Here is a 72,089-nt window from a genome sequence, read left to right on the forward strand (position 1 = left end):
TTTGAGCAACTAACCTCAAAAAATGAGGATTTTTTTTTTTTTTTTTTAGGGTTATTTTCTAACCGAAGTGATTGAATTGGAACTTAGATTTCAGTGATGGGAAAAGAGTAGGAAGAAGTGGGTAGCAGGTATTAAAACAATAATCCAGGGATTTGGTTGACTGCAATTAAGGGAGAGAAGGAAGAAGCATGCAAAGGGGTTGGTAAGCTTTTAGAGGAGTAGAAGAATTGTGGTAGTGTTGCCTGGGGGGAGGAGAGGTTCAAGAAGGGAGGGCTAGTTAACACTGTGAACTTCGTGTTGAGGTCAAGGAAGATGAGACATAGTAAGAGACTTTGAATATGAGGAGCATGCTTGTGAATTTTTGTGGGTTTTTTTCCCCATTGACAGGGAATAGTTCCAAAATTCATCCAGTTTTTCCCGATTTTAACATGATTCCCATTACATTCCCAAGATAAATGCGCTGATTTCGTAATTGGTATCTGGTACCCATTCCTCTACCCTTTTTCTACTATTACAATTGCTGTTGAGAAACTGATGGCCGGTGTTACCATTTTCTTCTCTATTTTCTTTCAGCTATTAATGATCTGTACGCTTCCCTCATTTTTGACCTGGTCACATGCCAAGTGACACAAGAGGATACTTGAAATTTCTTTTTGAGGACTGATTGTGTGCTTTATCAGTTAGCACACATATGCCTATAATGTGGATTTGTTGAATAAGTATGGTCTCCATATTAAGAAAAAAAAGCTACAAAACTATAGAAGAAATTAAGTCAACAGTCTGTAGAGTTTTGCGCATGAATTCAGTATTTGAAATGCATTCTAGAATGGGTTATGCTGAATGATAAGAGAGTGTGTTGGTTTATATGAAAATAATCATTCCTGGAGAGGGTATTTTGCAGAATTGAAAGAAAGAAAGCTTTATATCCTGGTAAAGGGGAGTGGGTAGGTGGATATTTAGTTACATGGTACACCAAGGAAGAAGTTTTTTTCTGTAGAATCATTGGTTGTGAGAATCTGTAGGATGGAGCCGATCAGGCTTAGGTACTTTTTAAAGTAAAGCACTATTCTGGGGGTAAAAGTTAAACACTTAAACTGCCAGACAGTAGGAAGCTGTGCTTAATGATTTCTTTTTCTTTTCATTGCTCCTCTAAACCAAACTTTCTGTGTATGAACTTCTGAAACTATAAGGTATTTAAAGGCTGACCTATCCTCCCCCAACGTGCTTTAGTTCTGCAGAATTTTCTACTTCACAGCAGTTAATCACCGGGTTCTCTTCCACTGGGAACAAATGTATTTCATTCTCCTTTGTCCTCCTTTGCATGCCGAGACTTGAAGATTCATTTTCAAAATGAGTCAGTTTATAAAGCTTCACATAACAAGTAGTGAATAGCTTTTACAGTTGTCAGCTGATGAAATGTTATTTCATGCTAAATGACCTTTTTGGGTTATTTTATTTTGCCTTATATTTGAAATGGGGGAGAATAAGAAAGCTTGGTTCTTCAAATCCAAATATGAAAGAGCTTACAAATTTGTGCTCTGGAATATTAGAAAATCCAGATGAAAATAAAGAAATGAATACATGCTGTTTTGTCCCCCCCACCCCCACCCCAGGCTAGGTTTATTTAAAAGAAAAATTCTACGGTAGTGATCAGTTTCTTTGTGATGTCAGCAATTAATTAGCTATTTTTAAAAATCATCTTTTTTTTGTGGTAAACTTTAGGAAACAGGATTCTCATGGGTATTACTTGGCATCTACCCTGAATCTCTTCAGAACACCTTTCATTCTTAGAGATTTATCATTCATCAGCCCCAAATCTAGCTTGCCTATTGACAGACAAAAATAACATTGTCAAACTTGTTTTAAAGTTTTAAAGTCTGAAATCTTAGAGTCTTTTAAATGTTAAAAAGAGCAGGTAAGTTAAACAATTTTTTATTGAAAAAGAAATCAAGTGTATTTCCTCTCTGTTTCTATCCTCCACATACTATTTAGCTAGTATGAGTTCTCAGCAAGAGTTAATATGGAGAAGAGGATTGAAAACTGAAGCTTTGGAATATCCCTTGTCTCTACAAAGGATCAGTGATATTGTTACTACTGTTGACAGTTTTGGGGAACACTAGAGAAGATTCCTCTAAGTATCATTTGTTCTTGGTCTTATGTAGAGAGTTCATTTCCCAAGGACTAGAACATTGGCTCTCCAAATCTCTTTCGATTTCTGTAATTGTGCTCCCAGATAGTATGGAAGATTTATCTTATCTAGAAGTTTTTCATGTTCATCTTAGCCTTTTAGAACAGTTTTCATCTGCCTACCCCCAGTTTGTCTACCTGTGTAAGTTTTTAGGTATCCTGCATATGGGTGATCATTGGGATGACGCGTGACTGACTTTTCTTTCCATCACAGGTGTGTTTTCTATAATAAGGGCGGTTTATGTAGCCAAGGTACTCTTAGGAATTACGTTTCTATGGGGTAAGATAGTTTTGACTCAGATAGCTAGAAGTTGAAGGTAAAATTTTAATAGCTATTTTGTTTTCTTTTTTAGAATGATGATTTTAATTTTCCATAGTAATTCTCAAGCATTATTTATTAACTGACTAAGCCTTTTAGTGCATCAGTTCAAAATGGTATTTTTAAAGGATCATTGCAGTATTTAATGGATGCCTACTGAGTACAAGATACCATGCTAGTCCCTACCCTCCAGAAGTTACTGTTTAGCTTTAGAGGTACTAACTGCAGTGTATATATAAGACTAACAATAAAGGCGGTATATGGTGTTGGTAAATACTATAGGCCTGTCGTTCTTCAGATTTGGTCTCTGAACTTGTAGCAGTCGAATTATCTGGGAATTTCTTTGAAGTCCCAGCTTTCAGGTCTAACGTTCAGATCAGAAACTTTGAGAGTGGGGCTTAGCATTCTCCAGGTGATTCTGATGTCTAGTTGAGACAATACCACTGGTTGAAAAGGGAGTGGGAAAGAAAAAAAACCCACTGGTTTGCTTGGGAGGAGAAGGGTGTATGTTACTAGGCATGTCTGCTTTTGGAAATTACATTTATGGAAGCCATAGTGAGAACATATTGACAGAAGGTAATTCATGTCTAGAAGCATAATAATTGCTGGTTGAGGTCCTTTTTACTGGCTAACTAAAAAAAGTAATATTTCTTCCAATTTGTTTTCAAAGCTCACCAAACAGTATTGAGGTTTTAATTCTTTAGCCATTAAGAATTCCTTGAATTTTTGGTACCAATTTGGATTTATAAATCAATGTATAATATCATAAATTATGCATTGGAGTGTATCTGGTTTTGAAAAATTTGAAATGTATAACCTAAATGGTAACATGCAAGGAATTTATCTTTGACATCTGAGACTGAAAGAGTGGTTCCCCATGTGGTCTGGGGGCAACAAGTTTTAAATAGATAGTAAAGCATCAAGCTGCTTTTTCAAACAAATTATTTTTATTTGTTCCCCGTATTTACTGCTTCAAGCTATAATTTGTCTTAATTCTTAAGAATTTTCCTATGTGATTAAGCAATTTATTAAAATGCTGAGTACTCTTTAACAGTTTATGCTCAAAGCAGAAATCATATTTTCTACTTGTTTTTGTGCTTTTCTGGGAATGGAAATCCTGATATTGGTTTGGAGAAAACAAACATAACAAAATAAATAGTGTTTTCTAAACTAAATTATTTTGCCAAAATAAATTTGAAACAAATGTAGGCATTGGATGACTATTACATAGGTTTAACCATTAACTTATATAGGAAATGAAAGTTTTTGAAAGAATGCAGAAAAGTACTGCTAAACTTGTAAACCTAAGAAAATGTAACTAAGTTTTTGTACAATATCTTGACAAGTAGTCTGTCTTTTGGTCGTATGATTCTGGAAGAATCCGCCCGATTTGACATCCTGGCTGCTACGTCTCTAGCAGCACGGTTGCCCAAGGAGAGAGGTTGGCGAAGTTACTGTGGAATAGGAAAAGGAGAGCTGGCAAGCAGGAGGCTATGGGTCTTAGAGCAGTGGCAAATAGGAGTAGGTTTCTTGTTTGAGGGTTCAGTTTACCCATACTGCAGTGGGTAAAGTGGTTTCTACCTCCAATATTTAAGAAGATGGAGAAGCATAATTTTTTTAATGGTATGTTAGTATTTTTTAGTATTGTTGGTCTACTTAAGTTTCAAATTCCTGGAGTCAGGATATGGTAGAGGATGTGTAAGACAGCATTTGAGCTTAAAGTATATAAGTTTTGGCAATTGGAAATTTGGAGTATGTATGCTAATAACTTCTCCTTTTTTTTCCCAGGCAGTCTTACTGATGAAGGACAGCAGTACTGTTGCAGATTAATGGAAATGGATTCCAGAAGTGGTCCAGGCTTCATTGGTTTAGGCATTAAAGCATTACAAGACAAAAAGTATGAAGATGCTGTTAGTAACCTAACAGAAGGTAAGTGTACAGTATAAAGCATGTAACATGAGGTTTAAGTTGTGAACAAACTCAAGGGTATAACTTCTTGGGATGCATTAAATTGAACACAACCCAAGGAAGTGTTGAAGCAACATCTGTCACAAGTAAGAAGACAGGAAATAGCCCTCAAGGCAGTGTCTCCCTGTGGGATTAATACAGGAAGCTTTTATTCAGTGTATTAGAGGGTGTTGGTAGAGAGCTGGTGTACACATTAAGAAACTTAATATATATGTACTCTCTTCCCCTGCTTAAAACCTTTCATGGGTTTTCAGCTGCCCCTAGGATAACATACAAACTCCTTCACAAGGTTTGCAAACCTCTCGAGTCTGATTTTTTGCCCTTTCCTGCTCCAATGCTTCATTTTCAAAGATAATGAGTCCATATGCTATTAATTGGTTGAGCTATATATGCCTGCCTTGTTAGCATGCTAGTGCATACATTGTATGTTCCCAAAATGGCTGAAGACCTCATCCACAGCAATAAATCTTACTATTATAGTGAGCTAAACAGAACTTCAGGGTCACTCAGGTGGGCTTTGGTGCAGCCCTCAGCTCAGAGTGTCTCAAATTGGCTCATGCAAAAAGCTATCAGTTAAAACATCTAGCAGGTTCCTGCGTCGGATCTGTTGGTTGTGTGAAACAAAACATATTCCTTCCGTGTTTTTGTCCCTTCCCCTCCTTCCTTCTGCTCATAACTTTTGATCTGCCTTTTGATCTGAAAAATTCTCCTTCACATCCTAGCTAGCATAGTCAGTAGGCAGTTATCTTTGGGCCTTTCTCTGAGGAATGTATATTTAAGATAGAAGTGAAAAAAATATATACTCTGGAGTTTGCTTAGGTCTGGATTCCAGCTAATTTCAAGACCTTGAGAAGACTTAAGTAAATTCTTTGTCTCAATGTTCTCATTTGTAAAATAAAGATATAGACATAGATATAGACATAACATAATTATTTATATCTATGCCCCCCCATCCTTAGGATCCTATCTTTAACTTACTTTTGTATGTATGATGTTTGTTTGTGGATGAACTCACATTTGAATAGAGATATGAGTTACAAATACCAGCTTAGGGTAGGAGGAGCATTTTAAGCCAAGAGTCAAATAGCCTGAGACTGAGAGCACAGCTGGAATTCAGGGTAGTTCAACGACATTGAGAATGACCTATGGGAGCAATAAGAGTCAAGAAAGGAGACTGGAGAGGGGCCTTGCACACTTTGTGAATGAGTTTGCATGTTATCCTAAGGGCAGCTGGGAACCTGTGGAAGGTTTTAAAAATGGGAATTCCATAATTCCATTTGTATTTGTAGAGATATTCTGGCTACAGTGTAGAGAATGAATTGGAGTGGGTGGCAAGCACTTGCAGTGGTCTGGAATAAAGATGGTGGAGATGGGAGCTGAAGTAGCAGTTTTAGAGAAATGGATTGGGGCATGGAATCAATGTTGCAAATAATTATATATGAGAGACAAGGGAGAGGAGAGGTCTGATTTGGAGAGTAGATGGTGTTGCCACTTATCTCAGTAATCCTAGAAAGCTTGGATTTTGTGATTGCTTTTATCCTTTTAGGGTTAAAGGAAAGCCCTCTTTGCACGGCTGGATGGTATCATCTGGCAGAAGTCCAAGTTAAAATGCATAGACCTAAGGAAGCTGTTCTTTCATGCAATCAAGGTATTACTGACATCTGTAAGGGTAGCCAACCCTCTTTCTCTTTATATTAAAGAAGAAAAAGATATTGGTTTAAAGAAACTTACATGCTTTATTTTGTATTTTAATTTACTGACCAATTTAAATTTCATTGAGATGGTTAAATAATGCCAAGTGTATGTGCATGTTGTGTATGATCTTTTAAACTACCAGTATTTTTCAAAGGATCCCTGTACTTGGAATTTTGACAGTCAGTTTAGGCTTGTGTGGAGGTACTCTGTCTGTAATAAGGCAGTTTCTGGTGCGTCCAGAATTTCAGGAGCTTTTGATTTCTCTGATGTAAATATGAGAAGTCTCAGGCATCTGGAGCCTATTTGAATGTGGTCAGATGGGTCATGTGAGGGGATAGGTAATCATAAAAAGTGGTTCACTGCTCTTGACCCAGCCGGTGGCCTAGCCTCTGTAGTTGAGAAAGAGTTCAGCCTGGTCTATATGAATTCAACTTCTTTTCCCTCAGTATCCCTCATTTGCTAAGTTGTGTACTGATGCTTTGGCTAACCTTTGTTGTGTAGCAGATATAGATAGCCATTGTATTTCAGGATGTTCATGTTACAGAAAGATAGAGATTTTAAATTTAGTTCTGTTCTGTTTTAAATGCAGATATTTCCATAAAGAATTCAGGGAAGAATTTATATTTTGCTCTGAATTATTCTTCATGTATGTTGTTTTGGCAATTTATTCTTATTGTATCTCCAATTTATTATTTATCACCCATAAGAAGAAAAAAATGAAGTAATATGGTTGTCTTCATTCAGATGTCCTTAATTTTGTCAGCTCTGAAGAACATAGATAATCTTGGTGTGTCCGGTGGCAGTCTTCATCAGAAGAATCTTTGTCTCCGTTTGAAAGCAGAGGCTTTGATTAAACTCTCAGATTATGAATCTTCAGTGGAAGCAATTTGTACTCTTGATCAGGTAGTCTTACCAGGTTTTTCCCTCCAACTTTATTTTTGCAGTCAACCAGGCATCAACTACTCTCTCCTTATAAGTATTTATTTTTAAACAGATTTTACGTTAGAGGTATGAATTAATCACATCAGCATTTTCTAAATCATTCACACACTTGGAAACTACTGAAGTTATTTGTTTACCTTTTGGTTAAGTACTTATAGTGTTCTTCATACGATGCAATTTCTTTCTTTAGTCTTGTTCTTATTCTCCTTTTCTCTTTTGGACCTCTAAGGCTGTTACTTATTGATTATTATTAATTCGAGGTTCTAAATTTTTTCCTCCTTTAGAGTTTATAGATTACTGATAAGAACAATGAAGGACACAGTAGCTTCATTGTAGATAGTATTATTTATTTGTTTTTCAGTCTAATAAAACGGAAGGAGATTGATATTTAAGAAGAAATCCTTTTTTTTTTAAAGATTTTATTTATTTATTTGATAGGAACACAGGGAGAGCAGGAACACAAGCAGGGGGAGTGAGAGAAGGAGAAGCAGGCTCCCTGCTGGGATGTAGGGCTCAATCCCAGGACCCTGGGATCATGCCTAAGCCGAAGGTAGATGCTCAACGACTGAGCCACCTAGGTGCCCTAGGAATCCTATTTCTTAATGTTTTTGGTTCAAGCAATTTGAAAATCCCTGGCAAAAAGCTAGTAAATTGTGAATTATAACAACATGGTGCTTTTAAAATTTTTGTTCGCTAAAGGCTATTTTGGTCTAAAATTAAAATTATATCACTCAATTATTGTGGAGTTTTGAATTTTTAAAATATCATTGTTTTGTATATTTCAAAGGACTTTGCATTTCATAATATTTCATTAAAATTAGACCATTTGTCAGCATCCTTCAAGAACTATTATCTTAATTTCTTATTTTCTGCTTGCCTTATACCAGTAATGTATTTTGTGTGAATGATTTGAGGAGGTCTTTTCAGTTTTTTTGTTTGTTTACACACACACACACACACACACACACAAAGAAAAGCTTCTTGGAGAGCTGATAATGTCCATGTCTGAAACAGAAAATATACAGGATGAGCCCAGGACATCTTAGAATGCTAGAAAGCAAGGAAACTATAAAAAAAGACTTCTAGAATTATACTAGAAAGGCTTAGGAATTACCATGGGTTGGTTGTCACTGTCTAAAGGTTAGTTTGAGCACCAGTAACTACTGTGGGTGGAAAGATATCAAATGGGTTTTAAGTTTAAATTCATGTATTCCAGATGGTACAAAAAAAAATCAATAAAATCCTCTATTAAAAACTCTTTGGAGGATGCTAAGAAACCATTTGGCAAGATTCAAAGTATTTATCTTGCCTTTCCTTTATGAACTGTTGCTCAGAATAATCAAATAGATAATGGGGGGGGAATTTTTTGTTATTAAAATATTCCATCAATAAGGAAAGAAGAAATGCAGAATTAGAAAATCACCATTTTGCAGTCCATAATGAATTAATAGATCCAGGCATTGAAGATCAGTGGTTGCTAAACAACATCACCCAAGAGAAAGAACCATACATAACCAAGTGCATGTACGCGTGAAGTATTCCTGCCAAAGCATCAAAACTGAATCATGTTATGTGTTGAGGCCTAACTACTAATTTATCGAAGATATGGGGGACCAAAGGACATGTCAGGACCATGGGAATACATTCAGTAAAATCCAGACTCAGAAATTGTGACAAGCGGCCCATATTTTTCAACAATTAAATTGTAAGAGAGGAAAAAAGATGGAAGGGAGCCCTATAGATTGAGACTTAAGAAACCGTCTCTTGAAATGCATATACCTTATTCAGATTTTGATTAAAACAAAATCTTAAATATTTTCTGAGCCAACTGAGAAATTTGAACACTTGATAATTTTTTGATGATAGTAAGGATGTATTGTTGGTTTTGGCGAGGTGTTTATAATGGTAGTACAATTATGTTATATAAAAATGAACTTTTTAGATATATATTGTAAAGTATCAGAAGAAAAGTTATAATATCTGGGGTAATCTAAGAAGGAGTGTAGTGAAATGGGTGGAAGTATGGATGAGAAAAGATTGACTTCGAGTTTATAATTTTGAAGTAGGATAATGAGTACATGTGGGATTATTATACTATTCTCTAATTTTTTTGAAATGTTTTTGAAATTTTCTCTAATAAAAAGGTTATAAAGAATGAGTGTGTTCATAGTGTTAAAAATAAGGATCTGTACGTCTTTACTCTGTGTTCTTCTATGGTCATTCTTTAATTAAAGCAAACATTGCTGCTCTGTGTTGAAAGAGACCTAATCTCTTTATAATTATTTTCTAGGTTTCTGATGCAAATAATGTCCCAGGACTTTTGGTTCTTAAAAGCTTGGCCTATCTGAACAAAGGTTCATTAGATGAAGCTTCTAAGGTTGGTTTTTTTCATTCAAACTGGAATTTTTTTGGTTGGGGAGGGGCAAAGGGAGAGGGAGAGAGAGAATCTCAAGTAGGCCCACTCCCAACACAATGCCTGACTGTGGCTTTGTCTCATAACCTTGAGCCAAAATCAAGAGTCAGATGCTTAAACAGCTGAGCCACCCAGGTTCCCTAAATTGTGAATTTTTTTTAAAGCTACAAATGACTTAATTTGGATAAAGAATTGACAGGTATCTACTTTATAGATTATGGAAGACCTTCTCTCTTCTTACCCTGACCTAGCTGAAGTTCATGCCCTGGAAGCTTTGATTCATTTTACCAAAAAGGACTATCCACAAGCAGAGAAATGGTAAGGATATGTTTAGACTGCACATAGATCTAGTCATATCTTAAGTTACTGTATTTCTCAAAAATTCAAAATGAGTAGTTTGATAAAGATCCATTTTGTGTAATATGATCTGCATAAGCATTAGTATTTTTAAGAAATGTATGTAACATGTAGCACAGTACCTGTAAGAAAATTCTGTAATGGGTATGAAATTTAACTAGCTGATCATAATGGTCAGTGAGTAGATCAGTGTTTGATGTGTTCTCCTAAATGCTTAGCACACTGGTAAAGCTAAAAGGCATTGTGCTTTTATAAGCTTCTCTTCAAAAAATTTTTTTCTCATTGTGATCTAAATTCTAAAGTAGTAACTTACTTCTGATTTAGCATCTTTGAATAACTCCAACTTTGTCCCAACCAGGAGTTTCCTACATTGTGTGCATGTGTGTGTTTTCTGTCTATCTTCTTACTTCCCTTTGGTGACTTAGTTTTCAGAGGGCTCTTGAGAAAGATGCTGAAGTTGCTGAATATCATTACCAACTTGGGTTAACATATTGGTTCATGAATGAAGAAACAAGAAAAGATAAAACAAAGACTCTTACCCACTTTCTAAAGGTAAAACAAATGCTACTATTCAATTCTTAGTTGAAATGGATTTTTAATAAAATAAATAATAATCATATAAGTTAGGCACTTAAAATTACTGTTTTCTGAACTGTTTTTATTTATTTTTTTAAATTTATTTGTTTTAGAGAGAGAGCAAGGGCATGAGTGGGAGGGGCAGAGGGAGAGAGGGAGAGAGAATCTCAAGCAGACTTCATGCTGAGTGCAGAGCCCAATGCAGGGCTTCATCTCACAACCATGAGACCATGACCTGATCCAAAACCAGGAGTCAGACAGTTAACCGACTGCACCACCTAGACACCCTTGAACTGTTTGTTTTTTTAAACTAGAGTTTTTTGGTGTTTCATCTCTTACACATTAGGTTTTGTGAGAATGTTATGTGGGTTTTCAAGGAGAAAATAAAAAATGTAAAAATTACTTATTTCAGAAACACACATTATAGAAGATGGGACATAATTATCTCTGGAGAAAAATACTGTTTTTAGGTAATTTCCACTATAATGTGAGCATATATACTTCCATATGTTTAATTTCTCATATTTTAGATGTTAAAGATCTGAAGTCTTACATTCTTACCTTGATGCATAAAAGAAGGTTAATGTAATAATAACTCTAATTTCACATTTATTTTTAACAAAGAAATAATTTTTTTACACTTGTTTACATTCTGTAAGTAGTAACAACCAGCTCTCCTGTTGCTTTAAATCTTACATTAAGGGACATGTTGGCATATTTTTCTATGGTTAACAAAGGTGTTCCATTTTTCTTTTAACCTATGTATTTATCTTTCATGTTTTTAAAGAGAATCACACAGACAAGCTTTAATAATGTGTTGCTATCAATCTTTGTTTCAAAGGCTGCCAGACTGGATCCATACATGGGCAGAGTTTTCCGCTATTTAGGTCATTACTACAGAGATGTGGTAGGAGATAAAAACAGAGCCCGTGGCTGTTATAGGAAAGCTTTTGAATTAGATGATACTGATGCTGAATCTGGGGCTGCGGCAGTTGACTTAAGTGTGGAGCTTGAAGAGATGGTATGTCTAATAACTTAAGCCCTTAGAAATATTTTTATATGTGTGTACTTGAAGTTTACTATTTTTTTTAAATTTTATTTATTTATTTGTTAGAGAGAGAGGAGCAAGAGCGAGCACAGGCCGACAGAGTGGCAGGCAGAGGCAGAGGGAGAAGCAGGCTCCCCGCCAAACAAGGAGCCAGATGTGGGACTTGATCCCAGGCTCTGCGATCATGACCTGAGCTGAAGGCAGCTGCTCAACCAACTGAGCCACCCAGGCATCCCGAAGTTTACTATTTTTTAAAATTTTTCTTTGTAGACACAATAGAAATATTTTTGCCACTGTTAGGGAGTAAATTTTCTTTTCATTGGCAGACATTATATTACTCATTACTTATTTTTGAAACCGTAGTTTGAGTATATACCGGTGTAAGTTTAAAAAATCAGAAGCAGTAAATGAAAATGTTTGAATACTTTATATAGGTGTTGCGTACTTTTATGGTATTTGAGATCTCTAATACTAGTCTTTTCTTAATTTCAGGAAACTGCCTTAGCTATCCTAACAGCAGTAACTCAAAGGGCAAGTGCTGGAACAGCAAAATGGGCCTGGCTTAGGCGAGGACTATACTATTTGAAAGCTGGTCAGCATTCTCAGGCTGTGGCTGAGTAAGTCACCTTATTACATTTAAACTATTAACGTATTTTTTTTTAATTAAACTCTTTGTATACCCGAAGTGGACTTCACAAATTGCCTCATTCCAGGTTATATTTTGAGAGAAGGAGTAGCAAAATTTGCTTATAATTGATTGGTTCTTTTTATGTGCAAGACACTGAAATTGCAAAAATAAATTAAATGATGTCCATTTGTTAAGGAGGTAGCCATTCTAATGAAGTGAAGTCTTCTAAGTGTTACACATATGGAAACTTCAGGAATGACAATAAGCTGATACTTTTATTGTTCTCCCCATGACATGCTTTGTTTTGGGGCAGGAGATATATTTGCCATCTTCGTGTGCATTTGGTGCAGCTCATTTTTAGTCATTTGGTTTCAACTATACTTAAGGATAAATGAAATAGGGGAGCCTGGCTGGCTCAGTTGGTGGAGCTTGCGACTCTTGATCTCAGGGTCATGAATTTAAACCCCATGTTGGGCACAGAGCTTACTTAAAAAAAAAAAGAATAAATAAAATATATTTAATAATAACAAATACATAATAAAAAGAAGATGTAGGGGAAGGGGGTTAAGTGATACAGCCTTAGCATTATAAAATAAATAAGTCACAGGGATGAAAAGTACAGCATACGGAATATAGTCAATCGTGTTGTAATAACTTTGGTGACAGAGGGTAAATATATTTATCAACTACACTTATCATGGTGAACATTTCATAGTGTCTGTAAGTTTCAAATCAGTATGTTATACACTTGAAACTAATATAATATTTTACGTCAGCTGTACTTCAATTTAAAAAAATGAAGAACAAAGATTGTCTGTTTATAAGGAAGTATAACAGAGCCTTAGCATTTCCTAGTAATGAGAACACAGCATCTCACTATCAATTTAATTAAGTTTATAAGACCTCAGTCTGTCTATATAAAATTTTTTGGTTATACTGCAAGAGATAAATTTCATTACTACAGTTACACTGAAAAATTAAAATGTAAGTACTTAAATGTGAATGATCACAATTAATTATAAGCCTTGTATATTTTCTTTTTAGAAAGGATTAGAAAGTACCTTTTTTCTGAACATAACAAATTGTTGTAGCAGTTATTTTTACCCCCTCCAGTTTGTGAGAAATATATACATGTATATATATACATGTATATATTTGGATTAAGATAAAGTTTCTGATTTATATCAGTACCTAGAATACTGTGATATTTCTGTTTTGGTGGAAGGATCAGTGGGGTATTATTACTCATCATGAGGCATATGGAGATACATACCTATTCTGGTGGGAAACTAGAATTCTTCCAGATAGTCAAGGAAAAAAATTCTGAACAGCACTTGTTTGAAAAGGTATTTTGTTCTTATTCATTCCAAATTTATAATAAAATTTCTTAGTATTAAAATATTCAAGTTATAAAAATATATGTTCAAGTTGTAAAAGGAAAAGGTATAACTGCTTTATTTTTTTTAAGATTTATTTATTTATTTGAGAGAGAGAATGCATAAAGGGAGGAGGGAGGAGCAGAGAGAGAGAGAGGATCTCAAGCAGACTTCCTGCTGAATGTGGAGCCCAAGACAGGGCTCAATCCCACAACCCCAAGATCATGACCTGGGCTGAAATCAAGAATCGTCACTCAACTGACTGAGCCACCCAGTTGTCCCGTATACCTGTTTTAAATAGCACTTTTATAAATAGAAGGAACCCTGGTTATATGTGATTCAGTTGAATTATTTATTTTTTATTTTCTTTCAGATGTGGAAATAGTTCTTTTACCTTTAGTTTACCTTTAACTATTTACTGAAATTTTAGTTTACAGGCAGCATTAAGGGCAGACCCAAAGGACTTCAATTGTTGGGAGTCATTAGGAGAGGCATACTTAAGCAGAGGTGGCTATACGACAGCCTTGAAATCCTTCACAAAAGCCAGTGAGCTGAACCCAGAATCCACATACAGTGTGTTTAAGGTTGCAGCAATACAGCAAATCCTAGGCAAATATAAGGAGGCGGTAGCTCAATACCAGCTGATCATTAAAAAGAAAGAAGATTATGTGCCAGCTTTGAAAGGTAATTTTTTAATACCCCCTTGACTTGTGATACTAGAGTTTAAAATCCTTGAGTAAATGTCTTCCGGAATGTATTTTGTAACCTGAAAAGGATTTCTTTTGTCAACAGCAAGGTGTCTTTTTTCATGGACCTTTTATAGTATGACTTGTTATATAGATTTGAATATAGAAAAATCAAATCTTGTTTCATAACAGTACATAAATAGTAATATGATAAATATTTAACTTGTAGATCAGATTGTATGATAGCTATTTGGTGGATCTCTAAAACAGGAGTTTGCTCTAATATTTTAATAATTAATTTACTATATCTTCAGAATATTTCAATATATTTTAATTACTTTTTAACTTATAGGAGATTTTTTTTTCATTTTTTTGAACTTCAGGAACAACTTACATTGTTTTATTATCTAAATTAATTTCATTTTGTCTGTATATATCTACTCCTTCTGAACAAATGATTTTTGGTAATATAAAGTAAAATGACACCATCCATATATAATCTAAATTTTACATGATTATATCTAACCATTTTTAAAAACCTGGAGCCCATTACGTGTCCTTTACTCTATTTCTTTTTCCTTTTTAAATGAAACAATTATGGTTTAAGTCAGAAATAGTGTATGTTGAAAGTGATACGTGACTTAGATCTTGAAAACTTCTTTTTAAATTTTGAAAAACTTTCCTCAAGTGAAATTAATTTATTAATTATTAAATCTTTATTGGGCACTTGAGGAGATTGCTATTTCATTTAAATTTTACAGTGTAGTCTGCTATCCAGTTTTGAATATAAAAAGATCAAATCTTGTTTCATAATAGTTAATAAATAGTAAGATGAAGGAGAGAAGCATTCAGTAGCATTTTCAAAGCTGAGGTTTTGAGTTAAGTAACTTGCCCAAAGCCAAGGAAATTCTTTTCCATAGATTTTTATCACTTTTAGTACATGTTTACTCTAATAGAACCTTGCCATTTGAATTCCATACTAAATGTATGCAAGACCATACTTAAAGATAATTTTTATACAATACTACTGAGTTTTGTTTTTGGAAAGTGGCTTTAATATCATACCACTATGTTTTGTTTTCTTTTTTTCAACTTTATTCTGAGTGTTTCTTGTATGTGTTTTAATAACTAAAAACTTAACCTGGTTTTAGGTTTGGGCGAATGCCATCTCATGATGGCAAAAGCAGCTCTCGTCGATTATCTTGATGGGAAAGCTGTAGACTACATCGAAAAAGCACTGGAATATTTTACTTGGTTAGTATTATTCTTATTATTCATTGTATTTATTTTCTAGAATTATAATAAAGCCAAAGTTAGAAAATTTTTCTGTGTTTATTCTGTTAGATAAAGCAATCATTATTCAGAATATCAAACACAAAGAATAAGGGACTAGCCAATGAATTCTGTACCATACATATTGTATTAATTTTGCATTGGGGAACAGATAGAATTTCTTGCTCTTAGTAGCAGCTGACATGCTAGATGCTAGGAAAGGGTGGGGAGCAGTCTGTCAGGAAAGTGGCAGCTTGGATACAACGTATCAGTGTTCTATTTGATAGTAAGGGCCTGTTTTAGGTATATTGGTAGGGTTGCAGTTGAGGGGAAATGAGCAATCTCATTTTTCCTGAAGAGAATCTGTGTAGGAAAAAAAGTGATGTCTAATATTAAGGGAATCAGAAAAATCTGAGTAAATCTCGTATTTAGAACTGTAAAGTCACTAGCTAAATAGAAGTGTTGTGTTAGATGATCTTTAAAAGTCTGTTACACATATATTTGAATTATTCTTTTCTTAGACATCTTTTTTGTGCTCCCCTTCCTTTCTTTTCCTGCTTGTCGTCTCTTCTGGTTCCTATTGATTTGGTTGCTCCAGAATTGATTTTGAGTATGAACCAAATATGAAAAGAAAACCTTAGCCTTTTCTCTCCCACAGATTTTTATCTCTGCTTTTCAAGTTTCATATAATAGAGATCTTTCCAAAGAGGACAGGATATTGTAAAGAGGACATGCTTCATTTGAATTAGTAGTTAAGAGTAAATGTGAACCTTTCAGTGATGATATTTGAAATACATATACTGTCTTTCTAACAATGGGAAATTATGTTCTGGGTAGCCTATAGCATTCACGGCTAATTAAATGGAGGTCTATGAAACTTTTAAAGTGATAATCCCCAAATTTATGTTTACTTCTAGACTTAAAAGCTCATATTACCCTAATTCTTATGTAAGCGTGATAGAAGTTATTTCACTTTACAGATATTTTATTTTTTTAATTGAGCTTTAAAGAAAATAAGAATTTAGGCTGTTGAAATTGCCTGTTTCTCTTTCCACTCTATTTTCTTCTTTCATACTGTCAACTTTATTTTTTATTTTTAGGTATTTTTTATTTTACTTTATTTTACCTCTTTTCACCCTAACAAGTGTACTATTTAATTCTCCTCCCCTATTTCCCCATTCCCCTACCTACCACCCCTCTGGTAACCATCAGTTTGTTTTCTTTAGCTAAGAATCTGTTTCTTGGTCTGTCCCTCTTTTTTTTTTTCCCCCTTTGCTCGTTTGTTTTGTTTCTTATATCTCACATATGAGTAAAATCATATGGTATTTGCTTTTCTCTGACTGACTTATTTCACTTAGCATTATGCTATCTATCATGCTGTCAATTTTAGAAATTATGCTAAGGTATTTGGGCAGAGGAACTACAAATGGTGTTGTCCTTCCTCCTGATCCTCACAGTGGGCTTTCAGCAATGACTGCCATAATTAATCTTATTTCTCAGGAAGATATTGGAAAATGGTTTTTGGCTGGACTTTTTTAGTAGAAAAGGCTATGAGAAATGTTCCATCTGCTTGTCCATCTGCCAGTAACATAGCTGTTTGATAGCTGATTATTGAGATTTGGCTGAAGTGAAATTGCCGTGTTTTATTTCTAAGATCTTGAGAAGAGAAAACTGAAGAGAAATGGATTTTTCCATTTCCATCCATTAGAATGAGATTTTTCTGATTCTAAAAAGAAGTGACCTTTATCACCATAATTAATATTTTTACTTACTGTTTTAAGCTTGTGCATTCAGTCTTATTTGCTTCAGTAAATATGGGTCTTCACATGTTTGCAAAATGTCTGGCATTTAAAATGATCAATTCTTCCCCTTCTCTCCCTTCCTTTCTTCTTCCTAATAGGGAGGTGATAAAAATGTGGTCCATTTAGAAAGAATTTAGTAAAGCATGCACTGTACTTAACCAACGAAGTAGTTCATAATTAAGATTATAATGAGAGAGATAAATTTCCCATTGTTTGGAAAAAATTTATAAGAATCACACTGTTTGTTTTCTTTAGGGCTCTGCAACATCAAGCTGATGTCTCTTGCCTTTGGAAGCTAGTTGGAGATGCTTGTACGAGTCTGTATGCTGTCTCACCATCTAAAGTGAATGTTACTGTTTTAGGAGTCCTTTTAGGTCAGAAAGAAGGCAAACAAGTATTAAAGAAGAATGAGCTCCTCCATCTTGGTGGAAGGTAATTCACAAAGATTGCTAGATAATGACATTCACTTTGAATTAGGACATTTTTAACAAAAAGTAACATTTATTTTTATATTTCCGTAGGTGTTATGGTCGTGCGTTAAAACTGATGTCTACATCTAATACATGGTGTGACCTTGGAATTAATTATTATCGCCAAGCACAGCATCTAGCAGAAACAGGCAGCAATACAAATGATCCTAAAGAGTTGTTGGAGAAGTCTTTACATGTATGGTTTTGAGAAATTTTTTATAAGCTTTTTAAAAAACAAAGTGCTTTTCTAATAGATGTTTTGATAAAGTAGATACTGTTGTGTTTTCATGTAAAACCACATTTATCTTGATATAAATGCTGATGTTCCAAGATATAAAAACTAATCCAATTTTACTTTTCAGTGTCTGAAAAAGGCAGTGAGACTTGACAGTAAAAATCACTTATATTGGAATGCTCTTGGAGTGGTTTCATGTCACAATGGTAAGAACTGAGTAACATTTCAATATTTTTAGAAGATGGTTTTAGGTAATAAAGTTCAGTTTCATCAAATTCTGTATTTTTCAGGTATTAGAAATTACGCCCTTGCTCAACACTGTTTCATCAAGTCTATCCAGTCGGAACAAATTGTGGGTGTTCTTTGTGTCTATCAATGATAAAGAACTTAAGAATTTAGTGTTAATAATTTTCTGAGACTGCCATGTAGGCAGGAACCTAATTGTGTATATATATGTTTTTTTAGAATGCTGTTGCATGGACCAACTTGGGAGTGTTATACCTTGCAAATGAAAACATTGAGGTAAATGTGTTTTCTGTTTTGTCAAATTAAAAGTAAAAACGTTCTTTATTTATGACCTCTTTGTAATCGCTCCTCTTCTTGTGGGGAATTACTTTGAATATTATTGTCTATTTAGTATGTTCTCCTGTATGCTAGATAATTGATGACACTTAGTTTATTATAGATATGAATAGTGACTGGGTAAGATTTATTTTCCTTTCCACACAACTGAAGAAATTCTGGTTTTATGATTATGTTGGGTTTTCTTAGTGTATATTAATTCCTTTAGATGCCACAATGTAATTTGTCATGCCTGAACAGTTACATATTAGAGAATGCGAAATACTGTAATTGGAAACGTGTCTCTAGGCCATGTTTAAAAGTTTCCATAAATCTGGGACTCCTGGATGACTCAGTGGGTTAAGCCTCTGCCTTTGGCTCAGGTCATGATCTCAGGGTCCTGGGATCGAGCCCTGCATTGGGCTCTCTGCTCCACGGGGAGCCTGCTTATCCCCCCTTCCTGCCTCTCTGTGTTGAATAGATAAATAAAATCTTTAAAAAAGAAAGTTTCCATAAATCTGTAGATAATAGCACATCTGCACAATTTTGTGTTTCGGCTGTTACATTGAATATCATCCTTTTAAAATAGCTTCAGTAATATTTTCAGAGATAAATTAAGTCACTCCTAGATTGCTTCAAAAACTAAACAGAATGAAGGAGAATATTAATTTGGATCTTAAAATGTGAAAATATTTTTTAAAAATTTAAATAAAGCTAAATCTTAGTTAATAAGCTATGAATGTAGTTTTATGATAGCACAACTCACTTGCTGTCCATGAACTACCTTTTTCATAAGAAAAATAAGACTGTTTGCCGTCACATACAGGTTACTGAGTAGAGTATCAGGCAGCATGTAACAATAAGTGTTTAGAGCAGAAAAATAAGCACGTAACTTAATGAATCCAAGTGAGGGATCTTTAAAGTTTCCTGACTGCTTGGCACAGGTTTATGTTGCTCATTCTTTCATCCAGTAGCAGATATGCGTCATTGTTTGTTAGTTTTTCGTCCAGTAGCAGATATGCGTCATTGTTTTTAGTTTTTATCCTACCAGTTAAGCTTCAGGAGGCAGTAGGAGGTACTTCTGTCACACTGTGGCTAGCAAATGGATGGGTGATTGGTTAGAGGTTCTACAGGCTATGAGGTACACCCCTATATTGCCCTTTCAGTGGGGACCGTAACCCCTAAGCTGGTAGAGAGATCTGTTGTACCTAGAGGCTTTTAAGACTACGTAGTTAAAACATGGTTTTAAACATTGCTAGTTTTGTTTAAACAATGAAACCTTAGATTTATAAGTGTTTATGTTGATAAGTGTGACTTATCTTATTCTCTTATGCTTTTTAAACAGTTTAAAATATATACTAAGTTAATAAAATGGCATGTTATTTTTTTTTACTTTTTTTTCCTAGCAAGCTCATGAAGCTTTCAAAATGGCTCAATCTCTTGATCCATCTTATTTAATGTGCTGGATTGGACAAGTAAGATATATGTTTATTAATAATCCAGGATATAGGGGCGCCTGGGTGCTCAGTGGTTTGGGCTGCTGCCTTCGGCTCGGGTCATGATCTCAGGGTCCTGGGATCGAGCCCTGCATCGGGCTCCCTGCTCCACAGGAAGCCTGCTTCCCTCTCTCTCTCTCTCTCTGCCTGCCTCTCTGCCTACCTGTGATCTCTGTCTGTCAAATAAATAAATAAAATCTTTAAAAAAAAAAATAAATAAAAAATAAAAATAAATAATCCAGGATATAAACAACCTATTAATGTAAAGTGGTATAAGTAACTATTAATACAAATAACAATGATAATAATGATAACAGGTAACATTTGAGGACTTCTTTGTGCTAGTCCCTGTGCTAGTCTCTTTGTATATGTTATTTCAGTTAATCTTCCATCAGTGCATTGAGATGGTGGTGGTTATTAAACTTTTCATGGATGGGGAAATTAAAGTTTAGAGATCCTAAGTATTGTGCGTACGGTCATACAACTTGTATGATTAAGCTTTGGTCTGGGGTGGTGGAGCCTTTGAGCTAAAAACAAAACTCTGTTATTTAAATGCACATTCACCAAAAACGTTAACATTGACAAAGATCATTCTGATTATGTTTTCCTATTTTCTGTAAAACCTTCATATTTGATTTGATGGTGGTTTATGAGTATTGTTCTTCTGTTCACACTCTAGATTTGTGTATTGCCAAATAGGTATCAGGATATTTGGTTAAAAATGCGAGTCCATCACTGACCTGATTGTTTTATCTGAACATATCACTGCTAGATTTCATTTTTCTGCCTTGAAAAAGAAGGGGCTTGGCCGATGGCCCCCAGGGTCTTACCTAGTTGAGAACTTGTAATGAATTAGTAAGTGGTTGATTGTTTTGGTTCAGAGAATAGCAGGAGCATCACCCATCTCAGGAAATTAATAATCAGAATTTAGATATGTTTTATTCTACTTTTGATTTTGGGGTCAAATTCTAGTTAATTGGTGAAGCAAGTAGAGTTAGAAAGGTAACTCTATGAACTGTGGTTCTATGAACTGTGGTAGCATCTGGGAGCAATGGTATTACTACTAATCTCTGTGTAAGTTACTGGATTCAGGGGGCCCAAGAGTTTGCATTTCTAACTGTTCCCAGGTGCTGGCGCTGGTCCAGGTACTTGACTTTGAGTAGTACTGGTCTGGGTCAGGAGATTTTGGATGCTAATCAGAGCTATCTAAGTAATTTTTTAAAAAATTTTTCAATTCCTTTTATTTTTAAAAATAATTTATTTCAGACATTAACTAGTAGGTTTAATTAAATGGTAACAGTAAAAGTGAGACTTAATATTATTTCTTAAATAATATTAATAATATATGATTTTTAAATAAAAGATAGATGAGTTTGAAAGTAATTTTAACGTACCTCATAGTCTATAAATTTAAAGATACAGGTATGTTATTTAAAATTCTGAGGCACTTCGAAAAATAAATATGCTGAGACTCTACCTCAGGTCCGTGGAAACTAGAAGTCTGGAGGTTAAAAAAAAAAAAAAAAAAGCCTATCTAGTTGAATCTGAGGTGATCTTATGATTAAGAACTGTACTCAAGACAAACACTGGTATGAACGGATCAAGGGTGAAAAGGAAGGGAGAAGGTAGTGCAACTTCATCAGTGTTCTGAGGAATTTTATGTGGATTATTCCACTACTACCTGATTGCAGATGGAATTCTGAAAGCATTTTCCAGTTTAAGGGCCAATTTAACAAGTCATTCTGGGAGGCACGTGGGTGGCTCAGTCGTTAAGCATCTGCCTTTGGCTAAGGTCGTGATCACAGGGTTTTAGGATGGAGCCCCACATCGGAGTCCCTGCTTGGTGGGAAGCCTGCTTCTCCCTCTCCCACTCCCCCTGCTTGTATTCCCTCCCTTGCTGTCTCTTTCTGTCAAATAAATAAGTAAAATCTTAAAAAAAAAAAAAAATTAAAAAAAAAAATAAGTCATTCTGGTCCTTTGAGCCATGGGAACAAATTAAAAAAGAAATTAGCAGGGTGCCTGGGTGGCTCAGTGGGTTAAGCCTCTGCCTTTGGCTCAGGTCATGATCCTGGGGTCCTGGGATCGAGCCCCGCATCGGGCTCTCTGCTCAGCAGGGAGCCCCTGCTTCCCTTCCTCTCTCTCTGCCTGCCTCTCTGCCTACTTGTGATCTCTCTCTGTCAAATAAATAAATAAAAATCTTAAAAAAAAAAAAAAGTAATTGGCTCTGCTTTTAAATTAGCTCTGCTTTTAAGCATAGCTATTATACCTTTGATTCTTCCAAATAGTTTCACTTATGTTATTATTCCTTTTAAACACATTAAGAACCTCTTTTTTCCTTTTATAGGCTCTTATTGCAGAGACAGTTGGAAGTTATGACACTATGGATCTTTTCAGGCACACTACAGAACTCAGTATGCATGTAAGAATTTGACCATTCTTAAGGATTCGTTAATGAATTAAGTATTATGCTTGTTGAGAAAATGAATACAGAGTGGCATCATATGTTAATAATTGCAATTGTCTCTACTCTTTATTCTGTCTTAGAAACAGATACTTCTCATTTTTGTCTTCTGTTATCTTTCAAAAGCTGATGAAGAAATGACATAGAATTTAATAGATAAAGTAGTCATTCAGAATTGAAACTGAGACTCTAGGAAAAACCAACGTGAGATAAGGACTAGACTTGGTTGACATTTCTTGATTATTTATGAAAGTGTTTTAGAACCCTTTAGATTGGTAATTATTAGTTTCATCTGTAAGAGCGGTGTTGAGAGGAAGGAAATCAACCCATTGGGTGAGACTGTTCTCTGCACTTTATTTAAATCCCATTTGATTCTTCTACTTAGGGTTGGAGCAAGTAATTTAAATATGCTTTTAGTTGTACTGAATCATAGTGAGTCTTCATTTAGAGGCACTTTGGGGTGGACTTAAGACTAAGATGTGATATTTACTGTGTTGAAGTCTACTGTTTTATAATTTTTATTGGTATATTTATTATCCTATGTTTACTTGTTAACTTTGTCTCCTTTTATAGACTGAGGGAGCAATAGGTTATGCGTACTGGGTCTGTACGACACTGCAAAACAAAAGCAACAGAGATACAGAGCTGTACCGGTACAACATTGTTCAGATGAATGCTATTCCAGCAGCACAAGTTGTTTTGAGTAAATACATAGGTAAGGTTTTCAGTATTTGAATAACCATTGAAACAATTCAGTTTTTAAAATTAGTTAATTCTAAATTAAATATTAGTGTTCCTTAAGACATGAATTTGCCCTTTTTTTCTCCCAGTGGCCAAGCAGTCTACTTTTCAAATTATAGAAATGACTTCTGAAGAGTGATAAAAATTGCTGTTACCTAATGCTTCCAATAAAACTGATTCTCACATTGTAGTGGAAAGCATTTTGGAACCTAATGGGCCTGAGTTGCTGCTGTTCCCTCTCTGCCATTAATTTCTCTGCAGTCTTGGGCCGAGTATTTTATTACTTCTCTTAACCTCGCAAAGTAGAGATGATAATTGCTAGGTGGTAGACGTGTGAACATTAAATGTCATAATCTGCTTTAAATTCCAAAACTAGTGGTTTTGTTTTGTTTTGTTTTCCAAAACTAGTGTGTTTAACCTCCTACTTTAACACCTGATTTTTCTTCAAGATACTGGAAAAACACATTTAGGTTTAGGAAAAGGACAGAATGGTGAAGTTTCATTAACCTTCTGTTGTAATAATTACCTTTCTTCCTGAATAAAACTACTAGTTTTATTTATTACCAGTTTAATATTGCCGTTTGCAGCAACATGAATGGAGCTTCAGTGTATAATACTAAATAAAATAAGTCAAATAGAGACAGAGTCAAATAAGTCAAAAAAGAAAGACTAAAATACCATGTGATTACACTCAAGTGTGGTATTTAAGAAACAGAACAAATGAACAAAGTTAAAAAGCAAGAGAGGGGGCGCCTGGGTGGCTCAGTTGGTTAAGCGACTGCCTTCAGCTCAGGTCATGATCCTGGAGTCCTGGGATCGAGTCCAGAATCGGGCTCCCAGGTCCATGGGGAGTCTGCTTCTCCCTCTGACTTTCTCCCCTCCCTCTCATGCTCTTTCTCTCTCTCAAATAAATAAAAATCTTAAAAAAAAAAAAAAAAAGCAAGGGAGATGACAAACCAAGAACTATAGAGAACAAACTGATGGTTACTAGAGGGGGAGGGGAGGTGTGGAGAGGGGATGGGTGAGATAAGGAGATTAAGGAGTGCACTTGTGATGGTGGCTGGGGGTGGAAAAGGACTAGTACGTGTTCATCTCTACTCTGCCTCTTAGTAGCTATGATGAAACCTTGGGCATATTGTACAATCGAATTTTAGTTTTCTCATCCATAATCCAAGAATGAAAGTTTCTGTAACTTAGAGTTTAAATGGGATGATTTATACAAAATGTTTTGCACAGTACTTGGCATAGCCTAGATGCTCAAGAAATGTTAGTTTCACTAGTCTTTTATTTATCCCTTTGACAAATAAAGAAGTAAGAAGTTGAAGCAGGCACAGGGACACTTGCATATTATGAAGAATCAGATAAACTGAAAAGCAGAAGGGAAAATGTCTCATCATAGGTATGGAGAGGATTCTAATACTCTTCCTACATTGAGCCTGGGATACTTGAGCAGAAGGCAGTTAGTTGACAAACAAATCCCAGCACTTCAGAGCACTACTTGTTAGGCAATATGCCAAAATGAATGACTAAAGAATATCTAGAGCCTTTGTGAGAATGTATAGATCAGAAATTTTACTGTGAACTTTCCGTTAGAATGGATAACGTGTAAAGGATTTATACAGAGACGTAAATCTTAGCTTTCTACAGAATTCAGATACCTAGAACAGTGAGCACAGAATTCCTGACAGTTATGAAGATCCCAATTTTTTTTTATCCTATAGTGGTACCATATCACAATATGTGATATTAATATATCATATTTAAATTCAACTCTATGTGACTTTGCCATAAATGAATGAATGAGCAAATGAATAAGAAAGAGAGAAAGGAAGGAAGGAGGAGAAAAGGGTGTGGGGAGCAGAGAGAACGCAGGCAGTCTCTTTGTCTTGCTGACGGTTTTCCTCAGAGTGTGCTTGGAAGGCATGAATCTCTTCTTAGTTTGACTCAGTTTTGGTGTTTCTCTCTTGTGACTTCAGGAGTTTTCAAGAATAACTTGACTATGTGATTTTTCATTTTGTGCTTTAACTTTAGAGTCTACCCATCACATAAATTGTGATTGCACTGCACTTTGTTAAACAATTTGGGGCACCTGGGTGGCTCAGAGGGTTAAGCCTCTGCCTTCAGCTCAGGTCATGATCTCAGGATCCTGGGATCGAGCCCCACATCCGACTCTCTGCTCAGCAGGGAGCCTGCTTCCCCCCTCTCTCTGCCTGCCTCTCTGCCTACTTGTGATCTCTCTCTCTGTCAAATAAATAAATAAAATCTTAAAACAAAAACAAAATAAACAATTTAAGGGACTTGAAGGCTTATTTCCCAATACTACTTTTAAGTAAATCAGATGTATTTCTCTGTATGCTAGCACATACATGATGTTTTCTGACATTAAAATTTCAAAATACTGCATTGAAAGTGTCCAAGTCATCCTGGGTTTCTAGTGTACAGTACTGAGTTCATTTTTTTTAACACATAGAAATTGGAACAGAACCATCAAGAAAATGGCAGGAAAGCTTCGTTAGCCAAAGAACTGAATTTCCTTATAAATCTTATGACTAGTGTTCACATGAACTACAATTTCAAATTATTACACTTTGGGGATAAAAATGTTTAGACTTTTAAGTGCAACTAAAAGTTGTAAATAAGTATAAAATACTCAATTTAGAAGTTATAAAATGATTATTAATATTTTATAGTGAAGATAAATACCAGATTATTCTTAAGAATGCTAGTGATCTTAGGAGGCAGTCTAGCATGTAAGATATTGAAAATTAACATTTTATGACAACCACCATGCACATGTAAAGAAAATATTTTTTTGGATTTTCAGAAAGAGTTCAGAATTATGCTCCAGCTTTCACAATGTTGGGTTACTTAAATGAACATCTACAACTGAAAAAGGAAGCCACAGAGGCATACCAGAGGTAAACTCTATATTTAATTAAAAGCGGTCCTTATTTATTAGTTGGCTTTTTTTTTTTTTAATGTAGTCTCAGTTCATGAAGAAGGTACTAAACAAAAGCTCTGATTCTTTTCGTGATCTCTTATTATCTATTATTATATCTTTGAATGTAAGATGAAAAGATGCAATTTTAAATTTTCAGCTGTATTTGGGTTTCTGTGGCTCAATTCAAGAGAGAGACAGTTGGGGGGGGGACAAAAACCAAACTAAAAATCCTCTCAGATTTTGTTTTAGGAAAATCTTTCACTTTAGACTTTGTTTAGCTTTATTAAAAAACACATAGGTGCATTCAGAGAAGAAATGAGAACATTATGATATATTTGTTTGAATTTAAGATCTGTATTTTATTCATTCAATAGCTTTTGAACTGCTTTGTGCCAAGCATTGTCCTTGGCACTGGCAATTTAGCAGTGAAATAAAAAAGACACAGGCTCCATTCTCAAGGAGCCCCTGTTCTGATGGTGGGGAGACATGTGATGAGCTTATCAACGTCTGTGATGGTAATAATTGCTAAGAAAATCAAAAGGGAGTAAAGGGCCAAGGAACATGAAGGCAGGTAGTGAGTTTGAGACAGGTTTAAGCATTTAGAGGTTTCCTAAGGAGGCAGGTGACGTTTGGCATGAATGAAGTGAGGCTCTAAGCCATTTGGTTAAGAGGCGAGAGCATCCAGGCAGAAGGAACAGCAAGAGCAAGCAGTCTGACACAGGCGTGGACTTGGCACGTTGAAGAAGCGAGGACAGTATGCTCAGTAAAATGACCAACCAGGAGCATAGGAAATGAAGTCAACTTGAAGGTTTATTCTCTGCAAATGAATTGATTGGTAAATAAGAATATCATTCTTAATATTGTGAGCACTAAGTGAAAAGTTAAAAGTCCTGATTGCACATATCATTGCCCTAAATCTGAAAAATACTTAGAAGAAGCCTGGTCAGATAATAAATAATCGAGGTGCCCAAAATACTTTCCCACGTCCTTTTATGGATCTTTTGGTAGTTCAAAGGAGCCATCACTAGATGGTACTGGAGGCTGTCTAATCAAGGAGGTATTTTTCCAGGTGTATGTGGAGATTTATAAAAAACCACAAGTCTGTTTCTTTCAATGTTACAATAAACCTATCTGTAAATAAACTGTAGAAATATGGTAGAACACAACAGTGGGCAGGATTTTTAAACAAAGAAAACTAGACAGCTTTACAGCACTTGCTATTTTTTTCTATGTACTATAATCACAAACACTGTGAATCTAACACTAGTTATACCTTTAACTTAAAATAGCAGCTCCACAGGCAGGTGGATAGGCAGCACTCCTCCTTGACTGCTACTGCTGTTGTTTTTCACTTTAAACAACTGTTTGAAGCTTAAAACCACAAAGTAGGTATAAATCTAACCATTACAGATTTTAATATACTATATAATACTGTCTTTTAGACTGCTTTGGCAAATATTTGCTTTTCATTTAACATCATGCATATTAAAAAATTTCCTAGGGTATTTATCCCTAGATAATCCTTTTTAAACAGAAAAGAAAAGTGAGGCACCTAGGTGGCTCAGTTAGTTAAGCGACTACCTTTGGCTCGAGTTGTGATCCCAGGGTCCTGGGATCCAGCCCCACATCAGACTCCTTGCTCAGCAGGAAGCCTGCTTCTCCTTCTCCCTCTCCCTGCTACTCCGCCTGCTTGTGCTCTCTCTCTCTCTCTCTGTCAAATAAATAAATAAAAATTATTTTCAAAAAAAAGCAGAAAAGTAAAAACAAAAATCTTACTAAATATCCAACTCCTGTTAGTTGTTAAGACATTTTTCTGATTGTCCCAAAGGGACTGAACACAAGAAGATAAAAATTAGTTCTTTAGGGGTGCCTGGGTGGCTCAGTGGGTTATAGCCTCTGCCTTTACCTCGGGACATGATCCCAAGGTCCTGGGATCGAGCCTCACATAGGGCTCTCTGCTTAACAGGGAGCCTGCTTTCTCCTCTTTCTCTCTGCCTACCTCTCTACCTACTTGTGATCTCTGTCTGTCAAATAAATAAAATCTTTTAAAAAAATAATAAGGCCTTTAGGGACTCCTTATGATTGTTTTCTTTCTTAAGTAAGTATGGCTTAAATATGTTTCTGTATGTAACAGGTAAGGGCACATGAAAGCTCTCAAATTTCCTGGCTTCCTGATTCAAACTACCGGTATAAATTCTTTTAAGATTGTTTGCTGTATTCTTGAAATAATGTCAAAACTTAAAATCGTGACACCATTGTTTCCCATATTTAGATCAAGTTTTTTTGAATATTTAAAACTCAAGTATGATAATGATTTCACTTAGTAAGACATCACCTTATTAAAATAATTTTCCTGACAGTCTAAAATCTAAATATTAGGTGCTTTTGTTGTAGCAATTTGTTGTGTACAAGTTGTTATGAGAGCATTAAAGAGTTAGAATGAAATGAAGAAAACAAAAATCTGTAGGATTGTCCATTGTCTTCAGGGTTTTTCCCCAAAGAAAAAGTTACAAAATCTCTGTTAGGGAGAAAGAGGAAAAGAATGCTATTATACATAGGTAACTTAAAAAACCTTGTCCTTTTTAAGGGCAATGTTATTGTTACAGACTGCGGAAGACCAAGATACTTACAATGTTACAGTAAGAAATTATGGAAGATTGTTATGGTAAGTACATTTTTTCCCATTAATTCTGTGACTTTATTAGATTTTTCTGGCAAAAGCTATGGAACTAGTGAGGCAATGATGAATTTCCAGAGTAGTGGGACATTTATAGATGCGTGGGCTGAAAATCTCCCAGGGATACCTAATTCCCTCAATACTGGGTCTTGATAATAGTTCCCTGTTCCTACATCGATACCTAAGGCCACTGTGCTTTAGTGAGAAGCAGATTTAGAACTGATGGTTGTGGACTGTACAAGAGAACATTTCAAAGAGAGGCACTTGCTGTCTGTTATAATAGAACCCTAGTTAATTGGAAGAGGAATTGGATTTATTCTGATTGGTTTGCTGCTTATACTTACCTGGGGAATGGCCATTGAGGGTCTAGAAACTGTTTAGAAATAGTATAAAAAATTTTTTGTGTATGAGCATTTTGGGATGGAGAGAGAGCCATTTAGCTCTCTTCGGGTTTTCTAAGACTTTTGACTTCAAAAAGAGTTAAAAAAGAAAGAAAGAAGTTTAAAACCCAGTTATTTTAGAGGTTAGAATTAAAAACTCAACTATGATCAATGATTTCACTTAGTAAGAGATCACCTGATTAAAGTAATTTTCCTGACAGTCTAAAATCTAAATATTGCTTTTGTTGTAGCAATTTGTTGTGAACAAGTTGTTATGACAGCATTAAAAAATTAGAATGAAATGAAGAAAACAAAAATCTTTAGGATTTTCCATTATCTTCAGGGTCTGGAGAATAGAAGTATTATGTGGGGAGGGTTTTTGGTTCAACTTAGGGAAGTGTTCCTCAAGCTGAGAACTGACCCCATATGGAATGGTCCAGTTGGAAATACATTGTTAAAATTGTAGTTTGGTATTTTGGGATTAGTGCCTACATCTTTTAAAGAGGTACATAGTAGAGATCTGAGGTAGCCAGTTACTTTCTTTTATAACCATGTAACTAAATCATATTCATGCACAGGAAAATATTACTGTTCTGACTGCTATTCCCTCCTGTATTTTTAAACTGTTGTGGTTAGGAGTTGATAATTTTGTCATTTCTAAGGTTTTGTTGTAGCAGAAGATAGGTTGTAAGAAATTACATGGAACAAGTATCTGTTTTTAGTTTGGGTTTCATATAATGTAAATATTTTTATTTATTTATTTATTTATTTATTTATTTATTTATTTATTCATTTATTTTTTAGGAAGGGGGTAAGGCAGAGGCAGTGGGAGAAAAAGAGAGTCTTAAGCAGGCTCCATGCTCGGTACAGAGCCTGACATAGGACTCGATCTCACAACCCTGAGATCATGACAGCCAAAATCAAGATTTGGACGCTTCACCAACTGAGCCACCCAGATGCCCCACCATATAATGTATATATTTTAGAAAAAAATCTGTATCTTCTACTGAGAGTAGATCATGTCTTTTAAAATTTGTTTTTATTATGAAATATATTAAGCATGCAAAATGCAGTAGGTAGTATACAGCATAATTTAATGATAGTCATTGCTCAAATATAACAGATCTTAAAATTTCCCATTGTCTTCAGGGTTTTTTCCCAAATGAAAAGTTACAAATAAAATTGAAGCCCCTTGTGCTTTTCCTAGTTCTAGTCTATTCTCTACTAAAGTAATCACATGTTTGAAAATAGTGTTTATTTTTTAAAAAGCTTCTAATATATGTATGTATCCTTGTACAATCTGAGGTAGCTCTCTTTCCTTCACCATAATATTTTTCAAAATTTGAGGTTTTTTGACTTTAAAAACCTTCAATTTTTTTTATTTTTAAAATATTTCAACTTTATGAGACTAATTTTAGAATCAAAGGCTGCCTGTATTTTTAGATCCCACACCCCCCCAGATTAAAAGGATATTCTAAAAAGAGTTCTAATAACATGATAAAATAGAAACAGTTTCTGATTATAGTGATGGATACGAAAAATAAGAATCTCAAGGGCACAGTGCATCCCTGTGCAGGTGATGGCAAATAAATAAGCAAAGCAATTATTTTTTTTTGTTATTAAAAAGAATTATAATTTAGGGGCGCCTGGGTGGTTCTTTTGGGAAAGCGTCCGACTCTTGATTCAGCTCAGGTCACTATCTCAGAGTCTTGAGGTTGAGTGCCGTGGAGGGCTCCCCACTGAGTGTGGACCTTGGTCAAGATTCTCTCTCTTGGTCTCTCTCTTTCTCCCTGCTCTCCACTGCGCCCACCCCCCAACCCATGCTGCTCATGTGCCATGCACTCTCTCCAAAAAATAAAATGAAATAAACTTTGAAAAGAAGTATTGTACTTTAGTATCGTATGTAATAATTTTTACTTTTCTTCCTATTAAATACAGAAAAGATAATCTATAGTTTTATTTGTGAAATTCAGTTTATCTTTATACTCTCAAAAAAAAAGAAAAAAGGACAGGCAGGTAAACAGTTTATACAGAGGCTAGGTTTGATTTTAATTACGTATTTTATGCTTGTTAAGCTTCTCAGAGATGCTAAAACCATACTTACAGGGTAGTATTCAACCAATATATTAAGCTTAAAGAGTTCTGTATAAAAGTCAACTTGAAATTATTTTTATGCCTTGGGATTTTAGTTCAAGTTTGTTAATAAGAAAGACACATTGTAATTTAGCAGAACTAATCATTTTCACATGTAATTTAAAAGAAACAAAGCATGAAATTAAATTTCCCCAGTACATCTTATTTGAAATAAATGATATGCCTTCTATTTTAACATGTCTTTTCTTTAGCTTTAGCACTGATAGACGAAGTATGTGAAGGTAAAAGAAGCTTGGTTTAATAATCTCTCGGTATTCTTATGATACAAGCCAAAATTGTTTTTATTATTAAAAGTAAGTTGTGTTTTGCTTCTTAGTTCCATTGGTGAATATGATAAAGCTATCCAGGCTTTTAAATCAACACCCCTTGAAGAGTTAGAAGACATCATAGGTTTTGCATTGGCTTTATTTATGAAAGGTCTATATAAAGAAAGCAGCAAAGGTGAGTGTGTTGCTTGAAGCTAAAGGACACATCTTACTTTTCCAGGGCTGAGTGGAATTTAATTGCAAAAGATTACATGCAGAAAGATAGAACATTAAAATAGGAGTAGGGGTTGCAATGTTTATTAAAATCCAACTAGGAGTCAGGAATGATATTAGGTACTTTTTATCTGTTCCCTCCTTTAGTATATTATTATGTGAATAGTCCTTATAGCAGTGTTATGAGCTGAGTGTTACCTTAAATTATTTACACAAGGAAACTGAGGCCCAAGATCACTTAAAGTAGAGTTAGCATTTGAAAGGAGGTCTTTGCTTAAATGGAAATTTCTGATAAGTAAAGACCTTGACCATTATTGGTAATAGTGTGTTTTGTTTTCTCCAAAAATGCTCATTGAGTACATTTTCATATATACACACACACACACACACACACACATTTTCAAATGTGTGTGTGTGTGTGCTAGTACTTAACAGTTAAGTATCACTGTTAAGTATCTAGCTTGGTGGAGTTACTGGTATGCAGTAACTGTGGACGTTCGTGGTATCTCAATGGCTGCAGGCCTTCACATCCCTTGAAAACTCCCCTATAGATTCCGAAGATAGAAGTTAGAAGATGCCTCACAATAATCCTAACGATATCCCCAGGATCACCTTGGACCAACTAAACCAAGTTAGATTATCTAAAAATTTTTTCCATCCTCTTGAAAATAAGGAAACAATAAGATATATTTTTAGTTAGATCTTTAAAAAAAATAGAATTAAGAAGGCAGAAATTTCACTGTTTGTCAATCAGGGTTGTGTTTATTTTGTTTTGTTTTGTTTCCAACTCTGTATAATAGCCTATGAGAGAGCCTTGTCTGTTGTTGAATCAGAGCGGGACAAAGCCCATATCTTGACAGCTCTGGCAATCACGGAGTATAAACAAGGAAAAATGGACGTAGCCAAGACATTGCTATTTAAATGGTATGTACAGTTGACATCAGCACTTAACATGACCAGATTAAACACTGGATTAAAAATTGGAACACTGTAAAAGGAGGTTTTTAATGTTGTAGGAACCTTTTGGTGAATAAAAGGGATTGGACTGACCAGATTGTGAACTGATGGTCATACGTGAAACTAGAGATCATGGCTTAATTCTTAGCTCTGGGTCCATCCAGTCCTTCAAAACCATCCTGTACTCTGTGTGTATTATTTATTTGTTTAAAAGAGTAATTGATCACTTGATCTAGTAGAATCTTAAAATTTTAATGAAGGGAGTTCTACTAGCTTAATTTTTGGCCTCTTTGGTCCCCAAAGAGTTTTTTTCGTCTTTATTTTTCAAGTTAACCTGATAAATTTCATTTAAAATTAAAGCTTTAAAAATATATACCAGTATAACTTGAAACTATTTCTATGTTTTTGGAAAAAATTAGCAAAATCATAACCTATGGTATCTGTGGTTATTTATATAGTTATCTGGTTAGTTATTTTTCTAAAACCCAGGCCCCCAAAACACTATTTACATTTGTTTCTAAAACTTAGATATAATGAACAGAAAAGAAAGGCCCTTGGAATTTTTAACTGCTTTAGACATTTAGGGAAATTGCCATCCCCAGAAGCCAAGGAATCTGTTTTATATTTATTTTATAGCTGGGCTTAGTTTGGTAAATCCTTAAGTAAATTGCTTTTTTTAACTAAATGTTAAATATGTTTGAATAGTTACAGACTACTGTACTATGGCTAATAGAGAACTAAAAATATTTACAGCTCCATCTTAAAGGAACCAACCACAGAAAGCCTTCAAGCCCTTTGTGCTCTTGGATTGACAATGCAGGATGCTACACTTTCAAAAGCGGCACTTAATGAATTGCTGAAGCACATCAAAGAGAAAGACAGTGATTATCCAAAGTGCCTTCTCATTTCAGCGATTTATGCACTGCAAGGCCGCAGTGTGGCAGTGCAGAGACAAGCGTCTAAAGCTGTTCACAGGTAAATGCTGTACTTGTAAACTTGGAGTAATTACACTTGATGGGCTAATCTTTGACATTTGGACTTTACTAAGAATATAAAGTGAGTGAAGCATATATTTTTGTAAACCAGAATGTAGTTTTCTGAAATTGCACTTAGGACCAGGTAGCTGACTATACACATTATTTCATCTATAAAGATTTAAAAAAAAATAAGTTGATAAGAAGATAAGAGAACAGAAATTTTGCACTTATTCATTAAGTTTGAATAAGTTTGCTCTTATTCAGTAAGTTAAGACCTGAAAGTTATTTTAATACAGAAGTCCTTCCTTATTCTCAAGTTAGTGATATGGTCCGTTTGTTATTTGATGCTAATTTGATGGTTTTGGGAATTTTTTGGCCACTCAAACATTCACTAATGTCTTCCAAATTTAGAAAATAGAAAGCACTTATTACTAGCAATAGTGGTTATTTGTTTTATTTTTCAGCAGGAAAGTGTTCTTTTTTTTAAAGATTTATATATTTTGGAGAGAGAGAGAGGGTGTGTGCATGAATGGTGTGGGAGGGGCAGCGGGAGAGAAATTCAGGCAGACTGTGCTGAGTGAGGAGCCCCAGGCGGGGCTTGATCACACAACCCTGAGGTCACAAACAAAACCAAAAGTGAGACACTTGACCAACTGAACCACTCAGGCACCCCAGCAGTAGAGTGTTCTAAATGAAATTTATTTTCCTTTCACAGTTTTCATCTCTGTGTTTTCCTTGAACACAATGTACTAAATTTCCTTAGCTTTTCTTAATTAGATTAGGCTTTGTAATTATCATGTTGCTGATTTTTCCTTATTTTCATAAGGACTCTTGGTGTATCTAGAAGATAATGTTTTCTGAAAATTAAAGTACTTTCATTCACACATAGACAATTAATACGAATTTGTTTTAGATGTCTACAAGATTGTACTAAATAAAATGTTGGTTGCTTTTACTTTTCATGGTTTAAAGTGACTCCCATATCTAAGCCTTTTGCTTTTGGTGATCTCTATAGTAACCCCGCTGATCCAGCTCTTTGGTCTCTGTTGTCCCGAGTAGTTGCTCAGTATACTAACCGAAGTGCAAAGGTAAGTAATGTTCTAAATTCTGGCAAAAAGATAAAGTAATTTGTGATATAGTAAGTAATACAGTTTTTAGAATATTAGCATTATCCTTCTGAGAAACAACTAATGCAACAAGGGAGTTCTGTTCTTTCACCAGATTTGCTATTAGTCATTTGTTAAGTAGTACATCGAGTTTCTTTCCTGTACTATTGAACTGTTTTGGGCATTATGAAAGATACAAAGAAGTAGGTGGGCTTTTTTTTAATACATACAAATTATGTTAATGGCCATGTGATTAGGTTATGTTTATAATGTTGCCATTTAGGAAGAAATAACTGTTGGGTTTTTTGAATCCCAAAAGATAGTTTTATTTAAAAGCTCTTCAAAGATAAGAAAATAAGAACTAGAACATTGCTAATGTCTAACATCTAAAAATGTGAATCTCAACATGAAGTTCTCAACATGAAGTTATTGATGTTCTATAAGAAGGATTATGTATTTTAGTTCATAGTAGCCAGATATTTTCGGGGGGTCTATAAAGTATTTTGTTAATTTCTGTGGTTACCATGTCCTTTCATAGTTGCTTAATTAGTGGGTAAACATAATGGTAGTAGCTGATATGTTTTGAACACTTATTACATCTAATAATTCCACTCTCTGAAGTCTGTGCAGGTGTGATTTTGTTATTCCTACCCGTTTTTGCTCATAGTAGTTCAGAAAACCTAAAAGAATATCATTATTAGACACTAGACTGAAGTACTTACTATGTGCCAACCATTATATATATTTTGTCATTTAATCCCAATAACCGCATGAAGTAGCTGTAATTAATGTCCATTTTATAGAGAACACTTGAGACAGAGAATAAATAACTTGTGCAAAAACCAGTTAGTGTTTGTGGTGTTGGAATATCCCAGATCTAACTCTTGAATCCTCCTTCTATTCTGCTGTGTTTTCTGTTTTCTTTTTAATCCGTCTTCTATTTGTTTTATATTGACATATTTTTAAAGGTTATTCTTAGCATTCTTTATATGCTAACTATGATGTGCAAGACGTTTCTGATACAATTCCGGTATAAAATTAGGAGAACAGTGTACTTCTGAGTTAAAAAGAAATCATTCTCATAATTCACTTTCTTTCACATTCGCTTCAAGGTGCTCTGGCTATTCATTTTAGTAGGCACTACAGAAGACTTTAAAATACCATATTTCCGTGGAATAAAACCATGTTAATCCTAAAATAAGTTCTGGGATTCTGATTCTCTTTCTCTTTCAGTCTTTCTTTCACTTTCTTTTATATTGTTAGGAAATATGTACTTGTGTTTGGTATAAGACTGTGTAACTTTTGCACCATTAATGAGTATTTTAAAAGAGTAGAGTTGAAATGATCATAGTAGAAAAGATTTTTTTAAAAAATACTAAATTTAAAAAAATACTAAACTTGTCTCTTAAAGCAGTAATCATTTGATATTTCAGGAGTTTGGAAGTTATGATGTGATTAGACAGCTTTTCAAATAATTAAATGGAAAGATTTTTATCAGTATTAATTTTTATTTATGAAAGTTTTTACAATTATCTAAATATTTTTTTTCTATTATAGGGAGGTGCTATAGCAGGAAATGTGGCTCATATTTTGGACTCAAATCATGGAAAGGTTAGTTTTCTCCAGTACAAAGGAAATGTCCTACTTGTTAAATAATATTATTTATGAAACAGTAAAATAACTTTTCTTCCTAGGTTTAGGAAGTCACATTGTACTTGATAATAGTCCTATTTTTAGTCAATTTGGAAGTCATGAAGCTACAAAGATAATTGGTTAACACTCTTCTTTTTCCTTTTTGCAGAAGGCATTACTGTACACTGCAGTAAATCAATTAGCTATGGGAAGCAGTTCAGCAGAAACTGAAAAAAATATTGCACTAAAGACCATTCAGAAAGCAGCTTTTCTTTCTCCAGGTGAATATAATCCATTTCATTAATTCAGATTCTTCTGGTTTTGCATTTGTGACCTGTAGGTACAAAGTTTGCATTTCTTGAAATAAGGGAATTTTAAGAAAATATTCTAAGCTTTTGCATATTATTTGATTATCTTGCATTTGACTGCTAATAATTAAGAAATAACCAATTCTTGAAGCAGGCTAAAAGGAATATCTGCATAAAGATACTTTATTACTCTTTATTGAAACTCTGAATTGTGTATTTTCAAGAAGTAATTTTCTTTTGGTTTCCCATCACCTGGTTTAATGAGGTTTCCCTTATAGCTAAATTATTTAATGAACATATTTAGTTATTTAGTTATTGTTATGGGTAGTTAGCTCCTTAAAGAGTGGAGATATGTCTTCTGGGGTAACTGTTGGAATGTCAAGGTGATGACCTCACCTGAGGTAGCTCTTCTTTGTGTCTTTTTTTTTTTTTTCTTTGTGTCTTTGATCACACTGATCACTGAGCAAGTACCTATGACCACATCAATATACTTCCATTATCATTCCTAGAGGACTGGAATACCCATGAGTGTGTATTTTTATATAATAGTATTTTTAATATGAGATATTGAATTAAATAATTTTTTCCTGCAGAGCACTTCAAACATTTGTTAAGTCAGAAAACTTATGCTTTTGGCTAGGGACCATTAGGAAACAAATCTTACAAAATAAGTCCAATGTTATTTTCACAATAAATTGTAAAGGCCCTAACTGCAAAACATTTAATAAATCAGAGATTATTTTATAAAACAAGTAGACAGACCAACATCTTATTGTTTATTCTTTGTTTCATTTATGCAATAGAACAACAAAAAAAGACCCTAAACATTTTGATTTGTCTTTGTTACACATTGGATAAGTTTTTGATTTTTAGAGGTTATTTCAATAAAATATTAGATAGAATTACTCTCAAGGATTTTTACCATAGATCTAGAATGATAAAAGATCTGTTAGCTTTTGATTGTGTGAGTGGCATAAACTTTAGAAAGGTGAGATTGCCCAGATCAGGTCTTCTATAATGATCTTCTTCTTTTCCCATATTATCTGGAGAAATACATACTCAAGGAATTAGAGTCATCATATAAGATGCTTGCAACAGGGATTGAGTAATGAAGATGAGTTCCTATTTGAGACTTGTTTTTGGAGTCCAGTGAAAGTAAATTTAATTGTAGTTATGGTAGTAGCTATATACTTAATCCTTGTAGATCTTTGTCCTTGTAGAACTTGTAGAACTATATCAAAGTATAGTTTTGATAGATGGTATTCAAAGGAATCTTTTCAGAAATTTAAACAATCCCAAGAATTTAGAATTAAATTAGAAAAATCCAGTTTCTGCTAGGTTAGTGCTTCTGTGATATTAGAAGGTATTTTTAGCAAATTATATTTAAAAATTTTTAGGCTCATAGTATATACATATTATCACTTGGTTTCATAAGAAATTTGAGTTGCTGATTACTTACGGAAAAGCTAATGAAAGCAATGATTCTTCTGAATTGTGACAGGAGAAATTACAGCCAGCTAATATCCATTTCCTTCCTTCTGAAATTAAAACTATACCTTAAGATCCCTAAAAGGAGTTCTTCACTTAATCTTAGAAATAAGTTAATATTCAGAAATTGAGTCCACTTCATTTGGAATTTGGGGTTTTAGGCCTGATGACACCTGAGCCATCATCTAGTTCACTTGCCTTGTTTTATAGAAAAATGAGTCCCAAAGAGAAAGCTGGCACACATTTAATTAGTTGCATTGTTAAAACTAAAATCTCAGATCTAAGACTTAGTCACTTGTGTTTCATTATACAATAATCAGATCTCATGAATTCTAAGGAATGGTCCCCATTTCGTTATTCTGGAGTTTGATTCTGTCTTTCATTATTTAAAATAAGCTCGTTGGGGCACCTGGGTGGCTCAGTGGGTTAAGCCGCTGCCTTCGGCTCAGGTCATGATCTTAGCGTCCTGGGATCGAGTCCTGCATCGGGCTCTCTGCTCAGCAGGGAGCCTGCTTCCCTCTCTCTCTCTCTCTGCCTATCTCTCCGACTACTTGTGATTTCTCTCTGTCAAATAAATAAATAAAATCTTTAAAAAATAAAATAAAATAAAATAAGCTCATCATTGTTTTGGGTAGAAATTATTTTATAATATGAAGATATGCATTTAATTTTTTAAAAAGATATTTTATCTAAGATTTCTAATGACTCCTGTACTATTAACATAATACTGATCTTCTGTATGTAAAACAGATAGACATTTCAGACATTTAATAGAGGTATGTACTAGATGGAACAGTTAAATAGGAAAATTAAGCTAAAATTTTTGTTTAAATGACTATATTGTTAATTTGCACCCCTGTGGGATTTTAAAATTAGTGTCTGTTTGTTTGTTGTTGTTTGTTTGTTTTTGAAGATTTCAAAGTAATCTTTGCACCCATTATGGGGCTTAAGCTCTCAATCTTGAGATCAACAAGAGTTGCATGCTCCACTAACTGAACCATCCAGGGACCCCAGGATTATTTGTTTTTTGCTTTTTTTTTTTTTTTTTAGCGTAACAGAACTAAGATACTGACCGTGCAAATACTAACCTACAAAATATGACTTATAAAAGACCAAAAAATAAAAACTCCTAAGTTCTAAATTCTTTTTCACCTTCTTTTTGCAAGTACCTTTTTAAAAAAGAAGCACCTGTATGCATAATCTATATTAGTACTACCTCAGTCTGCTTCTTGCCCCCCTACCCTGAAGCTGCTGTCAAGGTGTGAAGGAAAGGAAAGATCAAATCAGTGAAGAGCTGTATAATCCTAGAATTGCTTCACTTGGAATGATAAAATAACTTTATGCTTGGCTGTTAGAACATAGGTAAATGGAGTTGTTGTGAGCTTTTCCCTTGGCTCAAACTTTTCTTAAAAACTGAGAAATAGTATTATCTTGCCTTTTCTATGATTGAACCTTTAATACAGGGTTTGGATGATGGCCATATGTGTCTCTTTGAGACTTGCCCTTGGTGTCCAATAAAAGTAAATATAATTGACTTTTTCACAGTAGCACAGTACTCTAGGCATCTGAGCTAACCAGCCATGGGAGAACTTAATAGAATATTTCTTATTCTCACTGTATTTTGAAAAAAAGGCAGATCTTGAAGGATAGTAATGTATTGTCTGAAAAGAAGTATAAATTAGTTTCCTTTAAGAAAATGGATTTTTTGGGGGGTGCCTGAGTGGCTCAGTGGGTTAAAGCCTCTTCTGCCTTTGTCTCAGGTCATGATCCCAGGGTCCTGGGATCAAGCCCCGCATTGGGCTTTCTGCTCACCAGGCAGCCTGCTTTCTTCTTTCTCTCTCTGCCTGCCTCTTTGCCTAGTTGTGATCTCTGTCTGTCAAATAAATAAATAAATTCTTTTTTAAAAAATACAGAAAATGGATTTTTTTTCTACAGATAGAATTTATTTTTAATTTTAATTTAATTTTTTGGTATCTATAAACTCTTAGTCTCACTTTGGATAATTTTTTAGCAATATGTTGATAATAACAAGACCTCAAACCATATTCTTCATGTTTAGGGGATCCTGCTGTCTGGGCTGGGCTGATGGCAGCCTGTCATGCTGATGATAAACTGGCTTTAGTGAACAATACTCAGCCAAAGAGAATGGATCTGTACTTGGCGCTGTTATCTGCTGTTTCCGCTTCAAGTAAGTTTACAAACACATTTTATACATAATGAATTCAGGCTACAGTACTCAGAAGGATATTGCAAAAAGTAGTGGGCATAATTAGCCCCACACTAAAGGCTGAATGATCTCATCTGACAAAGCTTAAAAACAAGTCTTGAAAAGATGAAATCATGTCCTAGAGGCTGAGCTGCATATAGAACAAAGCTCCAAAACATTACAGGAATATAAAAATGTTCAGAATTCTACAATGTCTCGTATTCAGTTAAAACTTAATACCCATGCAAAGAGATAGAAAAGTACCACCCATAATCAAATAAATCAATCAATAGAAACAGATCCACAATGAGAGACTGTGGACTCTGAGAGACAAACTGAGGGTTTTGGAGGTGGAGGGTGGGAACTGGGGTGAGCCTTGGGGTGGGTATTGTGGAGAGCACATACTGCATGGAGCACTAGGTGTGGTGCACAAGCAATTAATTTTGGAACACTGAAAACAATTAAAAAAAAAAGAAATAGATCCACACGTGACACATTAGAAATCTCTTTAAAATGTAATTGACTGTATAAAGCACATATTACAACAATAGCTCAAAGAACAGTAGGAGAAATGGAAATACTCTGTTGTAAGATTTTTATACTGTATGTGAAGATATTTATTACTTAAAGTAGACTGCATCAGATTAAAGATGAATACTTTAAAATGTAAAGTAGATACTAAATAAATAAAGTTATAGCTAATAAGCCACCAAGGTAGATAAAAGGAAATTGTAAAAAATAATTCCAAGAAGAGGAAAAGGGAACAAAGACTTTAGATAAGACAGAAGACAAGTAGCACATTAGAGTTAAGCCCAACCATATCTATAGTCAAGTTAAATGGCCTAAACACCCCACTTGAAAGGCAGAAACTCTCAGATTGAATAAAAGAGCAAGAGCCAACTATATACTGCCTAAAAGAAACATAGCCAAAATATAAATTTATATTTAAATGTAAAGACAAAAATAGCCTAAAAAGTAAAAGATTGGAAAAAGATATACCATGCCAACACTAATCAAAAGAGGGTTGGAATGGCAGTGCTAAGTTCAGACAAATGATATTGCCAATGATAAGAAAGGTCATTTCATAATGGAATCAACTCATTGAGAGGACATAACAGTGCTAAGCATTTATGTGCTAAGTAACAGTTTCAAAATACACAAAATCAGCATTGCATTTCATAACAAGATAGGTAGAAAAAAAGATACTTGTGGAAAAATGTATGAGCTAAAAACTTACAGAATTGAAAGGAGGGACAGACAGATCCACAATTACATAGTTAGAGAGTCAGTGCTCTTCTTTTGATAATTGACAGAACAATTGAACAAAAAAATCAGTAAAGGTATAATAAAGACTTGAACAACACTGTCAACTAAACTGACCTAATTGACATTTATGGAATACTTCTAATAACGGCAGTGTCAAGTGCCCACAGAACGTCTACCTACATGTCTTATGGACCATAAGAAGTTCTAAATAAATTTAAAAGGCTTCAAATCATATGTAGAAAACATTATCTTAATATAATAGAATTCAATTAAAAGGAAGTAACAGAAAAATACCTGGAAAATTCCCAGTAACAGAAAAATACCTGGAAAATTCCCAAGTATTTAGAAAGTAAGTAATCCAGTTCAAAGAATAAGCCAGAAAGGAAGTTAGAAAATACTTTGAACTGAATGAGAAGGGAAAAGACATTTCAAAGTTCTGCAGTGCTATTAAAGCACTGCTCCCAGGAAATTTATAGATTAGATGTCTACATTAGAAAATAAGAAAGCCTTCAAGTCAGTGATCTCAGCTTCTCCTTAAGAATTAGAAAAAGGAGGAAGAATTTATACTCAAAGTAAGCAAAAAAAAAGAAATAATAAATAGTAGCAATTGGTGAATCTAGTAGAAACATAATCAACAAAAGTGAAAACTAGTTCTTTCAATCTCTCTGATACAAGGAATTTGAGAGGCAGTGCAGGGGTAGGGAAGGAAAAAATGAAACAAGATGGGATCAGGAGGGAAACTCTTAATCTCACAAAACTGAGGGCTGCTGGAGGGAGGGAGTTAGGGAGAGGGTGGTTGGGTTATAGACATTGGGTAGGGTATGTGATGTGGTGAGTGCTGTGAAATGTGTCAGCCTGATGATTCACAGACCTGTACCCTGGGGCTAATAATACATTATATGTTAATAAAAATAATTTTTTAAAAAAACTATTTCTTTTAGAAGATCAGTAGATTGATAAGCCTCTAGCCAGACATCAGGAATGAAAGTGGGTACATCACTATAGCGATATTTAAAGGCTAATCAGAGGACCTTGTGAACAAGTTTACACCATTAAATTTGGCAATTTGGATGAACTGGACAAATTCCTTAAAAGATACAAATCTCACTTATGAAGAAGTAAATAAACTGAACAGCTTTGTATCTGTTAAAGACACTGAATTTATAGATAAAAATCTTTCCACAAAGAAAACTCCAGGACCAGAAGGCTTCATTGATTAATTCTGCCAAACATTTGAGGAAGAAATAATACCAGTTCTATACAAACCCTTTCCCAAAATAGAAAAGTTGGTAGTTCTTCTGTGAGGCCAGCATTACTCTGTCACCAAAACCAGGCAAAGACTTTAACAGGAATACTGTGGAAGGAACTACACATGCAGAAATTTGTAACAAACCATAGCAATTCAAATCCAACAACACATAAAAAAGGTAACAATACATCATAATCAAGTGGGGTTTATCCTAGGAATATAAAGCCGCTTTACCTGTAGAAATGTAATTTACTATGTTTATAGTTGTGAAGGTGCTAGACAAAGTGTCTATACTTTATGATTCCATTTATGTGAAGTTTTAGAAAATGCAAACTGATCCATTGTGTCTGAAAATAGTGGTTGCCTGGGGATAGACGTAAAAGGAGAGGTATGCTGGGGACAGAAATGATTACAAAGGGGTAGGGCGAAACTCCATGTTGATGAGTATGTTCATTATCTTGATTATAGTGATGGTTCATAGTTGTATAGCTTGAATATGTGCAAATGTGTAATTTATTGTATGTCAATTATATCGCAGTAAATATTTAATTTTTTCAATTATTTTTAGTTTTACTATAAAGTGATTTTTTTATGTAAATCACAAGTCTGTAAAGTTTTTAACTTCTTCAACCACAAATGCTCCTACCATGAAACTTTTCAGAAACCTGACACCTACTAGGGTAGTCTGTGGTATTCCTGTAAGTTTTAAAAAACTGTAAGTTTTAAAATACTGTCTATGATGATAAGTCTAATTGTAATACTTCTTAGCAACTAACTTCTCCGCTGAGAACACATTATAAATCGCAGAAGAAAGTAACATTAACATTTTTGTTAACAGTTAAAGACAAAGAATTCCTTAAGGATTATAACCAATCTCTGGAAAAGTGGTGTCTCTCCCAGGCTGTCACTGGTCTAATGGACACAGGAAGAACATCTGAAGCTGAAACCCTCTGCACGAAGGTATTACTGTGAAATTGAGCATTGAGATTTATGGATTCTTATCCTACTCCGAAGATAACATTAAACCTGGAATGCATATTATTTAAGGGGCATATGGTGGTGGCGGTGGTGGTGTTGGTGATGATGACGACGGCGACAACCTGTAAGCCAGTCAGTCCATTTAGCAGCTTGTATTTGAACTTCACAGGAACATATAACATAAATATTATTATCCCCTTTTTATAAATGAGTAAACCAAGGCTTAGAGATGGCAAGTAATTTGCACAAGAGTTCACAGCTAGAAAATGATTGAGTTGCCATTTGAGCTCACTTTTGTGTGACTCTAGAACTCAAGGACTTAACAGATCTTTGTTGAGGAGGATACCATTATGGAGGCCATATTTTCCTTTGATTTCTGGTTACTGCCTTCAGATTGGTCTATTTTCTATCATCTCTGTATTTTTCTAAAGCTCTAACCACATAAAGACAATGAAAATTTAGTGAGCAATTGGTGCTACCTAGTAGTTACCTTTTATATACCTGGATTGTAGGCTCTGTGCGTAAATCCTTAGCACCTTGCCTAACACATAGTAGAGGCTCAATAAATATGTATTCAATGAATAAATCAGTTTCATAAACCTATTCAGAAATAATTGAGTGGATAATGCAAGTTTTAAACATCACTTTTCCTGAAAATACCTTTTTTCATAAATGTTTACCAAGTCGAGTTGTATTTTCTTTCTAGAAGTTTTTTTTTTTTCGGGGGGGCAGGGGTGTGGGAGGAGATGGATTTTAGGAGAAGGAAGAATGGATCTTCCAACATCCCTTTGGTGTTTGAATTCTCTGAAAAGCAGAGTGTTAAATTTTCTCTTTTATTTATGAAATTCCATCTAAATTCAGGACAGATTAGTATTATGCAGTTAGTGTTTAATAAGCAACTGACTGTTGCTATACTCTCTCTGACAGAATAAGGGATACTTTTATGAATCTTACCATTTTTTGTTCCAGTTTCTTAGAAGAAAGCAATCACATATATTTAAGACTATGACTTAATTTAAAAAGGTAAAGTATGTTATTGAGGGATAAGCAATAAAGAAAGAAATGTTTAGAATAGTAGTGAAAGGCTTGTTTAGAGAACTTAAATAAACTTCTTCGAAGTATACATATATCCATCTGTATACATATATTTAGCAAGGAGATACACATATATAATTCTATATATATGTGTGTTTGTGGATAAATAATGGCTTAGGGAGGTGGGTAAATGGGTTGTTTCTCTTAACAGTGTTTGGAAAGTGTATGCCTAGAGAAGGACATCTAATGAATATCTTTGTGAAGAGATTGAAAAAGGAAAAAAAAAACCAGTAACCAAAACAAACAAAAAAACAAAAAACTATAGCTCTTCTGGTAGAGTTCCTTCAATAAGGAATAGTGTTAGCCTTCACTGTTAATTTCATATTTTCTTAATTCACCCATTTACATTCAGAACTCAAGGTTTTCAGGATATCACCTGAGAATAAAACAAGTCAAAGAGACAAACTGAATCTAAAATGACCTAAAAACTACAATAATGGCATTATCAATTTTAATTTAAATGTGGAGTTTGATATTCTCAAGATGTTCATTGTTTTATTTATTTTACTTTTGCAGTTCTTTATTTTTTTATTAAGGAAAGGTTAAATTCGGATTTTTTTTTCCAACATGGAGAATAGCTTAATTGCCACTTAATATTCAAGAATCTATTTGATCTATTTCTATTTTGGTGTTTAATTTTTAGAATTTAAAAAGTAACCCTGATCAGCCAGCTGTTATCTTACTTTTGAGACAAGTTCAGTGTAAACTACTCCTGGAGTCACAAAACCCTCTCCCAGATGCCGTCCTTGAAGAGTTGCAAAAAACAGTCATGTCCAACTCAACTTCTGTTCCAGCATGGCAGGTAAATTTCTTCCTTCCTTACATGAGGCCTGAGTTAGAATACTTCATGATTCTAGATGAAGGCAGGCATTAAGCCCCATTTTATTTGTCTTGCCTGTAAACTTAACCATATATCTTTTATTTTCAAGATTTAAAGTACATTGTATTGTGATTAGGGAGACTAAGGAAGTTTAATACTAATTTAGGATCTGCTGCTACAGTACTTCAAAGCTTTTTAAGTTGTTGATTATAAATTTCCTCCATTTAAAACAATATTGAGAATACTGTCTTTTACATGGTGTTGATATAAGAAAGCTAAAGAGTGTCTCAAACATTTTGTCATAATGGTGTTAACTCTCCCTTTAGAGAGGATTTGTATGGTTTTTCTCAACTCATATACAGGATTTTAATGGTTATTTAGTGTTTTTTGGAAATAGTTATTGATGCCTCAGTCAACAGAGCTTCCTTTTAGCTGCCTCTGGTTATCTACAATGACAAACACATGATGATCTCCATGTACTTTATTCTTATTGATGTTAAAACACAAAAACATGTAATTATTGTATCCAGCTTACTGTAGTTTCCTATGTGCTCCAGAGAAAGTATCAAAGGGGTTTTTTAATGTTGATTTAATAGTAACTTATTTTACTATAATTTGTTCTTCATTTTGATCTTTCATCATAAACAACTTTTTGATGTTCCTGCTTTAAAAGATTATCTAGTAGCATAATGAGTTGGATTATGCAAGCTAAACCTGGTATTTTACTCTAATCACTGGAAAAAGATGGTGCTTCCCCCCCCCCCCCCTTTCTTAAAGTTTGCCATAAGAGAGTTAAGATAATTTAATTCTAAGGTCAGATGGATACTGATGATTTCCTGTTCTTCATCAAGAGGAAAAATACCTTGTCAAACTAAAAGGGAAAAATTAAAAGGTAAACTCTATAGGAAGTCGAGTCTTAAGAGGTAGCATGTGTTTTCTTTCATATTATGATATAATTCACAAAGGATAGAGTATTAAAAATCTTAAAAGTACCATTCATTACATTTTTTACTTACATATATGCCTTAACTGCCACCTATACCAAGATACAGAACATTTCCAATAACCTAGTTGCCTCTCTAGGTTATTTCCAATAGCCTAGGTTATTCCTAGTTTCCTATTTCCAATAACCTAGTGCCTTTCTCTTTGATTTTTCCCTACTTCAGATAAAAAGGAGAACTATTTTGACTTCTGTCACTTCTTTCTAGTTTTGCCTGTTTTTAAACATCACGTAAACGGACGATTCTTTTGTATCTGGTTAGTTTCATTCAGTGTCATATGTATGGTACTCATTTAGTTTCATGTAGCCATAATTTTTCCATTTCATCTTATGAATATACCCTTGGTGGATATTTTTTTTTTTCCAGGTTTTGGCTATCATGAGTAATGTTATGTCCGTCCTTACCTATGTCTTTCAGTGAGTAATAAGGGTCATGTGTGTTTACTCTAGTAGATCCTGTCAAACAGTCTTCTGAAATGATTGTCCATCTGATTTTCCCACCAGCAGATTCCAAGCGTTCCAATGCTTATATAGCTAGATGTGGTTAATTTTTCCCTTTTCAGTAGATAGGTAGGTAATAATATCCTGTGGTAGTTTTAACTTGAATGTACCTGACTAATGATGTTGAGCCACTTTTCATGTTTCTTGAACCTTTGGATATCCTCTTTTAAAGTGCCTTTTCTTTTATTTTTCATGGGCTGTTTTTTGGGTGATTTTTGGAATTGATTGTATTTCCTGGATTAAAGCACATTTTGGGTCTTTGTGTTGCATGTATTTTCTCACGTCTGTACCTTGGCTTAGCACTCTGTCAATATTATTTTTTGATGAATAGTTCTAAAATTTAATGAAATCTAGCTTACCATTTTTTTATTGGTCAATGCTTTATTGAAATGTTCTATTTAAGAACGCTTTGCTTACTTAAGTGCCTAAAGATATTTTTCTGTTTTCCTTTAGAAATTTCTGTTTTCCCCTTCATATGTTAAGTATATAATCCATCCAGGATTAATTTTTGTTAATGTTGCAGGATCCAGGTCCATTCCTTTCTTAGGTGTATCACATTGTCCCAGCATCATTCTTTGAAAAGACCATTCTGTCCCCACTGAACTGTAGTGATGCTTTTGTCATAAATCAGCTGACTGTATCTGTAGGTCTTATAGGGTTCCCTCTTCTTTTCCTTTATCTATTTTTTCTTCTTGCTTATAACTTTATAATTAGTTTTTATGTGTGGAGGTAATATTAAGACTTCCGACTTTTTTTGTTCTCCTTCACGTGCCTAAAGTCATTTAGGATTGTCGCAATTATGTATAAATTGTCAATTACCCTGCCTCCTTCCCCCACAAACAAAAGCCCCGCTAGGATCTTGGTTGGAATTGAATGAACCTGTGGCTTAATTTGGGGAGGATTGATAAAGTAATACTACTGAGTTTATATATCCACAAATGTGGTATTTTCCTCAAATTATTTGGGTTCTAAATTTTTCTCAGTGGTGTTTTATAATTTTCATTGTATAGGTAGTTGATATTTTTTGTTTGATTATAAATGGTATTTTTTTCTCGTATGTCAACCCCAAACACTTGGAAATTCAGTTGATATAATTTATATGTTGACCCTCAACAACCTTGCTGAATTCACCTGTTTTTTGAAAATGATTTAAGTTTTCTGTATACACAATTAGGTCATTTGTGAATAATAAAGCTCTACTTTTTCTTTCCAGTATTTGTATATTGATTTTTTTTTCTTGCCATAATGCACTGTTTGGAACCTTGAATAGAGTGTTAAATAGAAGTGGTGGTAAGACAAGTGAACATTCTTATTCTCAACTTAACGCAGAAAGCATTTACTATTCATAATTTCATAATTTAAGTATTTCATAATTAAGTATTTTTTTTTCCGTAGGTTTTATCTGATATATATATATATATATATCAGATAAAACCTACGGAAAAAAAAATACTTAATTATGAAATACTTAAATTATGAAATTATGAATAGTAAATGCTTTCTGCGTTAAGTTGAGAATAAGAATGTTCACTTGTCTTACCACCACTTCTATTTAACACTCTATTCAAGGTTCCAAACAGTGCATTATGGCAAGAAAAAAAAATCAATATACAAATACTGGAAAGAAAAAGTAGAGCTTTATTATTCACAAATGACCTAATTGTGTATACAGAAAACTTAAATCATTTTCAAAAAACAGGTGAATTCAGCAAGGTTGTTGAGGGTCAACATATAAATTATATCAACTGAATTTCCAAGTGTTTGGGGTTGACATACGAGAAAAAAATACCATTTATAATCAAACAAAAAATATCAACTACCTATACAATGAAAATTATAAAACACCACTGAGAAAAATTTAGAACCCAAATAATTTGAGGAAAATACCACATTTGTGGATATATAAACTCAGTAGTATTACTTTATCAATCCTCCCCAAATTAAGCCACAGGTTCATTCAATTCCAACCAAGATCCTAGCGGGGCTTTTGTTTGTGGGGGAAGGAGGCAGGGTAATTGACAATTTATACATAATTGCGACAATCCTAAATGACTTTAGGCACGTGAAGGAGAACAAAAAAAGTCGGAAGTCTTAATATTACCTCCACACATAAAAACTAATTATAAAGTTATAAGCAAGAAGAAAAAATAGATAAAGGAAAAGAAGAGGGAACCCTATAAGACCTACAGATACAGTCAGCTGATTTATGACAAAAGCATCACTACAGTTCAGTGGGGACAGAATGGTCTTTTCAAAGAATGATGCTGGGACAATGTGATACACCTAAGAAAGGAATGGACCTGGATCCTGCAACATTAACAAAAATTAATCCTGGATGGATTATATACTTAACATATGAAGGGGAAAACAGAAATTTCTAAAGGAAAACAGAAAAATATCTTTAGGCACTTAAGTAAGCAAAGCGTTCTTAAATAGAACATTTCAATAAAGCATTGACCAATAAAAAAATGGTAAGCTAGATTTCATTAAATTTTAGAACTATTCATCAAAAAATAATATTGACAGAGTGCTAAGCCAAGGTACAGACGTGAGAAAATACATGCAACACAAAGACCCAAAATGTGCTTTAATCCAGGAAATACAATCAATTCCAAAAATCACCCAAAAAACAGCCCATGAAAAATAAAAGAAAAGGCACTTTAAAAGAGGATATCCAAAGGTTCAAGAAACATGAAAAGTGGCTCAACATCATTAGTCAGGTACATTCAAGTTAAAACTACCACAGGATATTATTACCTACCTATCTACTGAAAAGGGAAAAATTAACCACATCTAGCTATATAAGCATTGGAACGCTTGGAATCTGCTGGTGGGAAAATCAGATGGACAATCATTTCAGAAGACTGTTTGACAGGATCTACTAGAGTAAACACACATGACCCTTATTACTCACTGAAAGACATAGGTAAGGACGGACATAACATTACTCATGATAGCCAAAACCTGGAAAAAAAAAAATATCCACCAAGGGTATATTCATAAGATGAAATGGAAAAATTATGGCTACATGAAACTAAATGAGTACCATACATATGACACTGAATGAAACTAACCAGATACAAAAGAATCGTCCGTTTACGTGATGTTTAAAAACAGGCAAAACTAGAAAGAAGTGACAGAAGTCAAAATAGTTCTCCTTTTTATCTGAAGTAGGGAAAAATCAAAGAGAAAGGCACTAGGTTATTGGAAATAGGAAACTAGGAATAACCTAGGCTATTGGAAATAACCTAGAGAGGCAACTAGGTTATTGGAAATGTTCTGTATCTTGGTATAGGTGGCAGTTAAGGCATATATGTAAGTAAAAAATGTAATGAATGGTACTTTTAAGATTTTTAATACTCTATCCTTTGTGAATTATATCATAATATGAAAGAAAACACATGCTACCTCTTAAGACTCGACTTCCTATAGAGTTTACCTTTTAATTTTTCCCTTTTAGTTTGACAAGGTATTTTTCCTCTTGATGAAGAACAGGAAATCATCAGTATCCATCTGACCTTAGAATTAAATTATCTTAACTCTCTTATGGCAAACTTTAAGAAAGGGGGGGGGGGGGGAAGCACCATCTTTTTCCAGTGATTAGAGTAAAATACCAGGTTTAGCTTGCATAATCCAACTCATTATGCTACTAGATAATCTTTTAAAGCAGGAACATCAAAAAGTTGTTTATGATGAAAGATCAAAATGAAGAACAAATTATAGTAAAATAAGTTACTATTAAATCAACATTAAAAAACCCCTTTGATACTTTCTCTGGAGCACATAGGAAACTACAGTAAGCTGGATACAATAATTACATGTTTTTGTGTTTTAACATCAATAAGAATAAAGTACATGGAGATCATCATGTGTTTGTCATTGTAGATAACCAGAGGCAGCTAAAAGGAAGCTCTGTTGACTGAGGCATCAATAACTATTTCCAAAAAACACTAAATAACCATTAAAATCCTGTATATGAGTTGAGAAAAACCATACAAATCCTCTCTAAAGGGAGAGTTAACACCATTATGACAAAATGTTTGAGACACTCTTTAGCTTTCTTATATCAACACCATGTAAAAGACAGTATTCTCAATATTGTTTTAAATGGAGGAAATTTATAATCAACAACTTAAAAAGCTTTGAAGTACTGTAGCAGCAGATCCTAAATTAGTATTAAACTTCCTTAGTCTCCCTAATCACAATACAATGTACTTTAAATCTTGAAAATAAAAGATATATGGTTAAGTTTACAGGCAAGACAAATAAAATGGGGCTTAATGCCTGCCTTCATCTAGAATCATGAAGTATTCTAACTCAGGCCTCATGTAAGGAAGGAAGAAATTTACCTGCCATGCTGGAACAGAAGTTGAGTTGGACATGACTGTTTTTTGCAACTCTTCAAGGACGGCATCTGGGAGAGGGTTTTGTGACTCCAGGAGTAGTTTACACTGAACTTGTCTCAAAAGTAAGATAACAGCTGGCTGATCAGGGTTACTTTTTAAATTCTAAAAATTAAACACCAAAATAGAAATAGATCAAATAGATTCTTGAATATTAAGTGGCAATTAAGCTATTCTCCATGTTGGAAAAAAAAATCCGAATTTAACCTTTCCTTAATAAAAAAATAAAGAACTGCAAAAGTAAAATAAATAAAACAATGAACATCTTGAGAATATCAAACTCCACATTTAAATTAAAATTGATAATGCCATTATTGTAGTTTTTAGGTCATTTTAGATTCAGTTTGTCTCTTTGACTTGTTTTATTCTCAGGTGATATCCTGAAAACCTTGAGTTCTGAATGTAAATGGGTGAATTAAGAAAATATGAAATTAACAGTGAAGGCTAACACTATTCCTTATTGAAGGAACTCTACCAGAAGAGCTATAGTTTTTTGTTTTTTTGTTTGTTTTGGTTACTGGTTTTTTTTTTCCTTTTTCAATCTCTTCACAAAGATATTCATTAGATGTCCTTCTCTAGGCATACACTTTCCAAACACTGTTAAGAGAAACAACCCATTTACCCACCTCCCTAAGCCATTATTTATCCACAAACACACATATATATAGAATTATATATGTGTATCTCCTTGCTAAATATATGTATACAGATGGATATATGTATACTTCGAAGAAGTTTATTTAAGTTCTCTAAACAAGCCTTTCACTACTATTCTAAACATTTCTTTCTTTATTGCTTATCCCTCAATAACATACTTTACCTTTTTAAATTAAGTCATAGTCTTAAATATATGTGATTGCTTTCTTCTAAGAAACTGGAACAAAAAATGGTAAGATTCATAAAAGTATCCCTTATTCTGTCAGAGAGAGTATAGCAACAGTCAGTTGCTTATTAAACACTAACTGCATAATACTAATCTGTCCTGAATTTAGATGGAATTTCATAAATAAAAGAGAAAATTTAACACTCTGCTTTTCAGAGAATTCAAACACCAAAGGGATGTTGGAAGATCCATTCTTCCTTCTCCTAAAATCCATCTCCTCCCACACCCCTGCCCCCCCGAAAAAAAAAAAACTTCTAGAAAGAAAATACAACTCGACTTGGTAAACATTTATGAAAAAAGGTATTTTCAGGAAAAGTGATGTTTAAAACTTGCATTATCCACTCAATTATTTCTGAATAGGTTTATGAAACTGATTTATTCATTGAATACATATTTATTGAGCCTCTACTATGTGTTAGGCAAGGTGCTAAGGATTTACGCACAGAGCCTACAATCCAGGTATATAAAAGGTAACTACTAGGTAGCACCAATTGCTCACTAAATTTTCATTGTCTTTATGTGGTTAGAGCTTTAGAAAAATACAGAGATGATAGAAAATAGACCAATCTGAAGGCAGTAACCAGAAATCAAAGGAAAATATGGCCTCCATAATGGTATCCTCCTCAACAAAGATCTGTTAAGTCCTTGAGTTCTAGAGTCACACAAAAGTGAGCTCAAATGGCAACTCAATCATTTTCTAGCTGTGAACTCTTGTGCAAATTACTTGCCATCTCTAAGCCTTGGTTTACTCATTTATAAAAAGGGGATAATAATATTTATGTTATATGTTCCTGTGAAGTTCAAATACAAGCTGCTAAATGGACTGACTGGCTTACAGGTTGTCGCCGTCGTCATCATCACCAACACCACCACCGCCACCACCATATGCCCCTTAAATAATATGCATTCCAGGTTTAATGTTATCTTCGGAGTAGGATAAGAATCCATAAATCTCAATGCTCAATTTCACAGTAATACCTTCGTGCAGAGGGTTTCAGCTTCAGATGTTCTTCCTGTGTCCATTAGACCAGTGACAGCCTGGGAGAGACACCACTTTTCCAGAGATTGGTTATAATCCTTAAGGAATTCTTTGTCTTTAACTGTTAACAAAAATGTTAATGTTACTTTCTTCTGCGATTTATAATGTGTTCTCAGCGGAGAAGTTAGTTGCTAAGAAGTATTACAATTAGACTTATCATCATAGACAGTATTTTAAAACTTACAGTTTTTTAAAACTTACAGGAATACCACAGACTACCCTAGTAGGTGTCAGGTTTCTGAAAAGTTTCATGGTAGGAGCATTTGTGGTTGAAGAAGTTAAAAACTTTACAGACTTGTGATTTACATAAAAAAATCACTTTATAGTAAAACTAAAAATAATTGAAAAAATTAAATATTTACTGCGATATAATTGACATACAATAAATTACACATTTGCACATATTCAAGCTATACAACTATGAACCATCACTATAATCAAGATAATGAACATACTCATCAACATGGAGTTTCGCCCTACCCCTTTGTAATCATTTCTGTCCCCAGCATACCTCTCCTTTTACGTCTATCCCCAGGCAACCACTATTTTCAGACACAATGGATCAGTTTGCATTTTCTAAAACTTCACATAAATGGAATCATAAAGTATAGACACTTTGTCTAGCACCTTCACAACTATAAACATAGTAAATTACATTTCTACAGGTAAAGCGGCTTTATATTCCTAGGATAAACCCCACTTGATTATGATGTATTGTTACCTTTTTTATGTGTTGTTGGATTTGAATTGCTATGGTTTGTTACAAATTTCTGCATGTGTAGTTCCTTCCACAGTATTCCTGTTAAAGTCTTTGCCTGGTTTTGGTGACAGAGTAATGCTGGCCTCACAGAAGAACTACCAACTTTTCTATTTTGGGAAAGGGTTTGTATAGAACTGGTATTATTTCTTCCTCAAATGTTTGGCAGAATTAATCAATGAAGCCTTCTGGTCCTGGAGTTTTCTTTGTGGAAAGATTTTTATCTATAAATTCAGTGTCTTTAACAGATACAAAGCTGTTCAGTTTATTTACTTCTTCATAAGTGAGATTTGTATCTTTTAAGGAATTTGTCCAGTTCATCCAAATTGCCAAATTTAATGGTGTAAACTTGTTCACAAGGTCCTCTGATTAGCCTTTAAATATCGCTATAGTGATGTACCCACTTTCATTCCTGATGTCTGGCTAGAGGCTTATCAATCTACTGATCTTCTAAAAGAAATAGTTTTTTTAAAAAATTATTTTTATTAACATATAATGTATTATTAGCCCCAGGGTACAGGTCTGTGAATCATCAGGCTGACACATTTCACAGCACTCACCACATCACATACCCTACCCAATGTCTATAACCCAACCACCCTCTCCCTAACTCCCTCCCTCCAGCAGCCCTCAGTTTTGTGAGATTAAGAGTTTCCCTCCTGATCCCATCTTGTTTCATTTTTTCCTTCCCTACCCCTGCACTGCCTCTCAAATTCCTTGTATCAGAGAGATTGAAAGAACTAGTTTTCACTTTTGTTGATTATGTTTCTACTAGATTCACCAATTGCTACTATTTATTATTTCTTTTTTTTTGCTTACTTTGAGTATAAATTCTTCCTCCTTTTTCTAATTCTTAAGGAGAAGCTGAGATCACTGACTTGAAGGCTTTCTTATTTTCTAATGTAGACATCTAATCTATAAATTTCCTGGGAGCAGTGCTTTAATAGCACTGCAGAACTTTGAAATGTCTTTTCCCTTCTCATTCAGTTCAAAGTATTTTCTAACTTCCTTTCTGGCTTATTCTTTGAACTGGATTACTTACTTTCTAAATACTTGGGAATTTTCCAGGTATTTTTCTGTTACTGGGAATTTTCCAGGTATTTTTCTGTTACTTCCTTTTAATTGAATTCTATTATATTAAGATAATGTTTTCTACATATGATTTGAAGCCTTTTAAATTTATTTAGAACTTCTTATGGTCCATAAGACATGTAGGTAGACGTTCTGTGGGCACTTGACACTGCCGTTATTAGAAGTATTCCATAAATGTCAATTAGGTCAGTTTAGTTGACAGTGTTGTTCAAGTCTTTATTATACCTTTACTGATTTTTTTGTTCAATTGTTCTGTCAATTATCAAAAGAAGAGCACTGACTCTCTAACTATGTAATTGTGGATCTGTCTGTCCCTCCTTTCAATTCTGTAAGTTTTTAGCTCATACATTTTTCCACAAGTATCTTTTTTTCTACCTATCTTGTTATGAAATGCAATGCTGATTTTGTGTATTTTGAAACTGTTACTTAGCACATAAATGCTTAGCACTGTTATGTCCTCTCAATGAGTTGATTCCATTATGAAATGACCTTTCTTATCATTGGCAATATCATTTGTCTGAACTTAGCACTGCCATTCCAACCCTCTTTTGATTAGTGTTGGCATGGTATATCTTTTTCCAATCTTTTACTTTTTAGGCTATTTTTGTCTTTACATTTAAATATAAATTTATATTTTGGCTATGTTTCTTTTAGGCAGTATATAGTTGGCTCTTGCTCTTTTATTCAATCTGAGAGTTTCTGCCTTTCAAGTGGGGTGTTTAGGCCATTTAACTTGACTATAGATATGGTTGGGCTTAACTCTAATGTGCTACTTGTCTTCTGTCTTATCTAAAGTCTTTGTTCCCTTTTCCTCTTCTTGGAATTATTTTTTACAATTTCCTTTTATCTACCTTGGTGGCTTATTAGCTATAACTTTATTTATTTAGTATCTACTTTACATTTTAAAGTATTCATCTTTAATCTGATGCAGTCTACTTTAAGTAATAAATATCTTCACATACAGTATAAAAATCTTACAACAGAGTATTTCCATTTCTCCTACTGTTCTTTGAGCTATTGTTGTAATATGTGCTTTATACAGTCAATTACATTTTAAAGAGATTTCTAATGTGTCACGTGTGGATCTATTTCTTTTTTTTTTAATTGTTTTCAGTGTTCCAAAATTAATTGCTTGTGCACCACACCTAGTGCTCCATGCAGTATGTGCTCTCCACAATACCCACCCCAAGGCTCACCCCAGTTCCCACCCTCCACCTCCAAAACCCTCAGTTTGTCTCTCAGAGTCCACAGTCTCTCATTGTGGATCTGTTTCTATTGATTGATTTATTTGATTATGGGTGGTACTTTTCTATCTCTTTGCATGGGTATTAAGTTTTAACTGAATACGAGACATTGTAGAATTCTGAACATTTTTATATTCCTGTAATGTTTTGGAGCTTTGTTCTATATGCAGCTCAGCCTCTAGGACATGATTTCATCTTTTCAAGACTTGTTTTTAAGCTTTGTCAGATGAGATCATTCAGCCTTTAGTGTGGGGCTAATTATGCCCACTACTTTTTGCAATATCCTTCTGAGTACTGTAGCCTGAATTCATTATGTATAAAATGTGTTTGTAAACTTACTTGAAGCGGAAACAGCAGATAACAGCGCCAAGTACAGATCCATTCTCTTTGGCTGAGTATTGTTCACTAAAGCCAGTTTATCATCAGCATGACAGGCTGCCATCAGCCCAGCCCAGACAGCAGGATCCCCTAAACATGAAGAATATGGTTTGAGGTCTTGTTATTATCAACATATTGCTAAAAAATTATCCAAAGTGAGACTAAGAGTTTATAGATACCAAAAAATTAAATTAAAATTAAAAATAAATTCTATCTGTAGAAAAAAAATCCATTTTCTGTATTTTTTAAAAAAGAATTTATTTATTTATTTGACAGACAGAGATCACAACTAGGCAAAGAGGCAGGCAGAGAGAGAAAGAAGAAAGCAGGCTGCCTGGTGAGCAGAAAGCCCAATGCGGGGCTTGATCCCAGGACCCTGGGATCATGACCTGAGACAAAGGCAGAAGAGGCTTTAACCCACTGAGCCACTCAGGCACCCCCCAAAAAATCCATTTTCTTAAAGGAAACTAATTTATACTTCTTTTCAGACAATACATTACTATCCTTCAAGATCTGCCTTTTTTTCAAAATACAGTGAGAATAAGAAATATTCTATTAAGTTCTCCCATGGCTGGTTAGCTCAGATGCCTAGAGTACTGTGCTACTGTGAAAAAGTCAATTATATTTACTTTTATTGGACACCAAGGGCAAGTCTCAAAGAGACACATATGGCCATCATCCAAACCCTGTATTAAAGGTTCAATCATAGAAAAGGCAAGATAATACTATTTCTCAGTTTTTAAGAAAAGTTTGAGCCAAGGGAAAAGCTCACAACAACTCCATTTACCTATGTTCTAACAGCCAAGCATAAAGTTATTTTATCATTCCAAGTGAAGCAATTCTAGGATTATACAGCTCTTCACTGATTTGATCTTTCCTTTCCTTCACACCTTGACAGCAGCTTCAGGGTAGGGGGGCAAGAAGCAGACTGAGGTAGTACTAATATAGATTATGCATACAGGTGCTTCTTTTTTAAAAAGGTACTTGCAAAAAGAAGGTGAAAAAGAATTTAGAACTTAGGAGTTTTTATTTTTTGGTCTTTTATAAGTCATATTTTGTAGGTTAGTATTTGCACGGTCAGTATCTTAGTTCTGTTACGCTAAAAAAAAAAAAAAAAAGCAAAAAACAAATAATCCTGGGGTCCCTGGATGGTTCAGTTAGTGGAGCATGCAACTCTTGTTGATCTCAAGATTGAGAGCTTAAGCCCCATAATGGGTGCAAAGATTACTTTGAAATCTTCAAAAACAAACAAACAACAACAAACAAACAGACACTAATTTTAAAATCCCACAGGGGTGCAAATTAACAATATAGTCATTTAAACAAAAATTTTAGCTTAATTTTCCTATTTAACTGTTCCATCTAGTACATACCTCTATTAAATGTCTGAAATGTCTATCTGTTTTACATACAGAAGATCAGTATTATGTTAATAGTACAGGAGTCATTAGAAATCTTAGATAAAATATCTTTTTAAAAAATTAAATGCATATCTTCATATTATAAAATAATTTCTACCCAAAACAATGATGAGCTTATTTTATTTTATTTTATTTTTTAAAGATTTTATTTATTTATTTGACAGAGAGAAATCACAAGTAGTCGGAGAGATAGGCAGAGAGAGAGAGAGAGGGAAGCAGGCTCCCTGCTGAGCAGAGAGCCCGATGCAGGACTCGATCCCAGGACGCTAAGATCATGACCTGAGCCGAAGGCAGCGGCTTAACCCACTGAGCCACCCAGGTGCCCCAACGAGCTTATTTTAAATAATGAAAGACAGAATCAAACTCCAGAATAACGAAATGGGGACCATTCCTTAGAATTCATGAGATCTGATTATTGTATAATGAAACACAAGTGACTAAGTCTTAGATCTGAGATTTTAGTTTTAACAATGCAACTAATTAAATGTGTGCCAGCTTTCTCTTTGGGACTCATTTTTCTATAAAACAAGGCAAGTGAACTAGATGATGGCTCAGGTGTCATCAGGCCTAAAACCCCAAATTCCAAATGAAGTGGACTCAATTTCTGAATATTAACTTATTTCTAAGATTAAGTGAAGAACTCCTTTTAGGGATCTTAAGGTATAGTTTTAATTTCAGAAGGAAGGAAATGGATATTAGCTGGCTGTAATTTCTCCTGTCACAATTCAGAAGAATCATTGCTTTCATTAGCTTTTCCGTAAGTAATCAGCAACTCAAATTTCTTATGAAACCAAGTGATAATATGTATATACTATGAGCCTAAAAATTTTTAAATATAATTTGCTAAAAATACCTTCTAATATCACAGAAGCACTAACCTAGCAGAAACTGGATTTTTCTAATTTAATTCTAAATTCTTGGGATTGTTTAAATTTCTGAAAAGATTCCTTTGAATACCATCTATCAAAACTATACTTTGATATAGTTCTACAAGTTCTACAAGGACAAAGATCTACAAGGATTAAGTATATAGCTACTACCATAACTACAATTAAATTTACTTTCACTGGACTCCAAAAACAAGTCTCAAATAGGAACTCATCTTCATTACTCAATCCCTGTTGCAAGCATCTTATATGATGACTCTAATTCCTTGAGTATGTATTTCTCCAGATAATATGGGAAAAGAAGAAGATCATTATAGAAGACCTGATCTGGGCAATCTCACCTTTCTAAAGTTTATGCCACTCACACAATCAAAAGCTAACAGATCTTTTATCATTCTAGATCTATGGTAAAAATCCTTGAGAGTAATTCTATCTAATATTTTATTGAAATAACCTCTAAAAATCAAAAACTTATCCAATGTGTAACAAAGACAAATCAAAATGTTTAGGGTCTTTTTTTGTTGTTCTATTGCATAAATGAAACAAAGAATAAACAATAAGATGTTGGTCTGTCTACTTGTTTTATAAAATAATCTCTGATTTATTAAATGTTTTGCAGTTAGGGCCTTTACAATTTATTGTGAAAATAACATTGGACTTATTTTGTAAGATTTGTTTCCTAATGGTCCCTAGCCAAAAGCATAAGTTTTCTGACTTAACAAATGTTTGAAGTGCTCTGCAGGAAAAAATTATTTAATTCAATATCTCATATTAAAAATACTATTATATAAAAATACACACTCATGGGTATTCCAGTCCTCTAGGAATGATAATGGAAGTATATTGATGTGGTCATAGGTACTTGCTCAGTGATCAGTGTGATCAAAGACACAAAGAAAAAAAAAAAAAAGACACAAAGAAGAGCTACCTCAGGTGAGGTCATCACCTTGACATTCCAACAGTTACCCCAGAAGACATATCTCCACTCTTTAAGGAGCTAACTACCCATAACAATAACTAAATAACTAAATATGTTCATTAAATAATTTAGCTATAAGGGAAACCTCATTAAACCAGGTGATGGGAAACCAAAAGAAAATTACTTCTTGAAAATACACAATTCAGAGTTTCAATAAAGAGTAATAAAGTATCTTTATGCAGATATTCCTTTTAGCCTGCTTCAAGAATTGGTTATTTCTTAATTATTAGCAGTCAAATGCAAGATAATCAAATAATATGCAAAAGCTTAGAATATTTTCTTAAAATTCCCTTATTTCAAGAAATGCAAACTTTGTACCTACAGGTCACAAATGCAAAACCAGAAGAATCTGAATTAATGAAATGGATTATATTCACCTGGAGAAAGAAAAGCTGCTTTCTGAATGGTCTTTAGTGCAATATTTTTTTCAGTTTCTGCTGAACTGCTTCCCATAGCTAATTGATTTACTGCAGTGTACAGTAATGCCTTCTGCAAAAAGGAAAAAGAAGAGTGTTAACCAATTATCTTTGTAGCTTCATGACTTCCAAATTGACTAAAAATAGGACTATTATCAAGTACAATGTGACTTCCTAAACCTAGGAAGAAAAGTTATTTTACTGTTTCATAAATAATATTATTTAACAAGTAGGACATTTCCTTTGTACTGGAGAAAACTAACCTTTCCATGATTTGAGTCCAAAATATGAGCCACATTTCCTGCTATAGCACCTCCCTATAATAGAAAAAAAATATTTAGATAATTGTAAAAACTTTCATAAATAAAAATTAATACTGATAAAAATCTTTCCATTTAATTATTTGAAAAGCTGTCTAATCACATCATAACTTCCAAACTCCTGAAATATCAAATGATTACTGCTTTAAGAGACAAGTTTAGTATTTTTTTAAATTTAGTATTTTTTAAAAAAATCTTTTCTACTATGATCATTTCAACTCTACTCTTTTAAAATACTCATTAATGGTGCAAAAGTTACACAGTCTTATACCAAACACAAGTACATATTTCCTAACAATATAAAAGAAAGTGAAAGAAAGACTGAAAGAGAAAGAGAATCAGAATCCCAGAACTTATTTTAGGATTAACATGGTTTTATTCCACGGAAATATGGTATTTTAAAGTCTTCTGTAGTGCCTACTAAAATGAATAGCCAGAGCACCTTGAAGCGAATGTGAAAGAAAGTGAATTATGAGAATGATTTCTTTTTAACTCAGAAGTACACTGTTCTCCTAATTTTATACCGGAATTGTATCAGAAACGTCTTGCACATCATAGTTAGCATATAAAGAATGCTAAGAATAACCTTTAAAAATATGTCAATATAAAACAAATAGAAGACGGATTAAAAAGAAAACAGAAAACACAGCAGAATAGAAGGAGGATTCAAGAGTTAGATCTGGGATATTCCAACACCACAAACACTAACTGGTTTTTGCACAAGTTATTTATTCTCTGTCTCAAGTGTTCTCTATAAAATGGACATTAATTACAGCTACTTCATGCGGTTATTGGGATTAAATGACAAAATATATATAATGGTTGGCACATAGTAAGTACTTCAGTCTAGTGTCTAATAATGATATTCTTTTAGGTTTTCTGAACTACTATGAGCAAAAACGGGTAGGAATAACAAAATCACACCTGCACAGACTTCAGAGAGTGGAATTATTAGATGTAATAAGTGTTCAAAACATATCAGCTACTACCATTATGTTTACCCACTAATTAAGCAACTATGAAAGGACATGGTAACCACAGAAATTAACAAAATACTTTATAGACCCCCCGAAAATATCTGGCTACTATGAACTAAAATACATAATCCTTCTTATAGAACATCAATAACTTCATGTTGAGAACTTCATGTTGAGATTCACATTTTTAGATGTTAGACATTAGCAATGTTCTAGTTCTTATTTTCTTATCTTTGAAGAGCTTTTAAATAAAACTATCTTTTGGGATTCAAAAAACCCAACAGTTATTTCTTCCTAAATGGCAACATTATAAACATAACCTAATCACATGGCCATTAACATAATTTGTATGTATTAAAAAAAAGCCCACCTACTTCTTTGTATCTTTCATAATGCCCAAAACAGTTCAATAGTACAGGAAAGAAACTCGATGTACTACTTAACAAATGACTAATAGCAAATCTGGTGAAAGAACAGAACTCCCTTGTTGCATTAGTTGTTTCTCAGAAGGATAATGCTAATATTCTAAAAACTGTATTACTTACTATATCACAAATTACTTTATCTTTTTGCCAGAATTTAGAACATTACTTACCTTTGCACTTCGGTTAGTATACTGAGCAACTACTCGGGACAACAGAGACCAAAGAGCTGGATCAGCGGGGTTACTATAGAGATCACCAAAAGCAAAAGGCTTAGATATGGGAGTCACTTTAAACCATGAAAAGTAAAAGCAACCAACATTTTATTTAGTACAATCTTGTAGACATCTAAAACAAATTCGTATTAATTGTCTATGTGTGAATGAAAGTACTTTAATTTTCAGAAAACATTATCTTCTAGATACACCAAGAGTCCTTATGAAAATAAGGAAAAATCAGCAACATGATAATTACAAAGCCTAATCTAATTAAGAAAAGCTAAGGAAATTTAGTACATTGTGTTCAAGGAAAACACAGAGATGAAAACTGTGAAAGGAAAATAAATTTCATTTAGAACACTCTACTGCTGGGGTGCCTGAGTGGTTCAGTTGGTCAAGTGTCTCACTTTTGGTTTTGTTTGTGACCTCAGGGTTGTGTGATCAAGCCCCGCCTGGGGCTCCTCACTCAGCACAGTCTGCCTGAATTTCTCTCCCGCTGCCCCTCCCACACCATTCATGCACACACCCTCTCTCTCTCTCCAAAATATATAAATCTTTAAAAAAAAGAACACTTTCCTGCTGAAAAATAAAACAAATAACCACTATTGCTAGTAATAAGTGCTTTCTATTTTCTAAATTTGGAAGACATTAGTGAATGTTTGAGTGGCCAAAAAATTCCCAAAACCATCAAATTAGCATCAAATAACAAACGGACCATATCACTAACTTGAGAATAAGGAAGGACTTCTGTATTAAAATAACTTTCAGGTCTTAACTTACTGAATAAGAGCAAACTTATTCAAACTTAATGAATAAGTGCAAAATTTCTGTTCTCTTATCTTCTTATCAACTTATTTTTTTTTAAATCTTTATAGATGAAATAATGTGTATAGTCAGCTACCTGGTCCTAAGTGCAATTTCAGAAAACTACATTCTGGTTTACAAAAATATATGCTTCACTCACTTTATATTCTTAGTAAAGTCCAAATGTCAAAGATTAGCCCATCAAGTGTAATTACTCCAAGTTTACAAGTACAGCATTTACCTGTGAACAGCTTTAGACGCTTGTCTCTGCACTGCCACACTGCGGCCTTGCAGTGCATAAATCGCTGAAATGAGAAGGCACTTTGGATAATCACTGTCTTTCTCTTTGATGTGCTTCAGCAATTCATTAAGTGCCGCTTTTGAAAGTGTAGCATCCTGCATTGTCAATCCAAGAGCACAAAGGGCTTGAAGGCTTTCTGTGGTTGGTTCCTTTAAGATGGAGCTGTAAATATTTTTAGTTCTCTATTAGCCATAGTACAGTAGTCTGTAACTATTCAAACATATTTAACATTTAGTTAAAAAAAGCAATTTACTTAAGGATTTACCAAACTAAGCCCAGCTATAAAATAAATATAAAACAGATTCCTTGGCTTCTGGGGATGGCAATTTCCCTAAATGTCTAAAGCAGTTAAAAATTCCAAGGGCCTTTCTTTTCTGTTCATTATATCTAAGTTTTAGAAACAAATGTAAATAGTGTTTTGGGGGCCTGGGTTTTAGAAAAATAACTAACCAGATAACTATATAAATAACCACAGATACCATAGGTTATGATTTTGCTAATTTTTTCCAAAAACATAGAAATAGTTTCAAGTTATACTGGTATATATTTTTAAAGCTTTAATTTTAAATGAAATTTATCAGGTTAACTTGAAAAATAAAGACGAAAAAAACTCTTTGGGGACCAAAGAGGCCAAAAATTAAGCTAGTAGAACTCCCTTCATTAAAATTTTAAGATTCTACTAGATCAAGTGATCAATTACTCTTTTAAACAAATAAATAATACACACAGAGTACAGGATGGTTTTGAAGGACTGGATGGACCCAGAGCTAAGAATTAAGCCATGATCTCTAGTTTCACGTATGACCATCAGTTCACAATCTGGTCAGTCCAATCCCTTTTATTCACCAAAAGGTTCCTACAACATTAAAAACCTCCTTTTACAGTGTTCCAATTTTTAATCCAGTGTTTAATCTGGTCATGTTAAGTGCTGATGTCAACTGTACATACCATTTAAATAGCAATGTCTTGGCTACGTCCATTTTTCCTTGTTTATACTCCGTGATTGCCAGAGCTGTCAAGATATGGGCTTTGTCCCGCTCTGATTCAACAACAGACAAGGCTCTCTCATAGGCTATTATACAGAGTTGGAAACAAAACAAAACAAAATAAACACAACCCTGATTGACAAACAGTGAAATTTCTGCCTTCTTAATTCTATTTTTTTTAAAGATCTAACTAAAAATATATCTTATTGTTTCCTTATTTTCAAGAGGATGGAAAAAATTTTTAGATAATCTAACTTGGTTTAGTTGGTCCAAGGTGATCCTGGGGATATCGTTAGGATTATTGTGAGGCATCTTCTAACTTCTATCTTCGGAATCTATAGGGGAGTTTTCAAGGGATGTGAAGGCCTGCAGCCATTGAGATACCACGAACGTCCACAGTTACTGCATACCAGTAACTCCACCAAGCTAGATACTTAACAGTGATACTTAACTGTTAAGTACTAGCACACACACACACACATTTGAAAATGTGTGTGTGTGTGTGTGTGTGTGTATATATGAAAATGTACTCAATGAGCATTTTTGGAGAAAACAAAACACACTATTACCAATAATGGTCAAGGTCTTTACTTATCAGAAATTTCCATTTAAGCAAAGACCTCCTTTCAAATGCTAACTCTACTTTAAGTGATCTTGGGCCTCAGTTTCCTTGTGTAAATAATTTAAGGTAACACTCAGCTCATAACACTGCTATAAGGACTATTCACATAATAATATACTAAAGGAGGGAACAGATAAAAAGTACCTAATATCATTCCTGACTCCTAGTTGGATTTTAATAAACATTGCAACCCCTACTCCTATTTTAATGTTCTATCTTTCTGCATGTAATCTTTTGCAATTAAATTCCACTCAGCCCTGGAAAAGTAAGATGTGTCCTTTAGCTTCAAGCAACACACTCACCTTTGCTGCTTTCTTTATATAGACCTTTCATAAATAAAGCCAATGCAAAACCTATGATGTCTTCTAACTCTTCAAGGGGTGTTGATTTAAAAGCCTGGATAGCTTTATCATATTCACCAATGGAACTAAGAAGCAAAACACAACTTACTTTTAATAATAAAAACAATTTTGGCTTGTATCATAAGAATACCGAGAGATTATTAAACCAAGCTTCTTTTACCTTCACATACTTCGTCTATCAGTGCTAAAGCTAAAGAAAAGACATGTTAAAATAGAAGGCATATCATTTATTTCAAATAAGATGTACTGGGGAAATTTAATTTCATGCTTTGTTTCTTTTAAATTACATGTGAAAATGATTAGTTCTGCTAAATTACAATGTGTCTTTCTTATTAACAAACTTGAACTAAAATCCCAAGGCATAAAAATAATTTCAAGTTGACTTTTATACAGAACTCTTTAAGCTTAATATATTGGTTGAATACTACCCTGTAAGTATGGTTTTAGCATCTCTGAGAAGCTTAACAAGCATAAAATACGTAATTAAAATCAAACCTAGCCTCTGTATAAACTGTTTACCTGCCTGTCCTTTTTTCTTTTTTTTTGAGAGTATAAAGATAAACTGAATTTCACAAATAAAACTATAGATTATCTTTTCTGTATTTAATAGGAAGAAAAGTAAAAATTATTACATACGATACTAAAGTACAATACTTCTTTTCAAAGTTTATTTCATTTTATTTTTTGGAGAGAGTGCATGGCACATGAGCAGCATGGGTTGGGGGGTGGGCGCAGTGGAGAGCAGGGAGAAAGAGAGAGACCAAGAGAGAGAATCTTGACCAAGGTCCACACTCAGTGGGGAGCCCTCCACGGCACTCAACCTCAAGACTCTGAGATAGTGACCTGAGCTGAATCAAGAGTCGGACGCTTTCCCAAAAGAACCACCCAGGCGCCCCTAAATTATAATTCTTTTTAATAACAAAAAAAAATAATTGCTTTGCTTATTTATTTGCCATCACCTGCACAGGGATGCACTGTGCCCTTGAGATTCTTATTTTTCGTATCCATCACTATAATCAGAAACTGTTTCTATTTTATCATGTTATTAGAACTCTTTTTAGAATATCCTTTTAATCTGGGGGGGTGTGGGATCTAAAAATACAGGCAGCCTTTGATTCTAAAATTAGTCTCATAAAGTTGAAATATTTTAAAAATAAAAAAAATTGAAGGTTTTTAAAGTCAAAAAACCTCAAATTTTGAAAAATATTATGGTGAAGGAAAGAGAGCTACCTCAGATTGTACAAGGATACATACATATATTAGAAGCTTTTTAAAAAATAAACACTATTTTCAAACATGTGATTACTTTAGTAGAGAATAGACTAGAACTAGGAAAAGCACAAGGGGCTTCAATTTTATTTGTAACTTTTCATTTGGGAAAAAACCCTGAAGACAATGGGAAATTTTAAGATCTGTTATATTTGAGCAATGACTATCATTAAATTATGCTGTATACTACCTACTGCATTTTGCATGCTTAATATATTTCATAATAAAAACAAATTTTAAAAGACATGATCTACTCTCAGTAGAAGATACAGATTTTTTTCTAAAATATATACATTATATGGTGGGGCATCTGGGTGGCTCAGTTGGTGAAGCGTCCAAATCTTGATTTTGGCTGTCATGATCTCAGGGTTGTGAGATCGAGTCCTATGTCAGGCTCTGTACCGAGCATGGAGCCTGCTTAAGACTCTCTTTTTCTCCCACTGCCTCTGCCTTACCCCCTTCCTAAAAAATAAATGAATAAATAAATAAATAAATAAATAAATAAATAAATAAATAAAAATATTTACATTATATGAAACCCAAACTAAAAACAGATACTTGTTCCATGTAATTTCTTACAACCTATCTTCTGCTACAACAAAACCTTAGAAATGACAAAATTATCAACTCCTAACCACAACAGTTTAAAAATACAGGAGGGAATAGCAGTCAGAACAGTAATATTTTCCTGTGCATGAATATGATTTAGTTACATGGTTATAAAAGAAAGTAACTGGCTACCTCAGATCTCTACTATGTACCTCTTTAAAAGATGTAGGCACTAATCCCAAAATACCAAACTACAATTTTAACAATGTATTTCCAACTGGACCATTCCATATGGGGTCAGTTCTCAGCTTGAGGAACACTTCCCTAAGTTGAACCAAAAACCCTCCCCACATAATACTTCTATTCTCCAGACCCTGAAGATAATGGAAAATCCTAAAGATTTTTGTTTTCTTCATTTCATTCTAATTTTTTAATGCTGTCATAACAACTTGTTCACAACAAATTGCTACAACAAAAGCAATATTTAGATTTTAGACTGTCAGGAAAATTACTTTAATCAGGTGATCTCTTACTAAGTGAAATCATTGATCATAGTTGAGTTTTTAATTCTAACCTCTAAAATAACTGGGTTTTAAACTTCTTTCTTTCTTTTTTAACTCTTTTTGAAGTCAAAAGTCTTAGAAAACCCGAAGAGAGCTAAATGGCTCTCTCTCCATCCCAAAATGCTCATACACAAAAAATTTTTTATACTATTTCTAAACAGTTTCTAGACCCTCAATGGCCATTCCCCAGGTAAGTATAAGCAGCAAACCAATCAGAATAAATCCAATTCCTCTTCCAATTAACTAGGGTTCTATTATAACAGACAGCAAGTGCCTCTCTTTGAAATGTTCTCTTGTACAGTCCACAACCATCAGTTCTAAATCTGCTTCTCACTAAAGCACAGTGGCCTTAGGTATCGATGTAGGAACAGGGAACTATTATCAAGACCCAGTATTGAGGGAATTAGGTATCCCTGGGAGATTTTCAGCCCACGCATCTATAAATGTCCCACTACTCTGGAAATTCATCATTGCCTCACTAGTTCCATAGCTTTTGCCAGAAAAATCTAATAAAGTCACAGAATTAATGGGAAAAAATGTACTTACCATAACAATCTTCCATAATTTCTTACTGTAACATTGTAAGTATCTTGGTCTTCCGCAGTCTGTAACAATAACATTGCCCTTAAAAAGGACAAGGTTTTTTAAGTTACCTATGTATAATAGCATTCTTTTCCTCTTTCTCCCTAACAGAGATTTTGTAACTTTTTCTTTGGGGAAAAACCCTGAAGACAATGGACAATCCTACAGATTTTTGTTTTCTTCATTTCATTCTAACTCTTTAATGCTCTCATAACAACTTGTACACAACAAATTGCTACAACAAAAGCACCTAATATTTAGATTTTAGACTGTCAGGAAAATTATTTTAATAAGGTGATGTCTTACTAAGTGAAATCATTATCATACTTGAGTTTTAAATATTCAAAAAAACTTGATCTAAATATGGGAAACAATGGTGTCACGATTTTAAGTTTTGACATTATTTCAAGAATACAGCAAACAATCTTAAAAGAATTTATACCGGTAGTTTGAATCAGGAAGCCAGGAAATTTGAGAGCTTTCATGTGCCCTTACCTGTTACATACAGAAACATATTTAAGCCATACTTACTTAAGAAAGAAAACAATCATAAGGAGTCCCTAAAGGCCTTATTATTTTTTTAAAAGATTTTATTTATTTGACAGACAGAGATCACAAGTAGGTAGAGAGGTAGGCAGAGAGAAAGAGGAGAAAGCAGGCTCCCTGTTAAGCAGAGAGCCCTATGTGAGGCTCGATCCCAGGACCTTGGGATCATGTCCCGAGGTAAAGGCAGAGGCTATAACCCACTGAGCCACCCAGGCACCCCTAAAGAACTAATTTTTATCTTCTTGTGTTCAGTCCCTTTGGGACAATCAGAAAAATGTCTTAACAACTAACAGGAGTTGGATATTTAGTAAGATTTTTGTTTTTACTTTTCTGCTTTTTTTTGAAAATAATTTTTATTTATTTATTTGACAGAGAGAGAGAGAGAGAGCACAAGCAGGCGGAGTAGCAGGGAGAGGGAGAAGGAGAAGCAGGCTTCCTGCTGAGCAAGGAGTCTGATGTGGGGCTGGATCCCAGGACCCTGGGATCACAACTCGAGCCAAAGGTAGTCGCTTAACTAACTGAGCCACCTAGGTGCCTCACTTTTCTTTTCTGTTTAAAAAGGATTATCTAGGGATAAATACCCTAGGAAATTTTTTAATATGCATGATGTTAAATGAAAAGCAAATATTTGCCAAAGCAGTCTAAAAGACAGTATTATATAGTATATTAAAATCTGTAATGGTTAGATTTATACCTACTTTGTGGTTTTAAGCTTCAAACAGTTGTTTAAAGTGAAAAACAACAGCAGTAGCAGTCAAGGAGGAGTGCTGCCTATCCACCTGCCTGTGGAGCTGCTATTTTAAGTTAAAGGTATAACTAGTGTTAGATTCACAGTGTTTGTGATTATAGTACATAGAAAAAAATAGCAAGTGCTGTAAAGCTGTCTAGTTTTCTTTGTTTAAAAATCCTGCCCACTGTTGTGTTCTACCATATTTCTACAGTTTATTTACAGATAGGTTTATTGTAACATTGAAAGAAACAGACTTGTGGTTTTTTATAAATCTCCACATACACCTGGAAAAATACCTCCTTGATTAGACAGCCTCCAGTACCATCTAGTGATGGCTCCTTTGAACTACCAAAAGATCCATAAAAGGACGTGGGAAAGTATTTTGGGCACCTCGATTATTTATTATCTGACCAGGCTTCTTCTAAGTATTTTTCAGATTTAGGGCAATGATATGTGCAATCAGGACTTTTAACTTTTCACTTAGTGCTCACAATATTAAGAATGATATTCTTATTTACCAATCAATTCATTTGCAGAGAATAAACCTTCAAGTTGACTTCATTTCCTATGCTCCTGGTTGGTCATTTTACTGAGCATACTGTCCTCGCTTCTTCAACGTGCCAAGTCCACGCCTGTGTCAGACTGCTTGCTCTTGCTGTTCCTTCTGCCTGGATGCTCTCGCCTCTTAACCAAATGGCTTAGAGCCTCACTTCATTCATGCCAAACGTCACCTGCCTCCTTAGGAAACCTCTAAATGCTTAAACCTGTCTCAAACTCACTACCTGCCTTCATGTTCCTTGGCCCTTTACTCCCTTTTGATTTTCTTAGCAATTATTACCATCACAGACGTTGATAAGCTCATCACATGTCTCCCCACCATCAGAACAGGGGCTCCTTGAGAATGGAGCCTGTGTCTTTTTTATTTCACTGCTAAATTGCCAGTGCCAAGGACAATGCTTGGCACAAAGCAGTTCAAAAGCTATTGAATGAATAAAATACAGATCTTAAATTCAAACAAATATATCATAATGTTCTCATTTCTTCTCTGAATGCACCTATGTGTTTTTTAATAAAGCTAAACAAAGTCTAAAGTGAAAGATTTTCCTAAAACAAAATCTGAGAGGATTTTTAGTTTGGTTTTTGTCCCCCCCCCAACTGTCTCTCTCTTGAATTGAGCCACAGAAACCCAAATACAGCTGAAAATTTAAAATTGCATCTTTTCATCTTACATTCAAAGATATAATAATAGATAATAAGAGATCACGAAAAGAATCAGAGCTTTTGTTTAGTACCTTCTTCATGAACTGAGACTACATTAAAAAAAAAAAAAGCCAACTAATAAATAAGGACCGCTTTTAATTAAATATAGAGTTTACCTCTGGTATGCCTCTGTGGCTTCCTTTTTCAGTTGTAGATGTTCATTTAAGTAACCCAACATTGTGAAAGCTGGAGCATAATTCTGAACTCTTTCTGAAAATCCAAAAAAATATTTTCTTTACATGTGCATGGTGGTTGTCATAAAATGTTAATTTTCAATATCTTACATGCTAGACTGCCTCCTAAGATCACTAGCATTCTTAAGAATAATCTGGTATTTATCTTCACTATAAAATATTAATAATCATTTTATAACTTCTAAATTGAGTATTTTATACTTATTTACAACTTTTAGTTGCACTTAAAAGTCTAAACATTTTTATCCCCAAAGTGTAATAATTTGAAATTGTAGTTCATGTGAACACTAGTCATAAGATTTATAAGGAAATTCAGTTCTTTGGCTAACGAAGCTTTCCTGCCATTTTCTTGATGGTTCTGTTCCAATTTCTATGTGTTAAAAAAAATGAACTCAGTACTGTACACTAGAAACCCAGGATGACTTGGACACTTTCAAT

The 72,089-nt window shown here is 34.1% G+C and overlaps 2 protein-coding genes across 2 annotated transcripts in view; one reads left to right on the top strand and one right to left on the bottom strand.

Annotated features, from left to right (window-relative positions):
- Positions 1-3,871: 3,871 nt before the first annotated feature.
- Positions 3,872-47,367, top strand: LOC132008067 (superkiller complex protein 3). Its single transcript, XM_059386459.1, has 31 exons — positions 3,872-3,947; positions 4,295-4,435; positions 6,021-6,122; positions 6,933-7,072; positions 9,402-9,488; positions 9,739-9,842; positions 10,307-10,433; positions 11,299-11,478; positions 11,998-12,122; positions 13,940-14,193; positions 15,347-15,449; positions 17,525-17,701; positions 17,791-17,935; positions 18,102-18,180; positions 18,265-18,326; positions 18,440-18,496; positions 19,942-20,010; positions 22,376-22,450; positions 23,066-23,207; positions 26,058-26,151; positions 28,762-28,839; positions 31,702-31,826; positions 32,665-32,788; positions 33,575-33,796; positions 34,814-34,886; positions 36,462-36,515; positions 36,706-36,817; positions 40,392-40,520; positions 43,892-44,013; positions 45,770-45,928; positions 47,314-47,367. Exons 1-31 carry the CDS (start codon positions 3,872-3,874, stop codon positions 47,365-47,367), a joined length of 3,591 nt encoding a protein of 1,196 aa, XP_059242442.1.
- A 2,990-nt stretch (positions 47,368-50,357) lies between these two features.
- The window catches only part of LOC132008066 (superkiller complex protein 3), a 43,496-nt gene continuing 21,764 nt past the window's right edge, over positions 50,358-72,089 (bottom strand). The window contains exons 20-31 of the mRNA XM_059386458.1: positions 71,574-71,667; positions 68,886-68,963; positions 65,899-66,023; positions 64,937-65,060; positions 63,929-64,150; positions 62,839-62,911; positions 61,210-61,263; positions 60,908-61,019; positions 57,205-57,333; positions 53,712-53,833; positions 51,797-51,955; positions 50,358-50,411 (exon numbers count right to left, since the gene is read on the bottom strand). Of these exons, the coding sequence (XP_059242441.1) occupies positions 50,358-50,411; positions 51,797-51,955; positions 53,712-53,833; positions 57,205-57,333; positions 60,908-61,019; positions 61,210-61,263; positions 62,839-62,911; positions 63,929-64,150; positions 64,937-65,060; positions 65,899-66,023; positions 68,886-68,963; positions 71,574-71,667 (1,346 nt within the window). The remainder of the gene's footprint in view (positions 50,412-51,796; positions 51,956-53,711; positions 53,834-57,204; positions 57,334-60,907; positions 61,020-61,209; positions 61,264-62,838; positions 62,912-63,928; positions 64,151-64,936; positions 65,061-65,898; positions 66,024-68,885; positions 68,964-71,573; positions 71,668-72,089) is intronic.

Source organism: Mustela nigripes, unplaced genomic scaffold (genome assembly GCF_022355385.1).
Source record: "Mustela nigripes isolate SB6536 unplaced genomic scaffold, MUSNIG.SB6536 HiC_scaffold_26, whole genome shotgun sequence".
In the NCBI taxonomy this organism is placed as follows: domain Eukaryota; kingdom Metazoa; phylum Chordata; class Mammalia; order Carnivora; family Mustelidae; genus Mustela; species Mustela nigripes.

Coding starts and splice junctions, on each gene's coding strand:
- LOC132008067 (XM_059386459.1), top strand. CDS start 3,872: ATGATTCTGGAAGAATCCGCCCGATTTGACATCCTGGCTGCTACGTCT. Junction 18,181..18,264: donor AGTGGTTTCATGTCACAATG/GTAAGAACTGAG, acceptor TGTATTTTTCAG/GTATTAGAAATTACGCCCTT. Junction 32,789..33,574: donor AAGACATTGCTATTTAAATG/GTATGTACAGTT, acceptor AAATATTTACAG/CTCCATCTTAAAGGAACCAA.